The 72,089-nt window shown below is 42.0% G+C and overlaps 1 protein-coding gene across 1 annotated transcript; it reads right to left on the bottom strand.

Moving 5' to 3' along the window:
- Window positions 1-7,955: 7,955 nt before the first annotated feature.
- LOC126159886 (uncharacterized) lies at window positions 7,956-56,467 on the bottom strand. Its single transcript, XM_049916700.1, has 7 exons — window positions 56,332-56,467; window positions 46,063-46,124; window positions 32,292-32,478; window positions 16,836-16,971; window positions 14,562-14,820; window positions 12,379-12,540; window positions 7,956-9,843 (listed from the first exon to the last, which is right to left on the bottom strand). Exons 1-7 carry the CDS (start codon window positions 56,465-56,467, stop codon window positions 9,793-9,795), a joined length of 993 nt encoding a protein of 330 aa, XP_049772657.1. The 3' UTR covers window positions 7,956-9,792.
- Between the last annotated feature and the right edge of the window lie 15,622 nt (window positions 56,468-72,089).

The raw sequence follows: 72,089 nt of genomic DNA on the forward strand, positions 1-72,089 counted from the left end.
AATATATAACAGCAAGAGTACAGAAACAGAACAATTATTTCAGTGACCGGATGGACAGTTCATAATGTGAAAAAATAATAATAAATGGCACGTGTGAGTTTGTAACAGTTCGCCCACTAAACAATCCAACACCATGACCACTTAACCACGACGCCGCAGCTGTTGATGATCACTCAATAGTGGACTTGAACCATTCACTGTTTCTACTTTTTTTTTTCACAGTTCAGTACACCTTCTTCCTGTTTTCATGTTTGATCTGTGTTCATGTTTTGACAGAGTATTCATTGGGCCATCTTGCCACTAAATCTGAAGGGGTGGATTGTGAGAATCGGCCAGCCACGGTGGCCGAACGGTTCTAGGCGCTTCATTCCGGAACTGCGCGACTGCTACTGTCGCAGGTTCGAATCCTGCCTCGGGCATGGATGTGTGTGATGTCCTTAGGTTAGTTAGGTTTAAGTAGTTCTAAGTTCTAGGGGACTGATGACATCAGATGTTAAGTCTCATCGTGCTCAGAGCCATTTCGCTCAAATGGTTCAAATGGCTCTAAGGACTATGGGACTTAACAGCTATGGTCATCAGTCCCCTAGAACTTAGAACTACTTAAACCTAACTAACCTAAGGACAGCACACAACACCCAGCCATCACGAGGCAGAGAAAATCCCTGACCCCGCCGGGAATCGAACCCGGGAACCCGGGCGTGGGAAGCGAGAACGCTACCGCACGACCACGAGATGCGGGCAGAGCCATTTGAACCATTTTGTGAGAATCATAAGGGCCTAAAGCACACTACCCTCGATTGTGAGATTGTAGCATTTATTCATGCTTCTGAAATCTGTTGATCTTATGGTGAGTCAGGTTTATCTGTGCTGTAGGCCAGCATTGTACATATGAAAATTCACGTAAAGCTGTAGCACTGGTTTTTCTGATATTTACTTAAATGTGGGATCGATGGCGGTGTGCTTTAGGCCCTTATGGATCTCATTTGTGTTCTAGTCAAGGGATCAACTAGGTAAACATTACTAATTGAGTTTAATCGTTTCCACAAATGGGACTTTTTGGAGTTTTTTATTTACTGTGCGGTAATCGGCTTTCGTTTGCAGTGTAACTATGAACTACGTCGAATCTATTTTAAATGCTAACATAAAAGTAAAGCTGTGAGGCCGGGTCGTGAGTCGTGCTTGGATAACTCAGTCGGTAGTGCACTTGCCCGGGAAAGGCAAAGGTCCCGAGTTCGAATCTCTGTCCGACACAAAACCTTAATCAACACACACCCCGCTGCAGAGTGAAAATCTAATTCTGGGGACATAAAAGTAAATTACCAGGAAACGTTAGCGGCAAAGGAACTAGGGCCTCCGAGAACAGATCCTTTGATTGAGAGAGTCACGAAATCAAATAAGCGTGACTACAAGCGAACATTTAACAAGGAAAGGAAGTGTACTGTTAGCACAAGTTGTGTGGATGCAGCGTAAGAATATCCCATTTTCGGCCCGGAAGTAAATTCTTGAACAAATACATCTGTTAGGGATTTTCTACATTTGTCTGAAAAATTGGAAAAGCACGAAAACTCCCAGTTACACAAAAATGCTAACTGGAGTTACGAAAACTTACACATTATTTCGTTATTGCCGTAACCTGTCCTTAATTATGTACAAAACAACGAAGTTCTACAAAAACAATTCTTTCTTTTGTCAGATAAGTTATACATATTATTATTATTATTATTATTATTAGTAGTAGTAGTAGTAGTAGTGTTGTTACTGCCAGTGGCGATAGTTTTATAAACTTGTTGATTGGCATAACTGTTATACAGCAGTTGCTATTAATTCCACGCTCTCAATTTTATTTGAATCTAAATATTTACGTACACCTGGAATGTATACTCACGAGCTGCCACTGATTTCTGCTGAAGTATTGCACACACCTGTAGGTATTTGTTATAGAGCAGAATTTTCTGTTGACATGCACAGCAAGAAATGAACCAAGTACTGGAAATAAAATACGTTTGTGTACTTCATCTATTGATATTCTTAGTCTGTATGTATCTGCCAAACTACAGTCAGGACGTACTGATGCTTCATCACACTATAGACAGAAACTACTGATCCTCCAGTACATGGAGTTGGGGGTTGGGTTGTTTGGGGAAGGAGACCAGACAGCGAGGTCATCGGTCTCATCGGATTAGGGAAGGAAGTTGGCTGTGCCCTTTTGCAAGGAACCATCCCGGCATTTGCCTGGAGCGATTTAGGGAAATCATGGAAAACCTAAATCAGGATGGCCGGACGCGGGATTGAACCGTCGTCCTCCCCAATGTGAGTCCAGTGTCTAACCACTGCGCCACCTCGCTCGGTCACAGAGTCTATAATCCGATATTCTTACTGCATACTGTTGAGAAAATTTGTTGTTTAAATTCAAACTTAATGCAATTAAAAAAGGTAAAACTGTCACTGACCTGAAGGTTAGTTTGAACACTACAGTCTCTGAACTCCGGATTGACTTACCTGGCCAGACATAAGGAGATACAGTTTAATTTGGACCCCAAACCATGTAGCATTTCAACATTATTCGCATTAATGAACATCACCAAAGGTGTAAGACCTGACAACTGATGGAGAAAAACCCTAGGACTGATCAGAGATTGTATCCTAGGCCTTGAGACCTCATGTCTTGTACTTAACCACTGAGCTACTGAGCCACACTGAGAATCAAATATACAGGAAAATATTTATTTTGGATCATTAAATAATTCCTGCACAAAACACAATGTCATAGTTGCTTATTACTTTGTTGAAACTAGCACTAGAATACTTCTTCTTTAATTTTTATGTTTTCATAGCACTATTTTTTCTTTCTTTCTTTATAAAAGTATTATTTGTACCATTAACATTGGTAGTGGTGGAAATTAACCATGTCATATAGACAGTGGTGCAGAGCGTAGGTATTTTCAGGAAGTCCGCAGTCCTGAGAAGGAATGGATTTCCAGTATCTTTACCCAAGAAGTTTCGAGGTGCTTACAACAATTATGCACTGAAGATATGTATAAAGTTTTATTAAACATTAACATCTGTGATACTGTGAAGAATATAATGAAATATGAATTCTGTGAAAATATGATGTACTTTCTATCACTGAACTGCATTTCAGGGTTAGCGAAGAAACTCTCAGAAATTTTATTTCTCTCTAGAGAGTCTGACTTTGACAGCAAGCATGCAAGACCCTCTAATAATAAAAAACATGCATGATCTAAGTTTACTAACTAATCTGTTGATGCATCATTATTGAAGATCATTTACTTTTGCATTAATGAATTTAAACATGGTTGGACAAGTCCTGAAGACGAAGCATGCTCCAACAGTCCAATTGAGGTCCCACCAAGGAAGCCACTGACAAAATCCATGATGTGGTAATGCAAGACCACTGAATAAAAATTTACGATATTACATGTCAACTGAGTGAGTGCTTAATATCCTGCACAGAGAATGAAGAAGCTGTATGCGTGGTGGGTGCCGCAGTTGCTCAGTCAGCCAAAAACACACCTATGCACATTTCAACACAACGTCTGCCAATGTTCAGTTGCAATCCACATGACTTTTTGTGCTGATTTATGACTCTTGATGAAACCTGGATCCATCATTACACACCAATTTCAAAAAGGTAGTCAAATCAATGGACAAAGGCTGGTGAAAATGCTCTGAAGAAGGGCAAGACCATTTTGTCAGTTGGTAAGGTGATAGCCACTGTTTTTTGGGTTTCCTAAGGGATAATCCTCATAGGTTACTTAGGAAAAAGCAGAAGCATAACTGATCACTATTATCCTTCCAAGGTTAGCATGGAAAAAAGTGCTTTTTCACCAGGATAATGCACCACCTCACATATCAGTGATAACAATGGTGAAAGTGCATAAATTTGGCTTTTAATCGATTCCTCATCCATGCTATTCACTGGACTTAGCCCCAAGTGACTTCTTCCTAACTTGATACTTTGTCTTACTGGGAAGAAATTTTCAGCAAATGAGGAGGTGATAGTAGCAGTCAATCAGTATTCTGCACAGTTTGAGGAACCTATTTTACCAATCGGATGAAAAAGCTGGAGGATCATGGGACAAAGTAGACATCCATCAAGGAAATTATGCCAAGATACAAGGTCAGTGGTTTACAAAACATACATTTGGACTTGCTTTCTTACCAGACTTATAAAACCAGCCTCATAAGTCCAAATGTTTAGGGTATCATCCAGAACTGGTCCAAAGATTTTTATCTGTCACGTGTCCCTTTTTTTGTCTCTGCCAGTAATCAGTAATTCATCAACATACCAGTTGCAACATGGATTGGAGTTTACAATAGCTCCTCCCTGTACTAGCTAGGCCAGTCGGTTCAAAGGTTGGAGGACAGTTAGGGCACATTACTTCAAACAAGTTCATGCCTAGTAAAGCACTATAGGGTTACAAGGAAACTGTGTGTTGGGGATAACTTTACCTTTGATTTTTGTGATCATTATAAGGCATAAGGCTCTCCGCATGTGTCATTACTGAACATTTGGCTCTTTTCAACAAACTACCCTCTTACCTGGCTTATTCTTCTTTTAATGTGTTTTGTACTTGGGGTTCATTATACAAATAAATTATTAGCCCAGAACCACAGGTAAAAAAGACAGTCTATCATCTAGTAACTTATCATAGTAAAATATTTTGTCAAAGTACTTGGTGGCAGAAGAAACTACTGTTGTAAATGGGTGTTGACAGTACCTGCTTCAAAAATTCAGGAGTAAAACTGAACACAGTCTGCCAGGCCAGCATAAAAACTAAAAACTGACACCAGGCTAAGATTCTCACATTTACTGTGTTTAATTCTTTTAGTCTACAGTGTGTCTTTCCGGAGGTCAACAAAATTGATATTTGTACTATGTCACCCCTTTCCTTACATTTCGTTTATAATTAACATCAAAGCTGACATTTCATGCACATCACAGTTGGTTGATAGGAAATGTGCTAATTTAAAACCACACTTCAGAGGGCATTATCTATGAATAACACAAAAGTGTGTGTCACTAATTGGCACAAATGAGCTTTAAGAATTTGCTGAGAGAGAAAATATAAAATCTAATAAGCAGCACAAATTTAACAGTCTCATAACTTTTGAACTATATGTGTGGCTTAGAATTTTCCTTTATGCTTGCTATCTACGTGTATATTCTCAACGACTGTGGAGTGCATAGCAGGAGCCTTGCAACAATGTCAGTAAATGTAATTGAAGCTAAAAGAAAACAAAGTTCATATTCAATAATCAGTTTGTCATTTAACAAATTTTTTGATGTCTACTTAAAATCATGGAAAAATTCCATTAAGTAAAGCTAATTGACAGTACTATCAGAATGGAAAATATTTTAGCTCATTGTGGTGAACCTCTAAACCTGTAGTAACTGATGAAATTTCTTATTTGGTAGCAGAGTAGGTGATGTGTCCCACGTAAGTCAAACATAACACAAATGCTGATAATAGCCATACAAGAGCACAAAATCACCCATGCAAGCAAGTTCCACTGCAAACAGAAGTAATGTGTCAGCAAATGGACACACACAATATTGAATGTGGCTAAACAAGGTACGTTTCCTATCGTTCTGGATTGAAGGCTTGGGACTGTTTGGATAGTTTTGTATTGTTTTATTTTATACATTGCAACTAATCTTAAAATCTATAAACCGAGGTACAATGGACAAACAGTTTACTGTGTATTGCCTTTTTGTATTCCACTGTAAAATTAAAATTTAGTGTGTGAAATCTGACAAACTGTATGTTCAATCCCACCCCTCAATTCTTTAAAGAATCACATTCCCATGTATACAGCATTTTGTAGGTCTCTTCAACTTTAGATGTTGACACTGTCTGCAAAGTGTGTAGCAAACATAGTAGTAAGGAAGTAATAAATTAAAACTGCATGCTTGACACTGAAGTTTTACGAAATGAACAGTGAACATTTAGTAAGTAATGAATTGCTTCCATTTTATTATTTTGTGGATCTGTAAGCAAAGAAACATTCAGAAAGGTACGAAATCATGGGAAAACTGTTAGATGTCACGAGGTGCTCTCATTCTCAAATACTGAATTTGCGTGCTGTGAGTCACTGCTTCAGAGCATATCCATTGTTTCTAACTTAATACTTAGTCTGTTAAACTTTTAATGTAAGTTTATACCTCTTTATGAGTAAATTAATTATGGCAGCATTTTAAATTTGGTCAATAATCACACAAAATTTTGAAAATGAGGTTTTCGTTGCTCCTGGAGGCCATTAGACAGGCAATCTGCAAGTACAACTGGGTGACCACTTTAGCCATTTAGTAATTCATATATCTTCATAGGGCATGTTCTAATACAGTCACATGCAGCTAGTTGACAAAACATACTGTGGACAAACGCAGGCTATAAATGCGATCTTGGGATGGTGAGGTGCCAAAAGTTTTACTTTGGACGCCGTTGTCACTTCTTACCTTTCTCCTTGCTGTAGATTTTTTCAATCCATTGTCATCACTATTAATGACATGTCTTCATCACTTACCATTATCAGTTTTATCAACAAATGAGTCATCTTTGTCAGATAGCTGATTATGCTGGGCTACCAACATCAAAATGTGATTTTTCCATATCAGAATTTATCAGTGAAACCAATCATTTTTTGACATTTACAGTCTTTTGATTCTCCACTTGCTAATAGTACTGAATGGTTATAACTGAACAGATGTTTCAAATGCTGGAGTTTGGGTTGCTTGTGGAGTACACTAAAAACAATGGTACCACATTCTGTCAGCAGGTGAAAACATGGCACTACAAGCATTCAGAATGAGATAGGTTTTCTGTTTTGATGTTGGTATGCTGTTTGTCCCCTGATGAGTGTATTTCATTTGCAAAATGACTGTTGGAGTAAATGGGTAAAAAGGTTTAAGTTTTCCATACACAATGTAATGGCTATTGCCAAGAAAGACTTAACACTGCCGATAAGTTTTTATTTGAATGGCAGCAATAGCAGTGCTGCATTGTGGGAATATCACTCACACAAAGAGATGGATAGAGGTCCCATTGGAATAAATTTGCCAAATAATATGATCAAGAACTTTGGAGAACAGATGAATTAGGTGCTGCAGCAGGGAGAGGGAGGTAGCCCATTTCCATACCAGCTGTTGATCAAGTTGCTGTATCTATGGCTGATCATGCAGCACATGCCTCAAATTGTGCAGCCAGTGCTCAAGCTGTGTCGTTGAAACTGAAGCTTGTGATGAGATTAATGCAGAATTTGAGCTGGCAGTGCATGTGAAGAGCAGATAATCAGAAAGAAGTTAAACAACATGACAAAAGAAATGAAAGTCTTACCTATCAGTGTTGAAATTAATGAATGGTGTAGTCCTTGACAAAGGTGAAACCTTTCCACAAATAGACAATGTTCACAGACTTGGACTCCCAAATACCTCAGACCAAAAGCAGAATTGATGAAGACAGTGAAGTGGAAACAGTCATTTTTACCACAAAAAAAATTGGGACACGTTTGAAATGATAGGTCTCTGGAGGATGAGAATCTGCTTTGCACTAAGAGCTCTGAATGTAGGAAACAAATGTATAATGTACTTCATTTTTTAATCTGATGAGGAATTTTACTTGGGTATGTCAATCTTTTACAACTGATATCAGTTTTAGGATGCGCAATTACTCATAATTTATTGAAAACTTAACACACAAGACACTATTGTTGCCAACAGTGACATGATGTGAGCAGTATGAATGGCTTTTCATTTATAACCAATTTTACATTAGGTAGCCACAGTGACTATTTCGTCTTTCATTGCTAAGAAATAGACATTTTGCAGTAGGTAGAAACATCTACAACTACACAATCTTGTTGAGTAAGTATTGCAGGTACAGTAGATGGAACTGGAAATTCAATTTAGGACAGTGACTTGTTAATACGTAAACTAACTGCACAATCATTTCCATTTATTCCTTTATTAAGCAAGTATTCAATTACAAATATTTATAAAATTTACTTCACACATAATACTACAGAGTAACTCTTCAGTCATGTCCATATGACAAAGGTAGATGCCATAAACATCCGTTAAGACTAAATTTGTAAAAAAATATTCCTTTTGTCAAATTTCATCTTGTGGCTATGAATTAAAAATTTGTTTTCATCATGAGATCATTTACAAATTTAGAGACAATGAGATTCCCTATGACATTCCACTAACTAGACATTTAACAGTTAATTCTTCAACATTGGATAAAACAGAACAGAAATGTCATATGGAAAAATTACATCAGAAGAAAATGCAAGTATTATTATTTGGCATTTCAGATCTGATTTGGAATAGATACGGTAAAGCCACACTATAGAAGTTTCTTCACTGAGTCAACTTCAACTTTATCCTTAAGGTGAAAGATCAAATTATGGCAAGATATGAGTATTTCCACAGACTTGCATTTTTTCCTGTGTTTTAAGTGCAATGAACTGCAAAGCCGTAACATGTCATGTCTGTGAATGTTTAACATTTATATAAATTATATCACAGAGCTGTTGAGCATAGTGGATAAAACTATAGTACCTTATTTATTACACAATGCCAGAGCATCCTGCTTTAATGAAAACACAAATATTTGCTCTTGTTTGGAAATTGGTCATCACAACCCTTTAAATGCCCCAAATCCATTTGATTGTTATACATTATGTAATAGTACAGGCACTAAAAACAATCCATTCTAAAATAAAGCTATACACTGAACAAAAAACAGGAATGTATGTATGTAATACTAGATTGTTTGGTATTGCACAATGCAAATATCTTGCAAGAACTGCTTGCAAATTTTTGCTATTATAAAACAATAATAAACTAAAATTGTGACTATAGAATTGAACAAACAAACCACAAATCTGAGCGACAGAGATTCAGACTTTAACAACTTTGTAAAAGTTAGGTCATCAATGATATAAATAGGAACAATACAAAATTAATGATGTCATTTTGTATTAAGTCTTTTTGGGAATCAGTACTCCAGTGGTTATGATCTGAGACTTAAGACACTCCAACACCTTTCATGACACTATTCATATGTTTCTGGGAAGTATTACAAGCAATATCATTGCACTGCACCTCAAGCATGTCACTAAATACTATAGTATTCGCTGCAAAGACTAAATGAAATTATCAACTATCAGTCAGTGTTTGATAATACCAAACCTATTTCCTTTTTATTTGGCACACTACTATGAAAATAGACGAATATCAGGTAGTCTATGCAGCAATTTCATACATGACATGAATTCACAAAGCTGGAATTGCTTTAATGTTTGTGGTATGTATGCATAATAAACATATAACATTTAAGTTAACACAAACTCTGAACACAATGCATTTTAAGAGTTACTGAAAGCACAAATATTGTGGACACACTAGACAGTTTGGAAGATTTTGGCACCATATGAATTTATACTTCCAGATTGTAATCCACAAAACTAAAGCTACACTACTGATTGTTCTTTCATTACTGAATCACTGATTTCTAATTTTTGCAGGCTGCATCACACAATCAGCACAAGAAAATTTAGTTTTAATACTGGTAACAAAAATACCTTTCAATTTTAAACTATAAAATCTGTCACATAAAACAGTGATTATTTCTTTCTTTAAATCACCTTACAAATACAATTTGTACTATAAACTAGTCCGTTCACAACACTGCAAAATTTAATGCGGAGACTATAACACCAAGCTCACAGCCTCAGAAATCACATTTAACAATCACTCGGCATTTTCTACTGATCCGCTGGCACAATGTACATGAAGCCGCAGCAGGAACACTTCACCTGGAAAGAAGATTTTCTGAGTTAACACCACTTTTTTATAAATTTAAATGACCAGTTTTTATAATTTAAGATCTATTCATTTTGCTTCTTGAATTGAAAACTACTTTTATTAAGAAAGTCCAAATAATAAGTTTATAGTTACATGCAACAGAATTACAGTAAACACTTTAGTACAGTGAACTAACTTTCCAGCTGAAAGAAGAAACACTTCAAGGATGATTTCATGTTACTAAGTGAACAGTACAAAACTTTTTTGTAAGCTTTGTTTTCATGCAGGTTGTCCCAGAAGGAATGGTCAATGTTCTGGAACATTACAGCAATTTTCATTGATAGCAAAATAAACAGTGAATGTGGGCCTTAAAATGCATACTGTAAGAGCTATGAACTTTTCAGAGGAAGTGACATGCTTCATAGCACCAGGTATGACAGTAGTCATAGCTCCTAAGGTATGCATTTTAGACACTTTACTAGACTGCTTCAAATGATCATTCCTGTTGTTTCCATTAAGTATTCCTGGGACACTGTATATTGAACAAAACCTTTAATTCTCAAAATCATTCCTGTCATTTACATGTATTCTCTCTCCAGTATCCATTTACTTTCCTCTTGAATTCACTGTATTTCCTATTCAATGTTTTTGTAAATTATTTTTCTACGAGCTGTAAGTTCATCTAGCATATTAAGTATTGCTTCAGGTGGCTCAGATGTTACCACAATTGACAGATTAGCGAATGAGTTATTCTCATTTAATTTTGATCCCTGTCACTTTACAGTTTTGAGCACTGTCAGAATTTTATACTTGAGAACAACCAACAAATTTATATACTGGATGTAAGCAAGTACACATTGTTTAAAGAGGGAAATCATGAAGCAGTACTGTTCTTGAAGATCAGAACTGAAATTTATTTAAAAATTATACTGCTATGCAAATTATGTAAAGGCCTTGGATAATTACGTTTTTGGAAAGAAGCAGAAGTACATTCTTACTGTATTTCACTCCAGATAAATTTGTTTCACTGAATAATAAGATAATGGTTAAATTTAATAAATTGACAATATTAATTACAGTCTACGAAACGCATCTACCATGATTGCCTGTGTTTTACTTAATGTAGAACCAAGATCAAAGAAATTTAACCAGTAAGTATGTTATGTATGTAAACTTAGACAAAAGTATATATTTAAGGAAGGGCAAAGGGTACGTTTAAACTGATTTTACCCAGGTAAAGGAGACCATATTTGCAAAATAACTAAGCTGGGGTATACCTTGTCACTGGAGCCTAGGCAGGCAGCATATTTTACAAAAGCAAGCTGTTCTGAATTACTGGAACTGGTTCTCAATATCCCACATATTAGTTCTGGGGCATATTTATGTGCGAGCTGGTTCCGCAGATTTTTATTGGAGACAGATCTGTAGATCTTGGTGGCCATTGGTGTGCTTCACTGTAGTGCTGACAGTTCATAGAGGGGTGCCATGTGTGGAGGAGCAGTGTCTTGTTTGAGTTTTGCACTGTAATACTTCACCCAAAAGGTAACACATGGGGATGCAGGGTATCAGCGACTTATTGTGCCATCAGGAATCCCTCAATCACAACCAATCATGTCCTGAACTCTATTCAATTCAATGGCTCCCACACCATGATACCAGGACTAACCACTGAGTCTCTCCAAAATAGGTGATGTCCCCAGGTCACCATCATCCCAGGTAGTTCCGAACTACAATTGCTTCAACACACTACATGCTTCCCAGTCACTCTAAACAGATTTTTGCAGCACTGTATTAAAGACTCAATGGAACAGTAATTCCTTACTTTGGTTGCTGACTGAACATTTGTGCAGGATGACTGCTGCAGAATGTCCATTACTTTTTCTCTGAGCACATGCACAGGTGTGAAGGTTACAATGTGCTTGTTGCACAGTACATTAATCCTCCCTTGGGTCAAACATGGTCAACCTGAACCTTGAGTATGCTTGCCCTTAGGTCCCAATGCTATTCAGAAGTTGGTCACCATCACATCTGAACAACCCACAAATCTTTATACTGCACAATTTTAACTGCCAGCCAAATGGGGTCTATGTAGCCCCTGTTACACTCACTTGTCCTGCTAACACACTCCAAATATGCTCCACCCTTGTGTTCTCACAGTGATCACTCAACACACAGTGCTGTTCATGGTCCTCATACACTCTACCAGGCCTAGTAATAAACATTAACAGTAATGCCATTTGATCTATCTGTCACAGGAAATTATACCCACAAATGGGATGTATGTGCACAAGTTACACTGACATCTGATGAAGTCTTGTAAGTTCTTCACTTTGTCAGCAGAATATTTTATATGCCGTTTAAGACTATCAGCAAGTGTAAATACTGTGGCAACACTTTCTCCATTACACAGAATGCACTTTTATGTTAATAACCTGCTGCCAGTTATTAATGTTAGGATTTTGTAAGAATAAATCTTAGTGTTCACATTTAAACATGAATGTGTCAGGAGCAATGCAATGAACCATTATAGCTGTTTTGTACCATACCTGTTTAAACTCTTCTTTGTCATCATCAGCCTGGGCAAGTCGGTGGTATTGTGAACGATTCTGCATGTACATATCAATGTTTCCATATGGTAACACTGCAGTCTGAAAATTCTGGATAGAAGTACCCAGGTCAATTTTTATGTCCAGTCCTTGAGAGGGTTCCTGTAAAAAGTAGGTTTCTAAAAATTTCCTTATTCACCAATTCAAGTATAAACATGAAACTATCTTTACAGATACTTTGAACTTCAGTTTTATGTTACAGATCTTAATTCAAAATTAATACCAGTTTTCACGAAAATGAAGTGACATCCGGGTAAGATCTGAAAATGTTATCACAGACCATAGGAAATTTTTCTTGAACTTTTACACTTCTACATTGTGTATTATAGCCAAGAACTTTTCCAGATTTAAATTTCCTTATTCTGCAGTAACTCATCCTGCTGACACTAAAAATTTACTTCTGAACATCAAAGAAAGTGCACAGAATTTAGCTCTTTCAATCACACACTGAAGAGAAAAAGAAATTGCAGAGAAAGAATCTGGACATATAAGACGTACGATTTTGACTCCTTTAACAGCCGAAGGCAGTTTGACTATTGGAACTATACAAGATACTGTGAAAGGTGGCAATTTCTCTGGAAAATGCTGAAGCAATAATTTCTATATATTCACAAACTGCTGTAATAATCTTAATTGAGGATTCACTTTGTATCTTGACTGCACTGTCAAGTATTTTTGCAGTTCATTAGCATCTGTAATTTTTCACTCTTACTAACATTTAACAGCCATGCTTTGATCAAGGAACATCCAACTTTACTGTAGCCAGTTTTTACACTTAGAACTTATCTGTGACAATATAAACACAGGGTGTACATAAAGTCCAGGAAAACTATTGCACAAGAATGAAACATTGTACAGATAATATTCATGTCACTGAAAAGAAAACCTGATAGTTTTTTTCCCCCTTCCTCCATGTATACCACTACAGCGTAGTTTAGTAATTTGCCAATACGTCAGAACTTCTCACAAACATGGCGAGTTCAAGTGCAGCATGAGCTTTCTCCGTGTTGGAGTTCGACTAAAACAAGTGTGCTACAGCTGTTCAACTGGTGTTTAGAACCAAGTATGGTAAGAAGTCATCAACAAGGAAGGCCATTTACCACTGACAAATTTGTTACAATGGGTTGCTTGTGGCCAGCAAAGAGAAGCAGACATCCCAGTGTGATGGCACTGAGTGGAGCAGGTATGAGACATTCATATGGGGTCAAAAGAAATTTGAGTGTCTTGCATCCCATGAACTCTAAATGGCTCCGATGACAGCATGTAAAGTTCTGCGACAAGCTGTCTATGAAACCATTCAAATTTGAGCTAGTGCAGAAGCTCCACATCCATGACAAAGACAAGCATTTGAGTTGTTTGCAGTAGCAACATTTGAATAAGGATGGGGTAGCATTGTTGATCACTTAATTTTTAGTGACAAAGCCACTTTCCACACTAATGGGAAAGTGAATAGGCATAATTGTCAAATCTGGGGTACAAAGCATCCACATGAATGCATTTAATTTGAGCATGATTCCTGAAGGTAAATGTTTTGTACCTCGTCACATTGAGAACTGTACAGGCCATTCTTCTTCGCTGAAAGCACTAACACTGGATATTCCTACTTTGACATGTTGCTGCAATGGCTGATGCCTCAAATGCAATCAGACCTCATATTTCAGCAAGATTTGGCTCCACTACATTTTCACTGAAGTACGTGGGTACCTGAACACACAGCTCGATGGATTGGCCATGCTACAGCAGGGGACAGCTGTTTCATGAAATGACTTCCCCAATCGCCAGATCTCACTCTCAGTGACTTATGTGGGGACACAAATATATTGTGTATATACCACCTCTGCCACGTGATGTAGCAGAGCTCTGGGAGAGAATAAGGGAAGTGACTGCCAGTCAACTACACCACACTGGAACGGGTATGTCCAGAACTCAGTTACTGTATTGACACTGCTGGTTCATGTAGCGAATGTTTGTAAAAAGAACTTTAAGATTTTCTCTTCAAAACGCAATATGTATGACATGTACAATGTTTAGTTCTTGTGCAATAAATAACATTGTTCCCAGACTATGTACACCCTGTACAGAAGGTATCATGGGAGGGTGTGGGGGTAAGCAAGCTAACTTACCGGTAACTCAAAAGAAAATTTTGGAGCTGGAGGAGTGAATATTGCTGATAAAGACTCCCATGAGTTTGTACGGCAACCACTGCTGATGCTGCTGCTTCGGCTGCTGCCACAGCCACTATCATCATTATATGATAAATCATCGAACCATGTTGCTGTCAGTATTTGCATTGCTAGTCCATCTTCTCCATCCCAGTCTCCTTTCTCTGAGAAACTCAAATCTGCAGCACTGATGTCCGAAATACTTAAGCTGCGCATGTCCCTGAAATGGAAACAGATACATGTAAAAACATTTTATTCAGAAATTTCAAAAGGGTTTTATAGAGCAGAAAAAATATAACTGATGGATTGCTGATGGCATGGGCAGTGTCTAAAGGAGTTATACAGGCTATCCCACTGAAACCTCCCCAATTTCATGGACCCAGGGGAGGAAAACCACAGCAGATATGACAATCAAAAATGCACCACATTGTAGAGCATTTCTAAGACTTTATATTCTCACATCAGAAGTGCCAAGTATCACCACCAGAGTGCAGCATGGTTGCATGAAGTGAAAATAGCTACTCCACAGCAGCACATGCAAGCAGTAGTGTGGTTCGCAGAAACAAAATCCCCGATTACTGTGCAAATAAATTATTGTGTGTATGAATGTGATCCACCTGATGTGAAAACAATTAAGGAATGGTATAGGAAGTTTCTGGCAGGGCATGTTGGAGTTTCAGAAGAGACAGTGGAGGGCACCACAGAAATGTTTCTCAGAAGCCCACATAAGTCAATTCGTCAAGCATCTATGCAACTGTGTACCTTTAACAACATTGCATCATTTAGTTCACCAGTATCTTCAAATGTGCACTTAGAAAGTGCAAATTCTGCAACATCTGACGCCGAAGGACAAACCACACTGGCAACACTTTGCTGCGGATATACTGCAGTGTATTTATATGGGTGCCAGTTTCCTGGAAAGATGTTTATTCTCAGATGAGGCAACCTCTCATCTATCAGGAAGGGTTAATAGGCAAAACTTTCAGATTTGGGGTTAGCAAAATCTGCATGTTGTCATTGAACATGTTTGTGATAGCCCTAAACTAAACGTGTGGAGGGGTTAATGCACGACAGGATTGTTGGACCGTTCTTTGCAATGAGTCAGTGTATCTGGACATGTTTTAGCAGTTTTCTACCCTCTAATGCAAGAGTTGCAATCAAACATTTTTCAACAAGATATGGAGCTCCACTGCATTGGTCAGCAGCTGTTCACAAGTTTCTGGAGAGGATATTTCCTGATTGTTGGATTGGACACAGAACCCATTGCCTGGCCACCATGTTCACCTGGCCTTCCACCTCTTGATTTCTTCATGTGCAAATTTTTGAAGGACCATGTGTGAGACCAAAATGGACTATATTCCTACATTGCAACATCATATCACTAATGCAATTGCAACAATAACAGGAAATGTTACAAAGAAGTTCACAAAAAATTTAATATAGACTCAATATTTTTCGTGCTACAGATGGTTCACATGTAGATGTGTATTTATGATAAAAAAATTCTTGACATGATCTATAATGTGGTGCATTTTTCATTGTCTTATCTACTGCAGTTTTTTCCAGGGTCTTTGAAATTGGGGAGGTTTAAGTGGGACACCCTGTATAATGAACAAAAAATGAAGAAATGGAAAGTAGTGAAATCAAAGAAGGCTATGCTTTGGGAATTAGCTTAGGAAATGAAAAAGTATGAAATGTTTACTATTAGAGCAGTGTTAACTACCAAAAATATTGATAGCCTAAGAAGAATGTGTAAAATTCCAACAAGCAATATGAAGAGCAATGAACGCATAAATTAATTTTGTATCTCCACGCATGTAACTCACTACAAATTTTAGTTGTAAACACAGCCCTTTAGCAACTTGACACCATTTAGTTACTGGAGTAATTGGAGTAATTTGCACCGATTAAGACTAAAAATATTCTGCAGTGATCCCATAGTCTCAAAAGCTGGTTAAAAGTTGTGTGTAAACAGTTTTAAGAGGAGTAATAAGAAAAATTTATTAGTCATCAAGTTACCAGAGACATACAGAAGTTTCTTTACAGGTCTGTTACCTGCATTAGAGTTACAGATCTTTTTAATAAAGAATTACAGTAAAACTATCACCAAGCTGTAATTAAAGTCACAAATATCAAATATTTTCAATCCTCCTGAACAAAATACTACAAAGCTTTGTTTGTATTATACTTTGCAACATAGTTAATGTCAGCAAAACTAATTTTATGAAACTTTACCTGCAAAGATCCATTTGAGAATTGTACAGTGGCATTGTCTTTGGTTTCTGAGGCTGTCTAGCCTTCTTTCTGTTGCTGCCAAATGGATCTGCAAACAACTGTGCAGCAAAACGACTGAAATAACCTCGCCTGTAATCTGCAACAAAAAATTAGCTTATTAGTTTCCCATTCAAGTGATTGTTATTATATAGATTAGCAAGTGCTGTAAAATGCCTGGTATGCCAGACCTCTGCTGGAGTAAGGCACAACTGTACTAATAAACAGTGAGCAACTACTAACAGGAAAAAGTAAGGGAGTGGTTTAACACATCTCACTCTTAACTCTGAATTACACAGTACCTGAAGTTTGTGCATATTGTTAAACCACACACATTGTCCAGTGTTTTACAAGAGCTACAAGTTGCTCCATCTTGACACTATCATGCCACAGCCAAGAGTGGCCATTGCAGTAAAATGGCTACAGCATTTAAGAAAGTTGAGAGATCTAAGGTGTTTATTGTTGGAACAAGGCTGCTACATTCAGCAGCACTTAGTGAGCCCAGAGATGAGTGCAATTTCAAAGGATTTCTTGTAAAAAACTGAAGAGAATTTTAGTAGTAGCAAAGTGTGTATTCCTGCTGTAGTGTACTGCAATAGAGGGGAGAGGGTCCCAGCCAGTCCTCTCTCAGTCTGTTCTTTTAAAAGAACACAGGAAGTGGCAGGCTAACAACCCTGCACAATTTGATAGAGTCAATGGAGTTTTCTGTCCTTACTCTACAAAAACACTGCAGATAGGTTTCTAGTGTTATGTAGGGCATTGGATGGTAAGTAACAGTGACATTTGTTTTTAGTTAGGAAGCTTGTGTCAGCAGTAATCACAATGATAAAATTTCTTTGCCATTTCAGTGTTAGAATGGCTGGAGACAAGCCAACAATTGTGAACAAATCCAAGTAGCTGCAGCCACCAAAAGTGAACTGTAGCAGTTGTGACAGATGCAGGGGCTTCAATGTTATTTATTAATCTCCACTTTACACTGGGTGTTTCATTTCAGCTGCCTTACAGAGGCCAATTTTTAGCTCTGAGTGTGTGAGTTCTATTGTCTAAATGTCTGGAGTTTAAAAACGGTATGTTGCTCTTTGTGTATGTTCAATTTCCTCCTTAACCCTGTTTACTACAGGACCCACATACTTTATCAATATTTTAAAACCAAATGAGGGACACTTATTGTAGCACAAAGAAAGGCAAACATATCATTGGCAAAGTTAGGGATGTAAAAGAAGGGAAATAGCTTTTAAGCTTGGGGTGGTAGCTTCAGAGACATTTAAATCAGAACATTTTAACATTTTTATTATTACTGTTTAGTATTAGTACCTATGTCATGTAATAACACATTGTATCACAAAGTAATATGATACATGGATTGATACTTCCTATTTTAGATGCATTCCACTCTAGAAGCCCAGAAACTTGCTTATGTTCTCAGACAAATCACAATACATTTAACAGGGTGGGTCAGAGCTCACTATGTTATGGAATAATGTTTAACACCCAAAAATGCATGAATGTCAAGATGTTTTAACTTATGTCTTAAGCTTCCAGGTAAGTGAAAAAGCTAGTTCCCTTCTTTTACATCTGCCCAGGGGATAGTCAACTTTGTCTTGTGATAGCATTTTTCATGTTTCACAACTTTTACTCTATCATAATTTTAACAGACTGTCCTAGCTTCGCACCTGATCTACATTTTTGACTCAGGCAATGACTGATCCAGTCTAGGCTTTTTATTGTCTTTTGAATCGTGTTGCTGATGTGGCAACAGACGAAGCTTTCACAAAATAGGACAACCACTGACACTTCCTACAAAATTTGAACCGATTTGCATAATTCTGAAGTACAGAAGCATCACTTCAAAAAACCCAGCTCAACTTTTTACATGTGAAATCCGAATGAATCTGGAGTTTTTCAAACAGTTCAAACTTATCTTAGACCAATGTCCAACACACTGGTGGACATTTGAACCAGAAGTCTCACTCCAGTGAAGAGTTGTTCTAGGGTGGCTGTTTCAGCACATAAGATCACAACAGTGCACATACAAATGGTGACATTAGCTGAGTACTAATTTCAGCCTGATTAGAATCTTTTGCAAAAAGAATCAATTCACACAATACAGCTGGGCACCAGTTCCAGGTCATTGCCCAAATCTCAGATCACCATAACACAGCCACAGTAAGATGTTCAGATGCCTACACAAGTGGCCACTGGTCCGGGCTAAATCAAACTTTTTACCTGATGCTCCCAGCTCACAAAGAAACCAAGCATCAACATCCCACCTGCCTGCACTCCTGCCCAACAAATTCACAATCCTGTGCGTGTTCGTTTCAGAGATTTGTTACCGTGCTCCCCTGCTGTAATAACAGAATTGAGTATGTACTACCATAGGCCATTGAAGTGTCTTGAGTGGTATTATTTGTTAAATGGTTCCGAAGTGATCTTTTCAAACAGCTACCAACAACTATTTTTTAAACCATCTTGTTTCTCGTTTTTAATGTTTTAAAATTTATTGGTTTAATGTTTCGTAGCTGCTTTGAAACTGATCTAACAGAATGAGCTCCATGCCAACCAGCATTGATTCTGAGAACACCGATTGTGTGAAACCCCACTCTCACTTGTCACATGACATACTGGAAGCTTTCCATCAAGGTAGTCAGGCAGATTAAGTATTTCTTAACATACAGGAAACATTTTAGTACCACACCTACACTTATTGTCGAAAGTTCAACCACATGGGGGTATCAATTTTGTGACAGTCTTTTGGGAGGGAGGACGCAGCATGTTGTTTTTGGTGGACAGTCACTGTCATGTAATAACTTCAGGTACTGGGCTCCTCGCTGTTCATGTTTTATATTAATGACCTTTCAGACAGTATTAATAGTAGCTGACTTTGCAGATGACAGTTATCTATAGTCAAATACTGTCTGGAAGAAGCTGCATAAATATTGAATCTAACCTAGGCAAGATTTGAAAGTAGTGCAAAGACTGGCAACTGTGCACTTCACAAAACGAAAAACTTAGTATCCTATGTAGCAATGATTCACAGTTTGGATCTGTTAACTTATACAAGTACCTGGGTTTATCATTGTCGAGATATGAACAGACTGCTGTGGATAGAGCAGGGGACAGACTTCAGTTTATTGGTAGAGTAATGGGGAAGTGCAAATCAGTGTACGAAGGAGACTGCTTACACATCACTTGTGTGGCCCATTCTGAAACAGTGTGGGACCCATACCAGATAGAACTAGTGAAGGATATTTAACATTACAGCACGAATAGCAACTTGTTTGACCCATGGGTAAGTTACAGTGGTGCTGAAAAAGTGGCAGATTCGAAGGTAGACGGAAATTATCCCAAGGAAGTCTACTAAAAGTTTCAAGAAACGGCTTTGTATGACGATTCTACGAATATACTTCAACCCCTTAGGTACCGCTCGCAGGACGGGTCGTGATGACATTATTGTAGCTGCAGAACGCACAGAAGCATTCGAGTCATTCATCCGGCGCTCGATACGCGAGTTGAACGGGAAGAAACCCAAATAGCTGGTACACTGGGACGTACCGTCTGCCATGCACTTTGCAGTGGTTTGCACAGTATGGATGTAGATTTAAATTTAAATGCACGGCTGCCTCAAAATATCTACTGACAAATAACTCCATGACGCGACTGACCGCTGCGCAAAATTACACTGCCGCCACATCCTGCGTTAGAAGTCAACGGGAGTACACTCTGACATGTAGCGGTTGCGCCGGCTAGTCTCTAGCTGTGGCCGCTAGAGGCGTGAATCTCGAGCTTCGCGCGGCGGCATTCCTGGCGCCCTTGGCGAATCAGTGCGGCTGGTGTTGTCTTTCCCTCCCCCCTCCTGGCCCGTCACTCGCAGCTTTGCCCGCTACAGGTTCCGTGGCCGCAAATCTGGCAACGTGGCGCGTGACCTGCAGCCAGCGAACAGCGCACCACGCGACCAGGTACGGCCGACACGCTCGAGTGCTCGCGGAAGGCCGGCTGACCGCCGACTGCTGGTGGTGGCGGTGCAGTACGTGCAGTCCCTGGCCCTGACTGGGCGCACTAACAAACAGAATTCCGAAACTAGTACCAACTGACATTTCATGTTGCAATATGCAAACCCCGCCCATCCACCCTCTCCTTCCCAAATCATCTACGAGGGACACCATAATTCGAGTTAAAAGCCTAATATACTATCTTGCAACAAGGTTCCTATGTCTTCCTCTGAACCTTTCTGCCTTTGATAGTTTAATTGGTGTTAATTCCCAAAAAATTGAGAATTCTCAAAAATTTTAGAGTAGTTACGTACAGGCAGCTTCTCAACCATCTGGCCACAAATAACACTATCAACAACAGTTTGGATTTCTGAAGGGTTCTGTTACTGAGAAGGCTATTTACACCTACAGTGAAAATGCACTTAATTCATTAAATAAGAAGTTACAAGCTGCAGGTATTTTCTGTGATTTGTCAAAGGCATTCTATTGTGTGAACCACAACATCCTTTTAAATAAATTAGAATTCTATGGTGTCACGGGCAGTGCTGCAAAATGGTTGAAGTCATATCTCGCTAACAGGAAACAAAGGGTGTCAGTGCAAGGGACTAGTGAATTAAGTCATCAGTCATCATCAGAATGGGAAGAAATTACATGTGGTCTCCCACAAGGATCCGTCTTAGGGCCATTGCTTTTTCTTGTGTACATTAACGATCTCTCATCAGTTACACTGCCAGAAGCAGAGTTCGTTTTGTTTGCAGATGACAAGTATTGCAATAAATAGTATGTCGAGTGTAGTTATAGAAAGATCTGTTAATGATATTTTCATGGATATTAATAAATGGTTTAAAGCCAACTCACTGACTTTAAACATCGAAAAGACTCACTATATGCAATTGAGAACCTGCAAGAGGTTTCCACCCAGCATATGCATAAAATATGAGGAGCAGATAACAGAGGTTGACAGTCAAATTCCTGGGATTACAACTTGATAAATTCAGTTGGGAGGAACACCACAGAACTGCAGAAACGCCTTAACAAATCTGTATTTGCAATTCGAATGTTAGCAGACATAGGAGACATAAAAATGAAAAAGCTTGCATACTTTGCCTACTTTCATTCCATAATGTCATGGTATAATATTTTGGGGTAACTCTTCAAGTCAAAAGTTTTCAAGTCCAAAAGCGTGTAATACGTATTATTTGTGGAGTAAATTCACGGAGGTCATGTAGAAACCTCGTCAAAGAACTGGCTATACTAAACATTGCCTCTCGGTATATTTACTCCTTAATGAAATTTGTCCTAAATAATGTATCTTTTTCCAACAGCTCAGTTCATAAATACAATACCAGGAACAAAAATGATCTGCACAAGGGCTTAATAGCACTTTTAGTTCAAAAAGGGGTCCACTTCTCAGGAACACTCGTCTTCAATAGTTTGCCAGCAAACAAAAATTTAGTTACAAATAAAGATCAGTTTAAAAGGAGCCTGAAAGACTAGTGGCCAACTCTTCCTACTCCATTAACGAATTTAATAGAAACATGTATGTATTCGTACTATTAGTATTGTTATTTCAGCTTAAAAACAAAACATGTTCCACACCCACAAGGACCTCCTCAGCACGGATCTATGGAACGAGAAACTAATCTAATCGAACCCATGACAATTTCTTAACAGTGTGTCCATTTTTCCCGGTCTTCTGCAGCTGGTCCTGAGAATGGTGTGTTTTCTCTATAGTCTATCCATCGTCTAGATGGTCTTCCCTGCAATCTTTCTCCTTCGACTGTCTGGGACGATCATCTTTCGAGTTATCCTGTCGTCGAATTATGGGACGAAAGACCTGCAGAATCCGTTGGAAACAAATACAGGACAACCTCTTCTCCGCTGAGTTCGTTAAGGTTTCTTTTTTTGTTGCCAGAGTGAAATTTCCACTCTGCAGCAGAATATGCGCTGGTATGAAACTTCCAGGCAGATTAAAACTGTCTGACAGTTTGCCTTACGCGGGCAAGTGCTCTACGCGCTGACATACCGAAGCGCGACTCACGACCCCTCGCCCATAGCTCCAGTACCTCGTCTTCTTACCTTCCAAACTTCACGCCAAGAAGTTCTTTGTTATATACGTTTGCTCATCCATGATATTCTCGGCAACGTCCTACGTCCACATATCTATTTCTTTTGAGGTCCGATTCAGTTACCGTCCACATTTCAACGCCATAGAAGGAAACTGGAAATACCAGAGATTTCAGGTCTCCCGGTTTAGAAAGACGCTTTAGGGCTTTGTCTTCCGAATCACTGTCAGCGCCAATGCAGCATCCCTACCCAGAACAATCTTACGGCTTATTCCTGGGTAGAGCCACCAGGCAGATGAAGTGACCAACTTCATATTCTGATAGCATATCAGCAGCTGGAAGCTATTCGCCTGTCAATTATATCCGTCTGTATTAATGGACATTCCACGTTTCTCTGAACTCAATGCAGTAATTTATTTCCACTTGTGATTCTGCACACAGTATGGTGTCATCAGCAAATCTTAAGTTACTGATTCTTCGCCCTCCAAACCGGTTCCCACCAGTCCATCCTCAAAGCCTTTCTCTTAACATATTCTCCAACAATGTTAAATAGAACCGGTGTCTGAATGCACCACTAACTCCTATACGTGGTTCCAAAGGACTTCACGTACCCGGGTCGGCACCATCTGCTATTCGCTCCATCAGCTGGTCAACTACCGATCTTTTGAGTATAATCTTGCTTCAGCACAACCGCTGGTTGTCCTCGTCCGCGGTAAGAGACTATAAAGATCCAGCCTTGAGGACATGAAGCTGCTATTGCGGAACATTGCCTTTGTACAAGTCATCCTTATGGAATTTAAGGTCTCCAAAATGGCTACCCACCTGTCGAAATATCGGCGGTTGTCAAAGACGTCATCCGTCTGCATTCCACCAAGTTGCTTGCTGCCGGTTTTCTTCCACTAGTTGACGCAATAGTTCTGCAACCATTTTATGCAGCGTCAACATTACAAGTACTCTTATAAGTAAGTCCCGTCTGCGGAATCTTAACTGGCGTCCGTGAATTAGCAGACCGAGTCACTTCTGCACGCCATAAACATCGCTGCGGCTGATTAAGATGCAGCAGCCAGTGCGTCTAAGACAACCATATATATTGCACCCAGTCACGTGACCGCCTCTGCTGTGACCGCGCAATTTGCTCCCACTTAGCAAGCAGCAGCAGCGCAGGCAGGCAGGCAGGTAGGCGCAAGAGGGCAAAAAAGGTACGGCCGTCGCACCCATGCGATACATCTGCTCCACTATTTGGACTGACCAGTGCGTTTGTGTTCAGGTTACTTAAAGAAATGCAGCTGGGTGACGTAGTCGACAACCTATATTTCGACAGGTGTACACCCTGTCATTTTAACAGCTTTACCGTGAATTCTATTAAGTTACCTAATACTGCATACGCCGGGAGAAATTGAGGTGTCACTAGACCGTTAGTGTGACGGCCCACAGCTGATTAATGCAGTCATGAGGAACAAGATCCAATTTTAAGCTTGGCGACAAAGTTGCAGGATATCTACATTTCTCCTGTTTTCACTTTAGAATATCTCTGAACGGTAGTATCTTATCGATAAACTGTTGAGGGCCACGCCTTCTTGCAACAAAATTGCATATTTAGTTTAATCCTCAAACATGGTTCGCCGCGGTGGGTGTTTTCTTTAATTCTGACTTTCGTATTATCCAACAATGTGGTTCAAGATTTTCTTCTTGTGGTTCACATTTAACTTTTCTAAATATCACGTAATGCCAACCCAGTTAAGCTACCTTTCTTAATGATGATCCTGCCAAATTACACGAACGGAAAAGAATGCAAGCACCATATGGTGACTTGCGGAGTATGTAGGTGAATGCATACACTTAAGACCGAATGGAACTTTTAAGAAACTATGATGAGGGACTATCTTTTCTCCTGGATGTTTGTTACGCAGAAAACACTGTAGGGCGAAATGGAAGCATAGTATGATTTAAAGTATTTGGTATGGAGACTGGCGCGGTAGGTGGCGAGAATAGCTTGTTCGATTGAAGCCTGAAGAGGGTAAGATTTTTGGTCTTATTCTTTCCGGTCTCACAAGCATTTCCTTTCAGTATTGTGTGCGGATAGTACATTTACTTAAGAGCTTAAATTTAAACTATTTCAGACTCAATGGCATATCTGTTAACTTTACGTTTACAGTACGCATATGCGCTGAACAGTGTCATTTGCCGTAGCGAAGACTATAGCCGCCGGGACGAGTCCTCTTACAGCGAACAGTCCGTAATTATGAACCGAGGCTCAGTCACCTGCGGCTCTGTAGATCTGTTCTGTGTCGAGGAGGATTCGCAGTGTTACTATCATCTTCTCCGGCTCCCCACTTGCCGTCAATATCTCCACTGACGTGCAACACATGTACTATAAGTTTATTAAATTTACGTACAGCATTTTGATGTATAGGTCTAGTAATTTGTCGACATCACTATCGCCCAAGAAATTCTAATTCAGAAAACTCGATCCTTCCACAAGTACATACCCGAAATTGAGACACGAGTCAATGTGAGAACTTTAAGAGCAACGAACACACAGAGAATGTCAATTTCCTCAACATAAAATCTACATGCGCATTACAGTGTTTGACGAAGCACTACAATTGTGGAAACCGCTGGAAACTATGGCTATACAAGCGCGTATGCTGTTCGAGTTTTTTTCCCTTAGTGCAGGATTTTCCCTTTTTGCTTTCACTTAGTTCTGTTCTTTCTGATGACCTCTCGACAGGTCTTCACCTGGAGATCCGAACGGGGCAGATTACGCCCGCGATATTTTTCTCATTGGTAGGCCATTGAGTCAAAACAGCTGCTCTGTATAGTAAGGGTAGAGAAGCCACCCCACCCCACCCCACCCCACCTTGCTCCATGGTTCTTGGGGGCTAAGGTTATTTATGTATGGGAAAATACGGCTATTGAAACCTTGTTTTGAAACCATCGAGACACTCGAGACCCCCTCCCCTTTACCTCATGCATCCCGGCCTCTTCGCATAGAGTTACTTGTGCAGGAGCTAATACTGGCCTGCAAAATAAGGTTTTATTGAAAGTGGCTCTGACTTAAAATCTGAAGCCTTTAGACAAATTGGATGTGTGTAAGGGTTTCGACCGACCGAAGCCAAGCTCTCCACCCAATGAACTGTGCCGTGTGTAGCGCCGGTGTGCCAACCTCTAGACAGATGTTGGCATTTTGTCACCGCTCGCGGAATTAAACGCTGTTTTAATACAAATGATAGTCAAAATAGACTTACAATTTCGGAATGATACAGAAATTTTTATGTTGCTGAGCACCAATCTTACAATACTTTTTAAATGAACACACCGCAATTTGACATTTTCAATTACGACCAGGTTTCGGGCTTTTTGCTATTTTCTAGTGGTTGGATTAATGCCGAACATATATTGCAAGAAAGATTATTGCCAATTTTGAGTTTTATGTCCTGCAATATGTTAATGACACTCACTTGAAAATCACATGGAAGGCCGAAACCTGGGTCATAATTAACGAATACAATCTAATGGCGATGTGTTCATTTGAAAAATATGGAAATTTATTGAGAACTTACAGAATCTGTAGCAAACAACCTCAAGTTTGATTACATAGTGCACCGGTCCCCATTGCCCAACCTCGATAATTGCTTCCCAGGTAGATGGATCGATGGATTGGTCGCGAAGCGCCAATCGCATGGGCACCTCCCTCCCCTGACTTAACATTAAATTTCTTTCACTTGAGCTTCATTGAAGACCGAGTGCATGTTTCTCCCCTAAAAAACTATTTACTGGCCCGAAAAATCGAGTCTTCGCTGCTGTTGCAGAAGTTACGCCCGATTTGCTGAAAAAGAGGATGAAGAAATTACCGGTTTTATGTTTGCCAATGGTAGTCACATCGAAACAAAATACTTCACATTTTGACTAGATGGACGTTAATTCATAAAATACGATTTTTCATTGTTTTACGTGAAGTTCAGCCTATATTCAAGCCCTCTGTTATAAATAGCAAAGAGTCAGATTTTTTACTACAGTTCCAACAGTTAAATAATTTCATTTGTTATGTACCTGATATTAGATGAGCACCACCACTGTTTACTAGTCCTAATTTAAACGGCGTTTCTTGAACTTACAGGTATATAAATTAAAAACTTTTACACGAACGTCTAATTTGCTTTTCCATGATATTTCCTCAGGCCTGTTGTTGGTTTTAGGATTCGTTTTCCTGAATAATTGTGGGGGTACAACAGCACTGAATTCGTGGTCGTCTTAAACTCTGCCAGTGGTTGGAAATAGTAATGTAGCTCATAACCTCACGTTGCAGCTTACTACCTCTATCATGAGATCTTTTGCGTCAAATGTGATCTGCTGACGTTCCGAACTGCACAAATCATCCACTGCTAATTACGAAAGTAATGGACTCACAGCCGCTTAAGTAACAGCGCGAGTTAATTATTTCCTTGCATTAGCCACTAATTCGCTCACATCTTTCTCTTTGCTGTCTTTAGTCTTGTTATCTCTTTAATATCCAAGGCAGAGCCCTGTTATTGTTTCTGTGCAAAACAAAGTGGGTTCTCAGAGCATACACTCAATGAACGTAAGTGGAACAGGGCGGTGCTGTAATAGCCGGGTGCGGTCAGTCGGGACTTCTGTAGGCTGCTACGAAATTTGTCGATCGGTCAACAGAAATTAGTGCATATGGCAAAAAGAATTAGACGTGGCAGTCGGATATTCGATCGTTGACAGTAGGAATGAGTTAAAGATAGCAGACCGCGCTTCGAAACAACTTGTGGAGTTGGGACAGGTGATAGGCACTGAATCTTCGACGCCACGCAGGACGGAGCGTCATCCTGTCTATCTGGTGTTGCCGGCGACACAGGAGGGAAACGTTGAGGGGGAAGCGAGGGGCAGGGAAAAGGGGAGGGGGGAGGGGCAGCTGGTTGCGCAAGATCACACCACAGCTTGTGCTGCGTGCCTCTGCGGTTGTCGCAAGCGCTCCACTGGAACCGCACAGCCGTACACAACCAGTGGGTGTATGGACCGCGTCACCAGAGCAACGAAAACATTGTCCTGATTCGCCGTATCAGACTAGCTTAAGCCTCGTTAACACCATTCACTACTTTTAACCGCACCATTCAACCACTGCAGTTTACATCTGGTAATTCCAGTATACTGGAAGTGGTTTCCACACAAGGAGCAGAGTAGTACATATGACAAGTCTTCATTAAGCTCGCTGACTGTTCGCCCAACTACCCAATTAAAAGCAAGGCATTTTCGAATCTAATATTTTTCAAGTCGTGCTACAGCGAGTTGCAAACAATTACGGTTACGTCCTACTGAGAATATCTATTTACAGTTCAAATATTTGTCTCGGAACCAAGGCATGCTTTCCTAAATGCCACATTCAGACAGTGTAGTTGCAATCGCAGGTATGTACAGTTACGGACAGTGGGAGCCCGACGTTTACTGGAATATACCAAATCGCCCGTTTCTAGATGCAGCTCATTAGCTTTCTCTGAAGGATCTATGACTTTTCAGTCTAAAGTTTTGATATACGGACGTAGGAAAATTAGACGGTAAGGTATGAATTAGATTTCCACGTATCCCGACACTTTCATTACGGTGCATATTTAACTGCTGCCTGTCTTTCCTACTGAGTGAAGTCTCCAAACGCTTTCTGCTGAATTATTCGTCAGCCGCTGAGGAGGCGAAAGATATTTAACCAAACCGTTTCTAGTGTCAATACTGGCCACTGAGTAGATGCCCTACGCCTCTGCTATCTACTATGTTAAAATATGATTTAATGATAATTTCAAGTGAATATATCAGAAAGGAGCATTTTTTACAGCAGTTTATACAGACACTTAAAATTTTTAGTCATCGTGTAGACCGTGCATTAAAATCTATGCACGAAACGCTCGAGAGCAGGTAGTGTGCACGCAACGATATCAAGCCACTTGCGCTGGTTTTTTTTTTTTTTTTCGGCGAGCTCAAAGACGCTCGAAAACCTTACGCACTCCATGAGCTATGTGGCTCTTACAATAAGGCGAGGTTCTCTGCTCTGCGTAGAGTTTTGCCCGCGATCAGCTGGTGAGCATGTTGTTCGGAAGTGCACACGCACCCTTAGATAACTTCGCTAGCAACAGTTGCGCAGGCGCCCCGCCCGACATTGTTTCACAATTTTTGAACGTGACGAAACGTTCAAGCGTAGCGCTACACAGCGAACAGGCGGTAACGGGCACATCGGTCAGCGCCGCTTTCACCGGCCACGAAGACACCCTGGAACATGGCTCCGTGCTATCCAGTTCATTTCCGACGTCACTACAGCTTCGTTTGAAATCTCCACACACACACACACACACACACACACACACACACACACACACACACACACACACACCATAGTATCCGGTTAGCAACGACAAGAAATAACTGATAACACTCGTGACGTTCACACGACCGCAAGCAAATAGCGGCAGCTCTTGCTGTTAATGCACAACGATATGCGATGAACTCAAAGCTACAGCTACAGACTATTCCACACAAATATAAAAAAACCGTTTGAAGTACACATAGGCCGTTCGCTAATCGCCAACGCCATCGTTTCTATCACTAGAGCGTCATCTATCTAATCTTGTTCTGGTTGATTTCTAAAAATATCTTAACGGTCAGAATCTGAAGATTAAGCCCTCTTAGGAGTTCTCATGTAACCGAAAATTTTAATTCGTAACACAATAAGTGCGCACAATTCGCCTTACAGAATAGACGATCTCACCATTTGTAACAAACTTTTTAGACAACTCATTTCATGAGAGTTTTCTGTTGCTACCACTTCTTACTTCCGAACGGCGAAAGCAGGTTTTAGGTTACGTTTTTACACGTCTTGCTATCCCGATGAAAAATCTGGTTTCCCATTTTTTTTCACTGTAAGCATCCCGAAATTAGCTGTTCGAGTTTTCGATTCAGTCAGCACGATGGCTGTCTTTCGATTAAATATACGAAGTGGATAACCAATACTACTTCGCTCCACAAAGTACTGCGTACCGATTAACCGACATTTTTAAATTTTACACGGAATATGATACCCGAAGCACTTTCCAAAAACGGCGCCTATATAAACAGCAAATCCGGTAGCCAGAAGCTTATTTCCAAAAATGTATATTGGAGAGTACTTTAAAGACAGTTCAACAATGAGAAGCGATACTGGGGAAATATTTACGAAAGCCGCATTTTGGAGCCCATTGTAAACATGTGGGAAGGGTGTTTGCGCTCTTAACTAGTGGTTACTGGAGTGTCTTCGACTTACACCCTGAAGACGTCGCCGAGGAAGAATACTTCTGTCAACACGTGTAATCACAGCACAATTTTCGCGTGCCTACTTCCAGTTACGCTACCTAATTTAACAGGTTCAGCTCATATTTTGGAAAAACGTATCTAAGGTCATCTACATCTACTACATTTATACTCCGCAAGCCACCCACGGTGTGTGGCGGAGGGCACTTTACATGCCACTGTCATTGCCTCCCTTTCCTGTTCCAGTCGCGTATTGTTCGCGGGAAGAACGACTGTCTGAAAGCCTCTGTGCGCGCTCTAATCTCTCTAATTTTACATTCGTGATCTCCTCGGGAGGTATAAGTAGGGGGAAGCAATATATTCGATACCTCATCCAGAAACGCACCCTCTCGAAACCTGGCGAGCAAGCTACACCGCGAAGCAGAGCGCCTCTCTTGCAGAGTCCGCCACTTGAGTTTGTTAAACATCTCCGTAACGCTATCATGGTTACCAAATAACCCTGTGACGAAACGCGCCGCTCTTCTTTGAATCTTCTCTATCTCCTCCGTCAACCCGACCTGGTACGGATCCCACACTGATGAGCAATACTCAAGTATAGGTCGAACGAGTGTTTTGTAAGCCACCTCCTTTGTTGATGGACTACATTTTCTAAGGACTCTCCCAATGAATCTCAACCTGGTACCCGCCTTACCAACAATTAATTTTATATGATCATTCCACTTCAAATCGTTCCGCACGCATACTCCCAGATATTTTACAGAAGTAACTGCTACCAGTGTTTGTTCCGCTATCATATAATCATACAATAAAGGATCCTTCTTTCTATGTATTCGCAATACATTACATTTGTCTATGTTAAGGGTCAGTTGCCACTCCCTGCACCAAGTGCCTATCCGCTGCAGATCTTCCTGCATTTCGCTACAATTTTCTAATACTGCAACTTCTCTGTATACTACAGCATCATCCGCGAAAAGCCGCATGGAACTTCCGACACTATCTACCAGGTCATTTATATATATTGTGAAAAGCAATGGTCCCATAACACTCCCCTGTGGCACACCAGAAGTTACTTTAACGTCTGTAGACGTCTCTCCGTTGATAACAACATGCTGCGTTCTGTTTGCTAAAAACTCTTCAATCCAGCCACACAGCTGGTCTGATATTCCGTAGGCTCTTACTTTGTTTATCAGGCGACAGTGCGGAACCGTATCGAACGCCTTCCGGAAGTCAAGAAAAATAGCATCTACCTGGGAGCCTGTATCTAATATTTTCTGGGTCTCATGAACAAATAAAGCGAGTTGGGTCTCACACGATCGCTGTTTCCGGAATCCATGTTGATTCCTACATAGTAGATTCTGAGTTTCCAAAAACGACATGATATTCGAGCAAAAAACATGTTCTAAAATTCTACAACAGATCGACGTCAGAGATATAGGTCTATAGTTTTGCGCATCTGCTCGACGATGTAGTTCAAATGGCTCTGAGCACTATGGGACTTCTACGGTCATCAGTCACCTAGAACTACTTAAACCGAACTAAGCTAAGGACATCACACACATCCATGGCCCAGACTGCAGCGCCTAGAACCGCTCGGCCACCCCGGCCGGCTCAGATGTAGTCAAACAGTATCATTCTCTTACAGTGAATGTTCATGTATGAGAGAAAGGGTACAAAAGTATTTCGAATACTTTAACCATGTAAGTCTTTTTGCTTCAACAGTGACAAGGTTCAGGTAGGAGATTTAACTGTCTTACACCCGTCAGCCCAAAGAAGAACTGACTTCCGTGTCGAGCTAGAGAGCTCGTTTGCGTGTGAGGATACTTCGCACGGTCAAACGGGGCAGCGCAGATGGCGAACTGTATTTTAACCCGCCTACCTTCCGCCCTTTCGCAGTGTTCAGCTGTAGTGCCTAATAGTTACGCAACGACCATCACGTCCACCATACTCCGGAACGCTGCCGTCTCTTCACTGTTCTCTGAAGCTTTATTGCACGGCACTCGCGATCGTCAAGGTGCGAACACTGTACGCGCAGCGCGGACAGATTGTTAACGGCCGGCCAATATGGCGGTCCGGCGCGGGGCACCGACCTGTTGGCATCTCGGCGCCGGTGGTGGCGCGGGCCCTGGCGCGCCACTTCGCCATCAGCTGATGCTCGTCCGCCCTGACCGACCGCCGCCTGCGCCCGCTCGCCTCCCACTGCCGCTGCCACTGCCGCTGCCGCCACACTGGCACCGCCGCGCTCTCTGCGGCCGGCCGCGGCTCGCTGGCAGCGGGCTATCGCAGCGCGCTCTTATCTCACCGGCTGACACCATCGCCCGCTGCTCTGCAGCCTCTGTAGGGTAATTCTGCTAGCCGCGACGGGGCCAATTACAGCTCGGTTCTTATTAGATGTCAACTGAACTTAACGTGACGTCAAATGTTGGAACATCAACTCCCCCTTTACTGGCCGGTATTACACTATCAAGTTCCCTTGTCAAATATCTTTGTCTAACATATTTGACGGTGTAATAGGGAACTTTGTCAAATGTCGTCCAATATTTGATCAAACCTAAGGCCTCGCTGTAGATTTGATCAGAGAAGTCGCTTGTCTGCTGTTGACTGCAATGTGACATGTTACCACATGGAGCGCTAGCATCGCTGCATTCTGTCGTCTGTAGTGTTTTTATAAACATTGCCGGTAAATACAATTGGTGTGAGCCGACAACTACAAAATTAATAGAGATGATTGAAGCTGATCCGCTTTACAACGTGAGGCACGCTAAATACAAAAATACAGGGTGATTCAAAAAGAATACCACAACTTTAGGAATTTAAAACTCTGCAACGACAAAAGGCAGAGCTCAGCACTATCTGTCGGCGAATTAAGGGAGCTATAAAGTTTCATTTAGTTGTACATTTGTTCGCTTGAGGCGCTGTTGACTAGGCGTCAGCGTCAGTTGATGCTTATATGGCGACCGCTCAACAGAAAGCTTTTTGTGTTATTGAGTACGGCAGAAGTGAATCGACAGTGCATTTCGAACGAAGTATGGGGCACTGAGAATCCGCGGGAAACAACTCAGTATGAACGTGACTCGCCTAAGGTGAACGTTTTCTATGCCATTTCAGCCAATAAAGTTTTTGGTCCCTTTTTCTTCGAAGGTGCTACTGTAACTGGACTACAGTATCTGGAGATGTTAGAGAATTGGCTGTTCCCTCAGCTCGAACAAGAAGCACAACAATTCATATTTCAGCAGGATGGAGCGCCACCACATTGGCACTTATCTTTCTGTAACTACCTGAACGTCAACTACCCGAGGCGATGGATCGGCCGCCAGGCAGCCTGTGACAGAGCACTTCATCACTGGCCTCCAAGAAGCCCTGATCTTACCCCCTGCGATTTTTTCTTATGGGGGTATGTTAAGGATATGGTGTTTCGGCCACCTCTCCCAGCCACCATTGATGATTTGAAACGAGAAATAACAGCAGCTATCCAAACTGTTACGCCTGATATACTACAGAGAGTGTGGAACGAGTTGGAGTATCTGGTTGATATTGCTCGAGTGTCTGGACGGGGCCATATTGAACATCTCTGAACTTTTTTTTGAGTGAAAAAACCTTTTTAAATACTTTATTGTAATGATGTATAACAGAAGGTTATTATGTTTCTTTCATTAAATACACATTTTTAAAGTTGTGGTATTCTTTTTGAATCACCCTGTAGATTACAAAGATTGGAGACCTGATCTAACCTATCCCTCTCCTGTAATGTGTTTCAGTGAGCCTGTCTTCTGCAGATGTAGCAGTTCTTAAGTGAATATTGTTTGTGATGTGAGGATACACTTCATTGAGCACATAAATGTATGTGCATCCATTCTTAAGTAATTTATGTACGACTTTACCTCCGCCACTATAAGCTCACGTAATAAGTTTTGTTGAATGCTTTTATCGTGTCGTCGTAAAACCCACGGCTTCACCCAGGTATGTTTCCTTTTTTCCCCCTTCTCTTCCGCATGTGCGCACAGTGCATTTGTGGTACATGCAACTACTGCGGTTAATAAGTTGTCAGCCATCTTTAACTTTGACGAAAAATATGACCGTGTATTACCCCTTCTAGCGCTATGTCAAAGATCTTTGTCAAATATATTTGACGGAATATTTTACCACATGTTTGATCAAATCTTTGACAAAGAAATCTGATAGAGTAATACCGGCCTTAGCAATACCGAGCGGAGAATAAAGTAATGTCACAGAAGCCATGGGCCTTCTTAACACCATGTCAGCCCCCCCTCAGGAGGGGACCCAACTCGTTTGGTAGTCCCCTGCAGAAATATTGAGGGTCTCTATGCTGAATTGAAGAATGCATGGCAGGGTCTGAGAAGAGGCGTCGTGGAAAACCACCTAATCCACGACCCAACCAAAAGGGTTGAAGGCTTCAATCTCAACAGGAAACACTTGTCGGCTCTAAACAGGTTCGGCTCGGGAGTTGGACGATGCAGACAGCAATCAACCAAATGGGGCAATACAGACGATTCGCGTTTTGACTGGCGAGGTACAAACAATGGACCATCTTCTGGTTTTTAACATTCATGGTTTCAGAGACGGCTCTCTGATGTCGCTCCACAAGTTAACGTCAGGAAATAGCTCCATAATCTTAATGTTACTGTGTAATTGTCTTCAATTTATGTGATTTTTGTTCCATTTAATGTAATAATGTAGTTTCCCTGACAATTGTAATAACTGATTTGTTTCCACACTGTACGTTCCAAACGTTTACTGCGATTTATACTAATCTCATCTATTCTTTGTAAAATTTAGATGGCAGATCGAACGAGAAATTGAGCCACGCCTGCCTCTAACCGTCCGTAACTGTCGAAGTGTTACCTGTGCAAGACTGCGCACAAAATCTCCTCTATTATGTCCCACAGGTGTTCGATGGGATTCATCTAGGGCGATCTGGGTAGCCAAATCATTTGCTGGTATTGTCCACGATATTTTTCAGACCAGTCGCGAACAATTATGGCGAGGTGACAAGACATCGCTGTTTGCGAACGTTTATTCTGAATGGCAGCAAGTCGTCCAAGTAGCCGAATGTAACCATTCCAGTCAATGATCGGTTCAGTTTGACCAGGGGACCCAATCCATACCACGTACACAGCCCACACCTTTATGGGCCACCACCAGTTTAAACAGTGCTTGTTGACAACCGGGCTCCACGGCTTCGTGATGTGTTACACTAAGCCTACTATCAGCTCTTGTTCTGGTCTTCAGTCCCGAGACTGGTTTGATGCAGCTCTCCATGCTACTCCGTCCTTTGCAAGCTTCATCTCCCAGTACCTGCTGCAACCTACATTTTTATGAATCTGCTTAGTGTATTCATCTCTTCGTCTCCCTCTACGATTTTTACCCTTCACGCTGCCCTCCAATACTAAATTGGTGATCCCTTCATGCCTCAGAACATGTCCTACCAACCGATCCCTTCTTCTAGTGAAGTTGTGCCACAAACTTCTCCCCAATCCTATTCAGTACCTCATTATTTATGTTATCTACCCATCTAATCTTCAGCATTCTTCTGTAGTACCACATTTCGGAAGCTTCTATTCTCTATTTATCGTCCACGTTTCACTTCCATACAGATACTTTCAGAAACGAATTCCTGACACTTAAATCAATACTCTATGTTAAATTCCTCTTCAGAAACGCTTTCCTTGCCATTGCCAGTCTACATTTTATATCCTCTCTACTTCGACCATCAGTTATTTTGCTCCCCAAACAGCAAAACTTACTACTGTGTCATTTCCTACCAACTGAAATGGTGACTGACCAGGCCACTGGTTTCTAGTCGTGTAGGGTCCAACCGATACGGTCACGAGCCCTGGACAGGCGCTGCACGCGATGTGCTGCTATGCTCGGATCCACGATAACGGTTTGCGCGTGTCGAGGAACGGACGGGGACTGCATTGTTGACGATTCTCAGCGACAGTTGCGGTATATGCGCATGCACGTGCTTTCCAGTTGAAGCAGCGTATATCCTGCAAATCCTGTCTCACTTGTGCAGACAGTCACCACAATCAGCTATGACAAATCGCACTAAGTGGAATCGAAATTCACTGAGCAACTCGCCGCGATCACGTTAAATGCTCGCATTAGCTGCGGCACACACAGCAGTGCGCACAGAACATAATTAATGCTCCGTGGCTGTCAAAGCCTATGTGACGTAGGTGCGGAGAACAAGTCTCAACTAGACAGCCATCGTTCGTAACTACAATTATAGCGAAGGTACTCCGTTTGTTGCCAAATCCCATTACGCCAAATTTCGCTGCACTGCTTTAACGGATGCGTTCGTCATACGTCCCACTGATTTCTGTGGTTATTTCTTGCAGTGTGTTTTTAGCAATGAAATCTACGCAAACGCTGCTGTACTCTTAACGTGAAAGCCGTCGGCCATTGCTGTGTCTGTGGTGAGGTAATGCCTGGAATTTGGTTTTCTTGGCACACTCTTGACACTGGATTTCAAAATATTTAGTTCCCTTACGTTTTGCGAAATGGGATGCCCCATGTGTGTAGCTCCAACTAACTTACCGCACTCAATTTCTGTTAATTCCCGTCGTGCGGCCATAAACACGTCGGGAACTTGCTCACACGAATCATTTGAGTGCAGATGACAGCTTCTCCAATGCACTGACGCGTTATATCACCTGCACGCGATGCTATCGTCATCTGAGTGCATATTGCTACCTCATGTTTGTCACCTCTTTAGTTCCAAAATTAGGTAATTAGGAATCATAAGTTATGAAATCTCCTTTGGCCATTAATAAATTTAAGTTCTTTGCAGTCATTTGCTCGAAAAAATTCTGGCAGTACACTGAGTTCCTTTACTACAACCATTGTTTTGTTTGTAATGTCACTCAGTACTTATGTAGAAGATTAGTAACACTCCACGCCAAGTATCTGTCAATTTAAGACAATGTCAATTTAAGAGATTCTGAATTCACACACTGTCTATCGAAATATTGATGTTGTAGGGATGATATACCTGCAGAACCCCAGGAAGTTCCGGCATGTCCTGGTAAGAAAACGTGGTCGTGTAACATCACCAGTTTATGTGCATGTAGAACTACACGGTATGACACGAAGCCACGAATTAGGTCGATGTGGTAACATTTTATCGTAGCTCGCCATAAACGACAAAGAGATGACAGAGCTCAGTAGAGTGCTATCCTTGTTGCTGCGCGCGTTCCCTTCATTCTCATCTGAAAATATGGTGAGGTAGAGAGTACTTTAATCCCACTCTCAGTGTTGTGTCCTTCCCATCAATTGCACACTTAGACATTCAACTTGCACGTTCGATCACTTCTATCAGTACTGTCACTATTTGTAACCGAAGAAGGAAACGTTCAGAGTGAGAGCGCGCTTACTCATATTAAAAGAAACTAATGTGGATAAAAATTCATTATCACACGTTGAGGAGGAAACCTATAAAATGACTCCCAACTCACTCGCAATGACCCAATTGCTAGCTGAAGGGTCTTTATGTAGAAGGGTGAATGGTGGAAAGGTGCAATAAGTGGGATTAAAACCACCAAAGAGCTAAATGGAAAGGCACAGGAAAATGTGACTGGCTGAGCACTTATGAAAAGAACATGGGTGAGCCGGTCACCCTGTGAACACATTAAGAACAAAAATTTAGGCATCAAGTTGGACACATCACGAAACCGGAAAGCCCTGATAACCACATTGGCTTCAGCGTTACTTAAGGGGCAAATCTGCCGCTGACCTCTGGTCTGAAAATAAAATACATTCCAGGAAAATGTGGCGCAGTGATATGTACGCAACAAGCACGCTACTTCATCAACAACGCTGACGTTCATCTCTGCGGTGAGCAAGCAGGACGGGCTTGTAACAGCGACGTGTCGGCATCCCGCCTGGGCCGTTTATCGCAGCCAGACAAATTGCCCGGCCGCAATCTATGTGGTGCGCCGAGAGCGAGCAGCGCCTCGTGCTACCCACCGCTACACATTCCTCGCCGCTCGGGCGAGCGTTTCACTTCCTGCCTTCCCGCCCCTCAGCCGTTCCCCTTCCCTGCCCCCCGCCCTCCCCAGGCGCGGCGGGCAGACACTTGTTCCTCCTATGGGTGTGCAGGCAATGAACCGCTACTCCACGGGCTGCCGGGCTCCCCTGATCAGACAGACCCCTGACGCGCGTGCGCACTCTAGCGTTACGCTGCTAATTACGGCGGTGAAGCCTCTTAAATAATGCGAACGAATCCGACCACTTGTGCTTGCTTGAGTAATAAGCTGCTACGATCGGAGCGTCGCTTTAGGACGATTGGCACGCCATTTTCAATTACAAAAATAAATACCACGTATTGCACATAAACGGACGAGAACAACAAATACTATTCCATTTCTCTATCGGCAATGTATCGTTGCAACAATAAATACCTTGGAGTAAACTTCTGCAGCGACCTGAAGTGGACCACACGTAAGTAACGGCAGGAAATGCAGATCCCAGACATTCCGTGGGATAATCTGAAACATTTAATTCATCGACGAAGGTAGTAGCTATCTGACTACTTGTTCGATCGATTCTGCAGTTCTGCTCATCAGTTTATGACTCACCAGGTTGGCTTAATAGCAAAGGAAACAAATACAGGCGCGTTCCGTTACGTGGTGGTTTAATAGAGAAAGCTTTACTGAGATCCTTAAACTCCGGTGGTACAAGCTACAAGAGATGCGTTGACCATCACGGAACAATTAACCGTTGCAGTCCCGACAGCACGCTCCAGGAGGGGTCAGGCAATGTCACATCCACTTAGGCCTACGTCTGGCAAAACTTACACACCGAGGAAATTTAAGAGCTCATACTGTGGTTGATCGATGATCTCTTTCCACGCAGCACTCGTGGAGGGGAAAGAAGGGGTAATTCTAGTAGAAGTAACTTCCGCCACACAGAAGGTTGTTTGCGGAGTATAAATGTAGAGGTATGGGCGGAGCACTTGCTGTACAGATAAATTTTCTATACTGGACGAGTAAACGCTTCTCTAGCAGAGTACAATTTCTACTTCTTACTTTAGATATCTACCCTACCAGTGGTCTGCTTTATTGACCTTATCAGCTACCCAATGACACTCAAATTCTGACCGAGGTATTGAAAAAGCTGATTTTTAAAAATCCAGTAGTGACGAAGATTTTTTTTCATGGGAGGGGCACTTTAGTTACAACCATTTCTATCTGTGTGCAAGGACACTACAATGACCATCTCATGTGTTAATAGGTTTTTATCGTAGTATCAAATGTTCTGAAATTTCTTGTAATGAGGTTTCTTGAAGTATGGAAGATGGAGCACGAATGTCTAACTCAAAATGGAACCACAATTTTAACTTGTGGATCTCAGATTTTTTCCTGATTTAAATCTTTTTGCACTGGAGTTTTGTAAACCAGGCACCTTTGGTTCTACACCTGCATTTGGCAAGTATTCTGCAACTAAGCCGTATCATAGCATGTGAGCTACAGTACAGCATAGGACTTACGTGCAGTTACACAACAGCGAAGACGGGGTGCAAAAGAATGTGAACGAAGTACTTAGAGTTAGCTTAGGTAATACTTACAATAAAGATATGCATTTTGCTTTTTAGGTGGGTAGCAGACTCAGTGCCATGACGAAAGGTCAGCATCAGCGTGCCATTCTCATGGCGGTGTGGGGACGACGGTTGCCCCAATTGCAGAGTAGTTTATAATGCATCAAGTCCGCCTCCCCTCCCCACCACATTAGGGATGAGGCCAGACAGTTAAAATTTCAGAATAGGCGTAGCATTGTTAAAGTCAGCGCGGATGGTGGCAAATCTCCAGCCAAACAAAAGGTGGTGCTAATGGCAATACGTATGAAACGTAGTCAGAATATGCTGAAGATGAAGCAGCACACCAGAAACTTCAGATTGGCGGATCCTCTAGCCCGAGGAGAAAACCACGTGTTAAGGGGTTATGTCCTATGCACAATATTTTGAGCAGCACTTCCAAACTTCTGTGAGGTTGGCATGAATTGCGCCGTGCCTGTGTGGTCTATTCGAAAGACAGCAGTTTGTTTTCCGTCACCACCAAACACTGTTTCCCAATGACGCTTGATTCGTCTGACAGATGAGATGACGGTATCCAAGGCGACGGCACATCGACGTACAACGCCATCCCGACATGCTTCTTTGGTTGCTTTGTCGGCCATGTCGCTTCCCTGTATCCTCATGTGTCCAGGTACCCCAACAAGACATTACCTCCGTACCACGGTCGTGGAGCTGCAATAAGTCATGAGATGATCAACTGGTCTTACAAATTTGGTTGACCGCTTGTAGCGCAATGAGCGAGTCTGAACAGACGTGAAACCTTGTGTGGTGTGTCAGTCCATAGAGCCATTGTAATGCCAGAAAAATTTGGGAATTGCTCAAGAAAGCGCATTTGAAAACCATATCAGAGAAAACAAGAATCGTGAGCATCCTCCCCTTGCTGGGAGCCATCCGTACAAGCAACGATAGAACTGTGATACGTATTTAAGTCAAACAGTTGTAATAACGTCTGGAATGCAAGTTTTCTGAATCAGGCTTAAAATCACTTCGGGCTTCTGAAACGCCAAGGTGGCAGTTTTCTCCACCCTTGGGTGTGCATTCGGAGGTTTGATGTGTCCAGGTCCGTTAGGCAGTAGGTAGCACGTATCCCAAATGACTATCGCACGAGGCAGATTCCTGAATAGCCGCTCAAAATTGGGATGGACCGCCGCACTAAATACCGATGACTGAGCCAACGCTGACATTTTCAGAGCTTGTCGAGCCAAAAGGGAGCGCTGCTGAATTTGGATTCTTGGTTCACCATCCTCTGCACGCAGACCGAACTGGGCTTGCGCGATAGGCTCCAGTCAGTCTCCGCATGCTCTCATGGTGGGCAGCGCGTAATATCAGGTAGGAAATAGGGGCTTATTCATAAACCACGGTGTCGCCATCTAGCCGTAATCTAAAATGCCCTATGAAACTAAGGGCCAATACAGAAGTAGCAAATTCCAGACGTTACATAGCTTTGAAAGCCATTTTAGCTTCACTACTGAATATGCCTCCCTTACCACTCCCAGGTTTCCTTTTCACACGTCATGAACCTCTCACTTGCTGCTCCACACAGGGCAGCGTCTGGAGCAGTCTATACATTTCGTAGGAAGTGTGTAAGTCGCCTGATTTGTCAGCGGGGCGCTTCCACACGTAACCCTCCCTTCATATGTCACAGTGGCGTGACCAAATAATTCACATTTGAAGTATCGCGCTGGTTGGTAACAAACTGTCAAACCTTAAAACGAATTACGCCTGCAAGACTATGTACAGGTAATTATAGAGTTTGAATGTTACAATAAATGTTGCTGTTTTTTCCAATGTGCCATTGACTCTGCCCAAATTTTTCCACAGCGTCCATCTGCATTACGTCTGAGCAGGTAACCATTTCTGTACACAAAGTCTTGCATCCCAGAAGATTAGATACTCGGTCTGACGCGACAGTTTCAACTAGAAGTGTTTGATTACGAAGTGGTCTGTTTTCACGAAGTGGTCTGTTTTCAAGGACCCAGCCATACACTGCAAGGTCTTGTGAACGTAGGAAGAGGGGAGCTTCCAAAAGGTCCCATCTACTCCTTTGATTACAAAGAAATCATCAGCATACAGCACACCTTGCGGTACAGGCGGTGAAGCCAAGATCCCGTTCTTCGTAATATACAATGTTCCACCGCCGCGCCTCTCGATGGTCCCTGAGGTATACGCAGAGTTTTAGGCAGGTGATTTAGCGCTGGTTCGTATCCGGTTTGGAAATATTGTATCGCCGTTCCCGTACCCAGCCACTCCTGGCGGGGCTCTCTGGGGAAAAGCAGTCGTCCCTCTTTAAGCTGTGGGACATTCTCAGGGCCCTATGCTGAGGCCTTTTTGGCTTCGCAAAACGTCCCGCCCGGCACTAAAGGTGCCTACCATAAAACAGTCCCTGGGAGGGCTCCGTTTCGAGTAGTCCGAAAAACAAGGCTACTAAACTGAGTCTACAACAGTAGCCAGACAGCGGCATATGTTAACCACAAAGAAGCCTCAGAGGTACAATGTTTCTATAATTTTAAAGCTTCTAAATGTTTCGTATTTATTATTGGGTGCGTAGATTTGTCAGACTTGAGATGACAAAGTTTCAGCTCGCTGGACGTCACGATTGCTAAACTTCGAGCAAACACTATAATCCGGCAGCGTCGAGACTTAATACCTCTCAGATCCGTAACTGACTTAAGTAGAACGTATCAGCGCACACTGGAGTACAGCTGCTAAAACAATGCAAAAACTGAGTGCTTACCACTATGGTTATTTACTAGACTTTCTGTACTGTAGGTGGTGGTGGTGCGCCCTTTCCACCCAATGACTTGAGGATTGGGCTCTAAATTAATCAAGGCGGGATATTCAGTCTGCTGTATATGTTGCTGTTTTAAATGTTCATTTAACTATTCGAAGACACGAATATCCTCAGTGACATTTTTAGAACTGACAATCTAACAGTAGATAATCTTCCTGCTTTAACTCTCCACTGTTACCATTCTACCCCGTTTCTTTCCATTGCTGTTGTCGGGCACCGGGTGAAACACTGAACCTATCAAGACTGGCCAGTTTTGCAGTACTATGTACCGCGATTTGCAGAATGTGACGCGGTTGGGATCAAGAATTGTTACAGAAAAACCGGCTATGTTAGTCCGTCTCATTCATATGAATTACTGACAGTGACCTCGGCATGGTCATGGAACCCCTACACCTATGTGCTACGATCTACCTCCTGCGATTACGTCTTAAACTGATCAACTACACACGAGGTTCGTTTGAGCAGTTGCCAGCGGGCTAGTGCGCATGCGCAGAGCTGAATTCGCGTATTAGTAGTGCCTTCTTCCGCTTCTGGCTACTTGAAGCGTGGCTGTTTGCCGTATGAGCAGAAGCAGCAAGTAGCGAGATGCTACCCGGAAATTTTTTTCCGGCGCGCCCAAGCTGCCAGATTCGCGCATGCGCAGAGCGAGCTGAGTTATAGTGGGGCGTCCTCCACGTGACCCGTGTGTATGTTTCGTGATATTGCTTGTCTCTTCGTTTACAGCTCTCACGTCGAATGAAAACAAAACATTTCTGTGGCCCGGAGCCATGAAGTGAATTAATATACATTCTCAAACATGAAAGACCAAAGTAAGTTAGTGGACTCAATTATCTGATTTTATATTATCTCCACGTTATTAGTAATCAGCCACTAATGTCTTAATGAAGCTATTTCTGTCAGTTTGGAGAGAAATTTGCTTCTATTAATTTTTCCCGCTGAGACAGTTTACTTTAAACTAAGTGTTTCATTCCACACTATTGGCTACTTTAAACTTCGTTCAATTTCAAGTGCAGATTTTCATTTTATGGGACGAACGACATACGATAATGAAGGACCAAACATGAGAATACAGTGCTGGATCTCCAAGAAAATTAATCACAAAAACCACAGAAAAGCTGAATAATATCAGGTACTTCAAAGTGCATCTGGACAAAGATGTGCAGTTAGAGCGGAATGAAGCATTTTAGTATGTTTACGAAATTCCGATGCTGCTGGAGTAGTCTCTGATGTCCTGTTCCTTATATGACACTAAGATCTCTTAATGCTATATACGTACGAACATACGTAAACATTGACTAAGCTGACTAAGTAGGCAAGTTTGGTCAGTAGTTTTGAACTAAATATTTTGTGTCAAATATATTGACAGCTGTAGCAGACTTTTACAAATATGCCTTCTGTGAAACTTTTCCGATCACAAGGCACTTGTCTAGTAGTTCCTCTAGGCCTGAATTCATTTCTTAATTTGTGTTTACATCTTAAATTTCTAGAATGCCCTATGCTGAATTTTAGACTGGCAGCATACCGTGTTTCATTGTTTTAACTCCCCACATGGCTTTATTCCTAGAGTAGTCAGTTTTACAGTTTCTTTGACCCTCAGACAACCTTGTTAATTTTTTACACATTCTGAAATAGCCATGAAATTTATCATCCTTTATTCTGGTGTACGCTACACAAGAAACTTATTTGCAAGACATTTATATTCCATCTTACCAGCTTGTTGCAGTGCTGTGTAGAAGTAAACCTGATTGGAAATGATACATATTATTGCAGAGTACGAATTAGAAGAAAAAAATCTGTCGAAGTCACTACATAGCAAAATGTTATGGTACTTTGAGCTGTGGAGTCTAGTTTTGAAACGCCAAGAACTGCAAACTTTTCGCATTCCTTATCTGGGTACAATTAATAAAACAATTGCTCAGGGTACAACTCCCTTGGTCCTCTAAACAACATGGACACGTTATACCTCGCCACGCACTAAATTCCACACGGAGGTGAGACGAAAAGCGTATGAGCAGAGCAAGCATCAAACAAGGGCTGCCTACGTCATCGTAGCTGCGCATGCGCAGTACGCGCTGTCTGGCAAGTGCTCAAACGAACCTATGGCCACTTATTCTGTGATGGCGGACCCCACGAAGGACACCTGTCAACAGCTAGAGTAATTTTGGAGAGCTGCAAAGCAGTATCTTCAGTAAATACGAAACATGACACCAACTGAGTAACCAATTTTACACATGCGCAGGTTTTCAGGCGCTGAGATTCGCAGTTTCCAAATTAGACTACGACGTAAACTCAGGAAACGTGTGCGTGTTGCGAAAACTTACAAGCTTCATTGAGGTTGTTCTATGATGTTATACCGAATTGTGTGTGTGACGCTGGTGTGATGACACATGAAATTTGCCAGGAAGACTGAATACCGATCTGTGTGAAATCACCGTAACCATTTTGGCCATCCTAAAACGCAACCACGATCGACCTTCATAGTTGGCAATCTTTCCTCCTTTCGCATACGAACACTAATCAGAGATGCTTGCACAGGTTATGGGGAATAATACTGTATTCTTTGGGAGTATCAGACACCACCAGCAAATTAGTTCTCACAGCAGCTGTTCAGATCCCGATGCCTTAAGAGATAAAATGCTACTTCATTTGCTTCATCAGCACTGATAAAAGGCTATTTGGTACTTTACTGTCCAATTACTCTCGGTGATGCAGTCTAGATTATTAACAAGCACACTAAAAATTCTCCTGGATGGAGAGTACCTGAAAACACTCTTACAAGTAGTCTCTTATCACGCTACGTGAGTAGACATGCGATAACTAAGCAGGTCGTGTCTTACAACGGAACAGTGCACTGGAAGAATATGCTCTCAGGCGCAGCGGACTGAAAACGGACACCACTGAACTCTGAAGGAAGTTTTTCCTACTAGCGTATGTGCTCTCAACATATACGAAGTTGAAGAGATACATCGGCATTTTTAATCCTGACGCCACTTATTCGAGGAGTACCAGCTGGCTGAATTCCAGCCACAGTGGACCATTAGAGCTATCCTTCAGGCCATGTCAGATCAGGTTTGGTTTGTGGGTCAAGGATAGACGCGAGACACCGCTCTACGTAGAAGCATTGCGCTACACTGCATTCGGTCCACAGCTACTCGTTCACTTTTCACGTAAGAGATCTTACTGCGTACTCTTACCACACTGTCACCGCTACAGAAACATGACGCTAAATCTGAATCCCTTTCTCAAAACGTGAGGCATTTGCCACAGCACAGAAAATATATAAATCTTCAACGCCCGTGGAGAAATTGACGCCAAAGTGCACAGCTACAGTATGTCGTAAAGAAAGTGCTTTACTCATCAAATCACGTAACAGTTTTTACTGTTTCCGGAATACCAGATTCTCTAAACATTGACGTTTTGTTTACTTTCTGTAGTTTACCCGTCATTCCATTCTTTTTTTCCTCCATAAACTTACGTGGCCTTGAAATGGAATTACCCACATTTCAACGACGCGCTGGGAACTTCGCTCTGCCGCCTCTGTGTTAGCAGCACAGCAGTGTCTTAAAACTGTACATCTGGTCGCTTATAACCACGATGTTGTGGGGCCCCTAACTTATTTTCGAGCAATGTTTCATATTCATTGAGCTTAGCACGAATTCTGTATCTGATATGGTGCGACCCATGGCTAGAGCGACGTCTTCCTGCAGCCAGTTATTGTTAGCGATTCTTTGCGTACATTTGCAGTAAGTGGTTATTAGGCTCTCGCGTAAGTCATCTTTAAACTACTAAATTATATCGACAACCGAAGTGAAACTAACTTTTGTTTCACGTTGACAGTGATTACATTTCAGGTAACAATTGAGCTCTAAGTTTTCCTTACTGCCATCGTTTCACCCGATCTTTGTGTGTGACATTAAATGCGAAGGCGAAAATTTACGCCCGCGAAACTACAAGTGTCGCTCGTATTTTCTGAATGTCCGCTGCTACGGTTGGACAATTTCACAAATGTTATTCTAGCTTCCTGTGGTCTCATTCAAGGGGGAATCGGCGTCACAATCAGGCCTGTTAAACGTGTCTTGCTTTGATGCTTTTCTGCTATTACCGTATCGAGTTATTTCCTATGAGCATCATATGGGCACCCTGTAGAGTTAACATTGCTCCTTTTCCCAGCGCCAGTTTTATCTAGTTGACATTTCGCTCATCTGTGTGCTTCAACTCTTAGCCTGTTACGTTTAAGGCTCCTTTACTCTCCCTACTCTTGGATTTGTTCTAATACCTTATTTTACGTACACACATGTCACTCTAGGCTCCCATAAGTTTTCGTACGGATGACTCGCCACCTCTACGCTACCTAATCCATGCTACACTATCTTCCCTGTAGTTTTTACTTTTTCCCTTCGTGTGTCAAAGGTTGCATCCCTTTAGTTCTCTGGAAAGATCCGCTGGCATAACCTTTTAAGAGAACCAAATAGAAATTATAACACGTTTTGGGTGCGGTGATTCAATCCGAGTGTTGCATGATTGGTACTACTATACAGTGTCCTGAACCGGCTTGTAATAAGAGGCTGTCAACTGCAATCTAGCACACAGCGTCTTTTGTAGATAGATCTACACGCAACTTCGATTTGTCGGAAATATTCTTAAGCATGGCACATGTTGAGGAGACAACCAACGCCAAGCAGTGGTAACATTCCTGAGTCCAAGCATTACGAACCCTCATACAGTCTGTCTTGACGGAGACTAATGGATTATGTTCCGGCCAAAGAGAAAACGCGGGGACGAGATGGAGTAAATTCATCAACCCTCAATCATGTTTTCGGAAGTCAAAACTAAGAGGCATGGTACTCTATAGTACGTAATCTTCGGTAAAATGAATTCACATAGTTACGTTAAGTTCAAGATGTGAAAATACTGTGCAGGTGTATAGTAAGGGTGCAAACGACGAACATAATATTTTTAAATATTACTCTGATTTAGAAAGAAATCTGGCAATACCTAATCTTACTAGTTCGCACACGTACTACTACGCTTGGAAAACCACATATCTTCCGGAAATATGGTGCAGAATAGTGCAGCGTGGCACTGTAAGGAGCGCTAAACGTGTCCCACCTCTTCCATGTACGCTCCATATGTTTGGTTCCGTCAGTACTACAACCCATCTGTACAACAGAAACCGTCCGCTCCTCAGAGAACCTAATTGGAAATTGGAAGACAGTTGCCATTCCGTAAGTTTGGTTAGTGTTTCCAGGAGAAGCAATGTATTGGATGCTTCTTACTATCGATATTGCTTTTTTCAAGCCAGATAAGCAGATTTATGAGATTCGGCCATGTTCGGAAGTCATTCAGCCTAGCTCCATATTAGAACATGGCATGTATGGAAGCGGTTCTAAGGATCGTTCTACAACTAATTACAGTGGCTGACAGTAGCAGGATACTTCATATTAGAGGTTATTCAGGAACAAGAAACATCGAACAAAGTAACAACGTTTACTTCCTAAATTAAACACCCGCATACCGATATGTTGCTGAGATTCCACTATTTAGATAATGCCGCTGTGATTGTAAGTTCACGCCCATGTTTTCAGAACAGTAGAACACCTGTAGGCAGCCACAGCTCAGCGCGTAATGTACACAAGCCGTGTGGACTAATCCGGACGGGTGCCGTGTTGGCACCGCGCCTATCTTACGTATACCGAGAAATCTTCCACGCTAACAACCAAGGTCTTTCCAAGAAAGACATCTCTACCACCAGTTTGTGTGTTGGGGGTCTAAGGACGTTCAACGGCGAGGTTATCAGCGCCCTTACACTCATTAAAACTAATGTGGATAAAATTTCAGAAACTGCTGCATACACAGTGAGCAGAAAAATCTATAAAACGGCAGTCACTCCATCTAACTCCCGATGAGCTACACGCCTGAAGACAACTAAGGGCGGAAGGTGCTACGCTCGGGATTACAACAGGAATAGAGTCATACAAGAGCTAAAAGAAATTTACAGGGAAATTTAACTGGCTAACCACTCACAAAAAAAAAAAAAAAATATGAATAAGCCAGTCACACTCAACATATTAAGAAAATCTCCCTAAAACTTTCGGAGACAAATCACAAAACCGTAGAAACCTCACTACATTCGTTTAAACGCCATTTAAAGTAGAGGGCAGCTAGCCGCTGCCCTCTTGTTCGAAAATACAGCCTACCAAAATGTGGCGCACAATGATCTGAACGCCACAAGCACCACACACAGGGGGGGGGGGGGGGGGGGGGGGGGGGGTTCCTCTCGCCGGAGCAAGATGCTACGAGTCACAGGACTGGCCTAAGCGAAGACGAGCGAGGGGGACCTCAACCCTTCTTCGTTGCTGAAAGGCAGTACGCCACGGCCGCGCAGTGGGCTTTTACTAAACGCAGCTAATCTGTCACTTTTAGATGTCTGCAACACCGCACATACGTAAGCAGTTACAGCATGTGTGTAACAGCAAGATACATGACTGCTGCTGCTACTGCGTGTACATGAGGGTGCAGACGTCACCAACCTGAAGGCTGGCTTTAACATGGCATGTCTATTGGTCGTGCTGTACTTCTTGCCCTTCAGAAGCCAGTATTCTATGTCCGTAAATTTTATTTTTACTTCTGGCAGACACTGCTATTTAATGTCTAACTAGTTCTTAACAGAAGAAGTTGTGCCTCCTAAGATTCGCCTGACATGTGCCCATACTGGGATTGCAATTCACAGAAACAACGAACACGCTGTATTACAGAGCCACTACACCCATTTGTACAGATGCATGCGTGAATCTTGTGAACACTTTTGACACGACGACGTAAGACTTACCACAGCCTCTGCAATTTATTTTGCTCCGAGTGGAAGCTTACTGAGGCGATTAGAGGATGTTATGTGTACACCTATCTTATACTAACAGTAAGCGAACGGGAAAAAACGACCACAATTTAGGAAATAGTGAATTTCTGAATATTTCGTCTGGCATACCTGATTTCTGCAGTAATGAGATACGCCTTGCGCGCAACATTTATTCGCTTTATCAGCTAAGGTCGCTTGTGTATGCATTAATTACACGCACTTAAATTGTTTAGGCGAAGTAAAGCGATTAATAATTAAGCTGAACATCATAGTTTTGACAGGTTCAGTGTTTCACTGATTAGAAGCATAATTTAAACCCGATAATCTACTCCGTGATCATCTAAGCAGCATATGCCACTACAAAAAGTGAACTGTGGTCTATTTTTTCCTATGATCAGACGAATCCACTATCCTGACTACACCGACCTTCGCTGTCTAGCTTCCGAAACCGGATACTTCGAGACTAATACTATGATCGAAGACCTTATTCTGTGTTAAGTAACAGAATACCCACCAATCTTACAACTTTCGAGATAGAAACTTTTAATCTTCCTGTACAAATTATTTTTATCCATCTCTCAGTTAACCGGAAGTCACCTGTATTTAGATGGGCTTTCGAACATTTTAATGCACTATGGACGTATCGAATGAGCCACTTAACTCTGCTTATTGCTGATATCCCTGTAAGCTCAGGTCCCAATGACAGCGGTACTAAAATTTACCAGCCAGTGAATTTTCAATATACCCAGCTGCAATACGAAAATTAATGTTTAACAAGCGTAAGTTTATTTTCCATTACAGCATCAGTAAGAATTCTAGCTGACAACCCCAACGTTTGTTTCAGCACAGAGCTTTACTAGGTGTACCTAGAGTCGGTACGCAGTTACCCGCTCCATCCTTCGAATTGACTGAACCAGTCAGCTGCAGGGGCCTACAGTTTGACGTGAACGCAGAACAAAGGTGCAACTGTTTTCATGTGAACAGGGGAAAGAAGTGAAATGACGTAATTGTACTACGACTGATAGGGGATCAAATGCAAGACCTTCGCTCTAGTATCGCAAAGAACTGGAGCCGCCAAAGAAACAAATTTCGTTTAAGAAAAATTTTACTTTCCAAATCTTGCTTCGGATAATGGCATTTTATAACATTTTTCCAAAATATCCCACCACGCAGTGGCATAATGTGAGTTTTTTTTTTAACAGACGCGCTATTTCTTCAGTAAGCAAGTTACTTTCTCTGAAGAGAGAACTTGCTAGCAGATCCTTATCGTCCAGAGAGAACTTACCGTCTTCCTAGACATACTCTAGCCGACCAGGCAAGCGAGGTCTTTCCTCTGAGAACTCAAAAATTAACATTTACATAACCGAACTTTAAATCGTCAATACAAGAACCGACGGTAGCAATTCAACGTCAAAGTTATTTACCATACTGCAGATGACACTAATCACTCTAGAAGAGTTCTCTTAGGCAGCATCCGAACAACAATATAATAGTTTTGCTATGGTACGCACTACCGGTAGCGTGCTTTAAGAAATGATTCGCATAGACGATGCTGTGAACATAGCATTGCGAGGAAGTAATTTTGTATATCTAGACATCAAGAACAAAAGCTGTGACAAGGGCTTTCCTGCTTTTAACGCTGCGTGCTCTGAGATGCGTTCACATTATGTTTCCTATGAATCACGTCTTACTGTCAATGGCCTACTTCAACGATAATAGCAAATGTAAAGCCCGTCGTGTAAATGCAGCTTAACAGTCCTGTAGCACTCTAGGACAAATCTGGCGATACTTCATGCACGTTTTAATAATTCAAGTCGACCTGTAGGTATTTTGCACTACACTGTACACCGAAAACATCTAAGTTGGCTCACCCAAGTCAATGAAACGCAAATCCGTACTTGACTAAGCACTGTAGAGACCTAATCAAGTAGTACTCTACTGCCCGTCATTTAGGAACAGCCTAAAGCAGTGATTCTGTGCTAATTAAAACATTTTTCTGGAGATTAGAAGTAACGCTTTGATGAAAACGTCTTGTCCGCCTGAAGAGTATGCTATCATCTAAGTTGTTGATGCGAATATTCCCTTCTCGAAAGATGGATTTTTAATTACACAAGTTTCGCCCGTATTTTTTCATTTTTAACGGGTACATCCTCATTTCTATGTTTAATGCCTCAGTTAATGAAGGGGTAAGTGAATAACAAATCCCAAATATCTGACTTCCCTTCAAGTCGATGCTGGTATATTTTCTTCTGTAATTTTGTTTGTTGACAAAATCGCTGCTTCGTACAACGTGATTGTGTCAACAGAAATTACAAGTAAATCACCGTCTTAAACGAAATGCTTTTTCCGAAAGTATTTGCCATTCGTCACTATTTACTTCTGGGAAATACTGTGTTTAGCATCTACGTCAAACTGTACCATCACGGTTTGGTCTATGAACTCCCATGATGCAGGTATGTAGTGTAGCATTGTGCAAGCTTCGCATTGAGGGAAACGTTTAATGGGGGACGGTCTTAGCAAAAATGTTAGTCAAATTCCGTTTTTGAGTAGTACTGCAGACAGCTCGTAATTAAACGCTGAATGTTAAGATGCAATCAGTGTGGGAAACAAAAGGGTTAACCCCCTTATTCTGCAACTGCGTCAGTAAGTCAAATATAACTTTTACTCATTTTTAGATATTTCGCTCATACGCCCGACAATTTGTGCTGCCTTCCCAGCATCCTCTGCTACGCGACACGCAATGTCAACAAGCGAGTCGCTGTCAGACGTCGAGTTGATGCCTTGAGCAGCAGCTGGAGAAGGCATGACGGAAATATACAGACATAAGCAGAAACTGCGTTTGACGAACGCTCTGGCCGTGACCTCTGCAGCTTCTACACACACACACACACACACACACACACACACACACAAACAGCATCGCAGCAAAGCAATACGAGCGCAGCGTCTGCCCCGATACGCGTTGCTGCCTCAGGGTCCGTTATCACCCCAGCGAGGCGTCACTGATGGCCGATAACGAGACCGACTCACACTTATTTCACCACTGCGTCTAGCTGCGTCTAGCTTAGTTGCCAAATCATCCTCTGCTAGACCTTTGCGACGAGTCCTTTAAGGTTAAACCGTTGTCGTTCAGTGCAGTTCTACCGAAGCACATTTACTATAGCATATTACTACGCGGACTCCGTACTGAACTTTGTAAAATCAAAGTCTTCTAGCGTGCGAATTTACAGTAAGTGGATTGTTAACTGTCGGCTACTGAACCAATTTCATTTCTTATTCTGTCTTCTGATTTGCCGAATCCCCAAGTGTCTTAATTTATACCCGTCAATCCGAACGTTAAAATGAGTTACACATCCCAGTATGTGTGCCTAACAGTATTTTTCCTCTATTCCTTGAAATTTTAAGTTCATTTCTTCAGGCCTCAGTGGTTATCTGTGGTAGGCAATGAAAACCTAAAGTCCATTCTTTAAATTTTGCAGATGAACGTTTTTTAAAAATAAAGTGACGCAGAAACTTGCTGTGTGTGTGTAACGTCTAGTAGAAGCCTAGTTATTGGCAGATTAGAAAAACGCATGCACTTTCAAATCTCTGGTTATGGCGTTACCAGTTACAGGTATTACGAACCTTTACACACAGCTGTAGTTAAGATGTTTTGATTGCCTACCATCCATATAAAATGCATCAAATTTGTTGTGGGTTTACAAAGGGCTATTATGTTTCACTTCAGCAAACTTAACCACACTCAAAGGACATTACATAAGGCGGTCGGCGGCAGGGAGACAGTTATGGCGGAAATACGGAAGCGTCCGATCCCGCCCGTCTGCTTTGACCCATGACGTCACAAATATGGCGAAAACGACCATAAGCCACGATTCCAATATAGCGCATATTAAGTCGGTACGTACACATGATGAGGACGAAAATACATCGAAAAACAAACCCACTTTCCACAAAAACTGCAATGACACTAACGGGACAAGCGCGGGAAATGGGGTGTTTTTAGGTGGGGGGGGGGGGGAGGCAAACTGAATACCAACAAATTTAGACACCCACCCTCATACAGAACCACACTAAGCGACGAAAAAACCGACATCACCAAACTCCCCAAATATCACTAAACAATATCATCTGGAATCGGACATTTCCTTGATCTATATAGCTCAACAGCAGCTCCCGATCCCATAAATTAGGATCAAACACTTCCCTTGGCCTATATAGCTCAAAAACATCTCCCGATACCAATAACATACACAGCCACACATTGGGTTCGAACACTTCCCTTGACCTGCGCACTTAATTTTATCCGTCATATCCATTCCTGAACAAACACAACACATCAATTTTACTAAAATTACCACACGATGTACAGCGAACACTAAATTAACCTTCACACAAAATCGTTAACTCACTGAAACGAATTCCACAACAAACGCAGCCGACACTAACAATTCTGGATAATGAGCAAAAGCAAACTGAGCTCATTACACCACACAAACGAAAACCCTGAACATACCACCAGAGAGGACAACAAACCACAACACGACGACATCAAACACGCAACACAAACCAAACTTCGCGCCGTAATGACGTCACACACACCCTTACGTCACGGGTGAAAGCAGACGCGTGGGAACGGACGCTTCTGTCGACCCGTTATGGCAACAGGTATACGGTTTATAGCACTACACACACACACACACACACACACACACACACACACACACACACCGATCAATATATCCTACCAAACTTTACTGGTTTCCTCCAGTGTCCGTGGCGAACCTAAAAAAATAAATAAAATAAAATACATTTAATGTGTCAAAACTAATCCCTCTTTTCAGTAAGCAATGCCAAGAAACAGAAGACAGTCCTCTGCGGAAAATATCGCAGTTTATTCCTCTATGGTATTTTGGAAAATTAATTTATTGGCTATCAATATCTCGCCAACCACTGCCCCCACGTCCTCCCTCCCACCACTTAAAGTGGTAACAACGGGAAGGTATATTAAAGACATTTTAACTATTTTTCTGTATGTATGAACGCCTGGGGACTAGCAATATATGATCTAAAAGCGTTGCAAGATATTAAACATGAAGCAAAAGTAGCAGAAAACTTAAGTACTTTGTTCCACAATCACTGTTCCCAAATGTAGCCGGTACAGCCACAACTAACGTGAACTGCACTCCACATGTACGCCGTATCCATGGTGTATTATGCAGACGAGAGTGGTAATTACACTGAAAATAGGTTAGTGAAGGATAAGGCAACGAATCAAAGTTCAGCTTACATTATTTTCAATTAAATACCGTACTGAAAAAGTAAACAGAACTAGTGCTGCAGCGGACTCGTGTATTACTATTATTAGACAGTTACAGGAAATAGAGCTTAGATTGACATTAACACGCTCAGCATATGATCTTTTTTACAGCAACTATTTCCTGGCATTATGTCTGTTCGTAATTGTGCCCTGCTATGGTAACTTTGATGGTAGGTTTATGCCAGGCACGATACTTTCTAAGCAGAGGCAATCCAATCATATTAAATAGTCGCTAACGACTATTTATGCAAATACCTCAGAATAACTTTCATTCAAAATTAGACTACAGCTCGGTACAATATGATCCTGAAACTATGAGAGCACAATCTGCTAATAGATCATATTTTTGTAAACTGTACCAAAGAAGACACCGATAGCCCAATTTCTTACGTGTCAGCCAGCATTAACTTTATAGAAAGCACGTTACAAAATTTATGTTGGCATGAAAGACTTCACATTCTGTATATTTTAAGACGTGACAGTGAAATAGCTGCGGATTATTCATTTGCTACCAAACTAGCTACGTACGGAACCCGCCAGTTCCTTTTAAATTAAATAACCGCATGAAAAGTACTGTAGCGACTACTTTGGAGGATAATTAACTGAAAAGTAGCTGATAACACTTTGCATATTTAATACTATTTAGATGCAACATCGGAACGTCACTTTAATATGTAAACAAATCGAATACACCGATTAACGAGTACAGACTTAGATACGACGAACACATCACTATTAGTATCATGTCCATGAGCCAAGAATTCTTGAGCACAAGTAGTGTTTATAAAATTTGAAGTCTAATTCTAGTGACAGAACAGGCGGTTCGTCTTTTTAAATCGTGCGGCGGTACCACTAGTACAACGGCAAACACTCACTCCCGGGCTAAGTACATCTAGAACAATTCCGTACCTATCTCGCGCAAAAGAAATTTCGATACGCGGACGGAGTACTTTTTAGAAGCAACTAATATTGTCCAAATACCCGCTACGAGCAGCGTAAATACACCGCGCGGCCCAGTCTGCCCAGCAAAGGAGCAGTCACGTTGGCAGCACTGCGGCAAGATGGCACCTGATTTCACAACGTGGAGCTGTTGCCGGGCGAAGCAGCATGGGTGCGCCGTTATCAACAAGAGACGCCGTCTGGCACTATCTAATGATGCTTGTTATCAGTTGCGCTACACGCTCAATATTTTTTTATCGCGACAGTCAATGTAGCAGAGGGGGACTACGAACGTATTTAATAAGGGAAATGAGTGGGAGAACGCAAAATCAGAAGACAGTAACTACGTATTTCGCAAGGCCTGTAGTACAGTCCTAAGTAACATTGTCAGCCATCTTAAAATGAAGTTTAATAAAACTTGTGACTGTATTGTAGGGCACTTCTATCGTATCTTCTACACAGAAGTTCGAACCCAACTAGTACATGATCCGTCGAAAACTATTACAGTGTAATGCGTCATAGTACAAGTTTGTGTCGCTTGCGTATCGGCAACTCTAGAGTCACCTACTTTGCCTTCGTCAGTAGAGACTTACGTGAAGTATAGCGTGAAAAAAGCTGCGCCGCAGACTTACCTCTCTGCCCGAGCACCCTCTTCCGCTGCACGGCAGAGGGGGACTGCAGCCGGCGCAAGCGATTCCCGCCGCGGCCGGTGCCTCTGGCTGCGTTGTCGGAGGGCGCCACACGACGGCCGGGAAGAGTGCTGCGCATGGCGGAGAGGGCGCTGGGAGTCGAGCTGTCGCTGAGGTGTCCTTGAGCTGCGCTGCAAACCCTGTCGCGATTCGCGGTGGACTGATGACTGATGGCGCGGACAGCGGTTGCCGACGAGAAGCACCCCGTCCGTTCACGCGTGGCGCGAGATCCGGGGTTTCGCCGAACTGGCGACGCCAGCGACACCACCCCTTGCCGGGAACCAGCGAATCGCGTCTCGACACCTGTTGCGCAGCTCCGCCCTCGCTAATTCCCTCCACCGCAGGCGAGATTTGTTACTGCCGCAAGGATTCCGGACTCCAAGCCGAGCGAACAGTCTTGACCCCTTATTTTTATTACCCTGCCAAAATTCAAGCACAAACTTTTATGAAATTGTCATAAACTACACTATCAAAGCTTTTACAAAATGCCTTTTATAAAAGACGTTTGACAAAGTTTTTTTTCTTTTCTTTTTTTTACAGCTTAATAAAGGCCTTAAAATTCCCTGACCACCATTCACAATTTACACAATAATTTTACGTAAATTCATTCTTTAAATTTTGCCATCAGTTTGCGACCTCTCAATAAAACATTTTAAGCATTGTTTAAATAATTTCAAATAAGCCTTAAACACATTTCGCCACATCCAGCCCTCTAGTCGAAACACCAACTTATTTTATAACTCACGAATATAAATGAATATGCAATGAAAATAGTTGGATAATTAAAGGAGATACTCATGCTGATAGAATCAGAAATTTGTGTATCTGTGGAGGATTTCATAGTTATGGCACTATTTACGCAAAATTAACTAAACTGTTAATACCATTTTGTATACTACTTTAACTTGAAAAGTGATCTTTTCATATGATTGCTGGTATCACCCGCTTTCATTTAGTGTATCGTAAGTGTAAATAACGTAATGGGCTTAATTGTTACAATTTGTATAAATAATAAAATAAGAAATGTTAATAATTTTTTAATTGTTGTAGTTACAAACATCATTCGATTTCCAATGAGCTCGTCCCGTTGAGAAGGTTCCAAAGCTGCCATTAGTTTTTTCCTAGCATGCGTGTAAGGCATTTTACGCATCTTCCGTGATATTATGCTAAGTGACAATATTTCAAGCGGCAGGACTCCTCCATCTTAGCTCATCCAGAGGCGCGACCACGCTGCCGGAACGCGCACGTGGTCGCCTCTTTCCGCCCGGGGAAAACCCAGCCACCCCTCTCACGGCTGGCGACAGTCCAAAGGGCAGTAACTGCCAACTGTTGGCCGCCCCAACAAATATTCGCACCGGCCTACAGTCGTCCCGTCGGCGTAAAATCTCTCTGCCTAACGTCACATCTGGTGACACTTTAATGCACTGACGACACTTTAACGCTTTAAACATATAGCCGAGGGTTCCGTATAATGTAATTATGTAAAAAGGTAGTATACTCCGTCCGGGAATCGACAATTCGACGATGTTTGCCTGTTATCGGTATCGATACTGGCAGGACTAAAAAATACAGGACATAAATGGCTGTATCATTTGATTGCGTTCACGTAGATTAAATTTTTTTATGCTCCCAAGGCGTCGCGTACATTAGTATGTGACATAAATTTCGACTCAATAGACGAGTAATAACAGCGCACACGTGGGGAGAGCGCGAGAGGTGGGGGTTGCGGGCAGCCGCTGCAGGGGAAACGCCGAGCCCTGGAGCGGAGGTGCTGTTCTGAACTGTAGCCTGCGCTCATATTTTTTGTAAATATCAAGTAGAACTCCTCCACACCCACACTTGTATGACGACCGTTCAAAAAGGTGTCACTTCTGCTTTCGTTAGTATCTAAAAACAATTCCGCTGAAAATGCAACAAAATCAGCCATTTATTTTCGCCAGGCTTGTTCACCATTTGCAACTTTTAGAGAAGCGTTAAGAGTGGCGAAGTTTGAGTAAAACATACGCGTTTCTCTTGTAGCCATGTTAAAATCTGCTTCTTTCGCCAAAACACAGCGGAATTTACACTTTGTCACCTCACTCACATGCTGTGCAGTCACAATGAAGAGAAAATTCTGGAAGATTGATTTACTAAGTTTATTAAGTGAGAAACTGAGGAAAAAAAGGTCAGTAGCTGATGAAAAAGCACATCCTCGGTAGAAAAATAAACGTGTAATGTCTTCACTTACGTTGTTCCAAAACACACACATTTCTCGTCTAACTAGCAATGGATAGCCCTTAAAAATTACATTCTTTCACCGAAAAAGTCTGTAGTCAGAGGAATAACACGGTGGATAATGAAGTTTTGCTTAATAAACATACGGCAAAATACTCGCCTCTTGGCCGGCCGGTATGGTCGAGCGGTTCTAGGCGCTGCAGTCTGGAACCGCGATACCGCTACGGTCGCAGGTTCGAATCCTGCCTCGGGCATGGATGTGTGTGATGTCCTTAGGTTGGTTAGGTTTAAGTAGTTCTAAGTTCTAGGGGACTGATGACCTCAGATGTTAAGTCCCATAGTGCTCAGAGCCATTTTTGAACTCGCCTTTTTGCGTGTTATCCTTTATCAAAATCTCATTGCGATTTCTCAAACCGTTTATCAACTGTGAGGAATGCAGTGGATATTTCATCTGGCTTTATCGCTGGCGTGCGCGATCGCAAATGAGTGTGCCACATCAGATCAGTTATCCCGAAATTCGTGACTGATAGAGCCCTCCAGTCAAGTCTAAAGAAAAATTCACTATTTTAGGTAAATTTCATACGCAACAATATATTATGTAATATGCACCAAACGCAAAGTCATAGTGACTCCAATATTTCATTGCAACTTTTTCGAATTTCACGCAGCATACAACAATTACCATGACCATTACCAAAAGCATGGGCACATCACCATTAGGCTGATACATTGTATAAAGGTATAAGTAACGCAAAAATAATTTTTTGTACTGAATAGTTTCTGTGAAATCGTTTGAGGAACATTGTGGGCCGCGCGCATTGATTCTGTCATTGCAGACCGCCCGGAAAGGGCGAGCGAGCACTGTCGGTTTCCCCTTCCCAAGAAACCAATATGCTCGCCCTGCCCTTTGAACTGCGCATCGGCCACAGTATCTTGCTTGGAATCTACGTCTGCCCCTTCCTGAGAAAAAGGGATCGCAACAGACAGTCGGGTAAAATAACAAAAAAACATTTTTTCGTTTGGTATAATTACAAATTAACAATGTTCGGATTTATACCATTAATTTTAGTGTAAAAGCTTGCTTCTTGCCAAATTTCATGATTCTACGTCAACGAGAAATACCCTATAGGTTTTCACGACTAAAATCTCAATATAAGAGACATAAACATAAATGTCCGTATCTTTTGACTGCACTGGCCTTGAAGCGTGAATGTTTTACACAGCAGAGGAACTGTCGACCTTAGTTGTTGTTGTTGTTGTTGTTGTTGTGGTGGTGTTCAGTCGAGAGACTGGTTTGAGGCAGCTCTCCATGCTACTCTATCCTGTGCAAGCTTCTTCATCTCCCAGTACCTACTGCAACACACATCCTTCTGAATCTGTTTAGTGTATTCATCTCTTGGTTTTCCTCTACGATTTTTACCCTCCACGCTGCCCTCCAATACTAAATTGGTGATCTCTTGATGGCTCAGAACAGGTCCTACCAACCAATCCCTTCTTGTAGTCAAGTTGTGCCACAAATTCCTCTTCTCCCCTATTTTATTCAGTACTTCCTCATTAGTTACGTGATCTACCCATCTAATCTTCAGCATTCATCTGTAGTACCATATTTCGATAGCTTCTATTCTCTTTTTGTCTAAAGTATTTGTCGACCACGTCTCTCTTCCATACATGGCTACACTCCATACAAATACTTTCAGGAAAGACTTCCTGACACTTAAATCTATACCGGATGTTAACAAATTTCTCTTTTTCAGAAATTCTTTCATTGCCATTGCCAGTCTACATTTTATATCCTCTCTACTTCGACCATCATCAGTTATTTTGCTCCCCAAATAGCAAAACTCATTTACTACTTTAAGTGTCTAATTTCGTAATCTAATTCCCTCAGCATCACCCGATTTAATTCGACTACGTTGTATTATCCTCGTTTTGCTTTTGTTGACGTTTATCTTATATCTTCCTTTCAAGACACTCTCCAATCCGTTAAACTGCTCTTCCAGGTCCTTTGCTGTCTCTGCCAGAATTAGAATGTCATCGGCGAACCGCGAAGTTTTTATTTCTTCTCCATGGATTTTAATTCTTACTCCAAATTTTTCTTTTGTTTCCCTTACTGCTTGCTCAATATACAGGTTGAATAACGTCAGGGTTAGGCTACAACCCTGTCTCACACCCTTCCCAACCACTACTTCTCTTTCATGCCCCTCGACTCTTATAACTGCCATCTGGTTTCTGTACAAATTGTAAATAGCCTTTCGCTCCCTGTATTTTACCCCTGCCACCTTCAGAATTTGAAAGAGAGTATTCCGGTCAACACTGTCAAATGCTTTCTCTAAGTCTACATGTGCTGGAAACGTATGTTTGCCTTTCCTTAATCTAGCTTCTAAGATAAGCCGTAGAGTCAGTATTGCCTCATGTGTTACAACATTTCTACGGAATCCAAACTGATCTTCCCCGAAGTCGGCTTCTATCAGTTTTTCCATTCGTCTGTAAAGAATTCTCGTTAGTATTTTGCAGCCTGACTTATTAAACTGATAGTTCGGTAATTTTCACATCTGTCAACAACTACTCTCTTTGCGATTGGAATTATTATATTCTTATTGAAGTCTGAGGGTATTTTGCCTGTCTCATACATCTTGCTCACCAGATGGTAGAGTTTCGTCAGGGCTGGCTCTCCCAGGGCTATCAGTAGTTATAATGGAATGTTGTCTACTCCAGGGGCCTTGTTTCGACTTTGCTCTTTCATTGCTCTGTCAAACTCTTCAAGCAGTAGCATATGGGACCATCTACATCCTCTTCCATTTCCATAATAATGTCTTCAAGTATATCGCCCATGTATAGACCCTCTATATATATTCCTTCCACCTCTCTGATTTCCCTCCTTTGCTTAGAAGTGATTTTCCATCTTAGCTCTTGATATTCATACAAGTGTTTCTCTTTTCCCCAAAGGTCTCTTTAATTTTCCTGTTGGCAGTATCTATCTTACCCCTAGTGATATATGCCTCTACATCCTTACGCTTGTCCTCTAGTTATCCCTGCTTAGCCATTTTGCACTTACTGTCGATCTCATTTTTGAGACGTTTGTATCCCTTTTTGCCTGCTTCATTTAATGCATTTTTTTTACTTTCATCGATTAAATTCAATATTTCTTCTGTTACCCAAGGGTTTCTACTAGCCCTCGTCTTTTTACCTACTTGATCCTCTGCTGCCTTCACTATTTCATCCCTCAGAGATACACATTCTTCTTCTACTGTATTTCCTTGCCCCGTTCTTGTCACTCGTTCCCTAATGCTCTCCCTGAAACTCTCTACAACTACTGATTCTTTCAGTTTATCCAGTTCCCATCTCCTTAAATTCCCACCTTTTCGCAGTTTCTTCAGTTTTAATCTGCAGTTCATAACCAATAGATCGTGGTCAGAGTCCACATCTGCCCCTGGAAATGTTTTACAATTTAAAACCTGGTTCCTAAATCTCTGTCTTACCATTATATAATCTATCTGAAAGCTTCCAGTATCTCCAGGCCAGTTCCATGTATACAACCTTCTATCTTGATTCTCGAACAAAATGTTAGCTATGATTAAGGTATGCTCTGTGCAAAATTCTACCAGGTGGCTTCCTCTTACATTCTTTACCCCCATTCCATATTCACCTACTACTTTTCCTTCTCTTCCTTTTCCTGCTGACGAATTGCAGTCACCCATGACTATTAAATTTTCGTCTCCCTTCACTATCTGAGTAATTTCTTTTATCTCATCATACATTTCATCAATCTCTTCGTCATCTGCGGAGCTAGTTGGCATATAAACTTGTACTACTGTGGTAGGCGTGGGCTTCGTGGCTATCTTGGTTACAACCACATCAACAGCATCTATGATAACATGAGATTCACGATGGAAGTAGAGACGGATGGTGCCTTGCCTTTTCTAGACGTCCTCGTCCGCTGGAAAGAAAATGGGTGTCAGCTACAGTGTTTATCGGAAACCCACTACACAGACCGATATCTGCATGCTACCAGCTATCGCCACTCTTCGCGGAAAAGTTCTGTTCTGAGGACGTTGGTGCATCGAGCGGCAGCCGTTTCAGACGCTGAAAGCATTCCGAAGGAACTGAGCCACTTACGGAAAGTCTTCAAAGAAAACGGCTACAACAACGGCCAGATTTCGCCGAAGAAACATAAGCAGAAGTCCTCCTAGGAGGGCATCAAGAAGCTTGTGTTCTTGCCTTTCTGTGGCTCAATAACAGGAAAGATTGTGCAGCTTCAAAAGAAGCATAAAATCGATACGGTTTTTAGGGCACCGCTAAAATTCGACAGCTAATGAGGCCTGTAAAGACGATGTTGTACTCGGAAAGCCTGAAAAAAAAGGTGTGTGAATTCCTAAAGGATCAAACTGATGATGTCATCGGTCCCTAGACTTACACACTACTTAAACTAAATTACGCTAGGCACAGCACACACACCAATGTCTGAGGGAGTACCCGAACCTCCAGCGGGAGGGGCCGCGCAACAGAACGCCAGGAGTATATAAAATATCGTGTGGACGTGGAGAGTTTCATAGCATACTACTGAACAGCGCCGTGTGGAACACGAGAGATGTTTTTGCCTACGGTATCCTGAGAAATCAGCGGTGGCGGAACGTGCTTTAGAAAACGGACACCGTATTGCATTTGCCGAGACATCTGTTATTAAGCGGACTACTGACTTTTGGGACAGTGTTAAAAAAAAAGTGGTGCAGTTAAAAATTTCTGACAACACCCTCGATAAAGACGGCAGCCTGGAGCTAAGCACAGCTTGGAACCCGGCCATCCGAAAGCCGAAACGGGCGCGGCAAACGCGCAATGAAAACCTTACCGTATATGGCGCTGGAGCGAGCACCAGTTACGTCAGTGAAGAAAGCGTGGCTGTATAAGGACGGCAACAGCGGTCATTCGACAGTCACCACTTGACAATGGCGGAGGAGAGCTCGGCCGAAAGCTCGTAGATTTTAAACCGAGAAAATTTAATCAGATGGATAACAAATAACACAAAAAATATGATTATTAATTAGCAGGTTTAGGATTTCTTTCCATGACTTGTACAGTGAAACCTCGCTTCTCGCAAATTTCATGTTTCTAGATCAACGAGAAGTACTCTACAGCTTTTGATGAGTGAGTTTGCGAGTATCAAAAAAGTGAGATAAGTGGCCGTATCTTGTGATTGCTTTGACGTAGAAGCTTGAATTTCTTTACATCGCCAAGGGGTCATAGACCTTAGTTCTTGTTTTTATTGTTGTTGTTGTGGTCTTCAGTCCTGAGACCGGTTTGATGCAGCTCTCCATGCTACTCTATCCTGTGTAAGCTGCTTCATCTCCCAGTATGTACTGCAGCCTACATCCTTTTGAATCTGCTTAGTGTATCCATCTCTTGGTCTCCCTCTACGATTTTTACCCTCCACGCTGCCCTCCAATACTAAGTTGGTGATCCCTTGATGCCTCAGAACATGTCCTACCAACCGATCCCTTCTTCTAGTCAGGTTGTGCCACAAACTCCTCTTCTCCCCAGTTCTCTTCAATACACTCCGAATTTTTCTTTTGTTTCCTTTATTGCTTGCTCAATATGCAGACTGAATAAGATCGGGGACAGGCTACAACCCTGTCTCACTCCCTTCCCAACCACTGCTTCCCTTTCATGCCCCTCGACTCTTATAACTGCCATCTGGTTTCTGTACAAATTGTAAATAGCCTTTCGCTCCCTGTATTTTACCCCTGCCACCTTCAGAGCGTATTCTAGTCAACATTGTCAAACGCTTTCTCTAAGTCTACAAATGCTAGAAATGTAGGTTTGCCTTTCCTTAATCTAGCTTCTAAGATAAGTCGTAGGGGCAGTATTGCCTCACGTGTTCCAATATTTCTACGGAATCCAAACTGATCTTCCCCAAGGTCGGCTTCTACTAGTTTTTCCATTCGTCTGTAAGGAATTCGCATTAGTATGTAGCATAAATTTCCCGTTCCTGGCATAAAGGGGTTCTTAACGGTCGAACTGACATGACACACAGACAGACAACAAAGTGATCCTTATAAGGCTTCCGTTTTTACCGACTGAGGTAAAGAATTTGCGTTTGGCACTTCCACATTTAAAATTTATTTTCATTTTTATTGGGATTAGTTTGTATTTTACGACGGCCCATAAGAACGCATTACACGGAAAAACATAAAAACCATAATTGTGATAATTTACTTTACTGTTACGTTGTTGTTATTCGCCTACGATGACTGGTACAGTCGCACAGCAATTCCCAGTACAGACGTCACAGTTCTGTAACAGAGATTTTGATAAATTTATGGAGTTATTTCTTGTTAGTATCGAATTGGGGAAAAATAAATGTATGGCATGACTTGACTGAAAGAAGTGATCGGTTTTTGAGACACATCCTGGGGCATCAAGGAGTTGTCAGTTTAGCAATGGAAGAACGTGTTGGGGCTAAAAGTTTTAGAGGGAGACCAAAGCCTCAAGACAGTAAGCAAGTTCAAATGTATGTAATGCGCGGTAGCTAAGCGGAGATGAGGAGTCTTGCACAGGATAGAAAAGCATGGAGAGCTGCATCAAACCGTATTAGCACTTAAGACGACGACGACAACAACAAAAATTATATTAAAGAAATTGCGGTTGTTTATTTGTCTTCTGTTTTTCCCGCTAAATCGCTCACGGTGATCGCGTGGCATCAATAAAGTCACGAATGAATACGCTGTCTTGTCAGACGCTATTGATCTTAAGACATCTTGTGCATTTCCCATATTATCTTGCTGCCGAAGAAAGGTGTCTGAAAACATTATTCCACAGCTTCATGAGCGCAAGAGACCGTATCTGGCGATAGGAAGTAAACAAATAAATAAAAAAATTGTGGCTTCTATTTTGGCTGAAATCATTATATGAGAGAACTCGACTATCCGCGAACTTGTCCCTTTCTCGTCGTACTGGTCGTGGACAAACGGTTGAATTACTTCACGTCACTCGTGTCAAAACGAAACTGCGGTTGACATTCAGGTCTGCACCAGAGATTTGCCACTGTTAACAGAGCAGTAGCGGACGTGTTCGTGCAATCGCTACATTCTGTAGCACTCCCACCCTGCTCCCGTTGCCACACGGCGGCTTCATTTCAAACCGCGAAAATTCCGTTGACTATTATTTTACAAGTCTTATGGAGTTTACCAAATGAGGTGCCTTCGTTTACCGGGTGCCACTGGGAATCTGAGGTGAGGAACTGCTGGGGTTTGAGAAGTGAATGTTGACTGAATGCAGACCAGCTCTCCACTGAGAAATTCAGCCATATACGCAAGCACAAAATATTTACGCCTACGACACTAAGATGGCCCGCCACCACAGTACTAAAACGAAGACATATTTTATTTAAAAAATATGTGCTGCTGTCGCATAAGCCTAATCCTTGATATCCCGCGCGTAAATCCGGCCCTGATGCGAAACGATCTTTTGAACTTGTCCCTTTCTCGTCGTACTGGTCGTGGACAAACGGTTGAATTACTTCACGTCACTCGTGTCAAAACGAAACTGCGGTTGACATTCAGGTCTGCACCAGAGATTTGCCACTGTTAACAGAGCAGTAGCGGACGTGTTCGTGCAATCGCTACATTCTGTAGCACTCCCACCCTGCTCCCGTTGCCACACGGCGGCTTCATTGCAAGCTCGACAGATTTAAAAAAAAAAAAAAAACAGACGCAGCTGCTGCGAAAAAAGAGTTGCGTTACTTTAAAAAATGGTTCAAATGGCTCTGAGCACTATGGGACTTAACTTCTGAGGTCATCAGTCCCCTATCACTTAAAACTATTTAAACCTAACTAACCTAAGGATATCACAAACATCGGTGCCCGAGGCAGTATTCGAACCTGCGACCGTAGCGGTCGCGCGGCTTCAGACTGTAGCGCCTAGAACCGCTCGGCCACTCCGACCGGCAAGCTCTTAGTTATTTGTCCCTTTAGCGGAACATGGTTCTAAGATTTTGAACTGCAGAGACTGTATGGTTGAATTGAGCGTGTCTCCATAATAAAACAAATGTCCGGAAAGTAACTCATCCTGACTGATTGATACGCATAGCAGTGGAAGATATTTATTGAGTGTCGGTTCATAGGTTGCTTTTCCGAGATATATCTGGCCACTGAAGCGTGCGGACAGTCCTTGTCCAACCCATTATCTCGTGTTTGCACGTTGCCTGTGTTTGTACACGCGGCCGGGACACGAAAAGCTAGCTTCACCACTGTGCAGCTCTCTCAGATGAGTCACAGCTGTTGTGGCAGTTTCAAAGGTCAGCAACGCCGACAGCTGATCATCTGGGCAACTCGTCTTCCACATACTGCCAGTAATAGTTAAGTCCGAAGTTAATTTTCGATCATATTATAGACAACATCTGTTGCTATAATTCGTACAGTACCTTGTTAATGCCTATTTGTATTTGTAAATATAAGTTTCTATGTTTTCGTACCAAGCCAAGTGGCATAAGTGGTTAAGACAAAGGATTCACATTCCAGCCCGTTATTTTTCTCTTTTTTCCCCAGCCCCGACTTCCGCTCATCTGACGATCTTGTCAACCGAATGTACACTATAATCCTCATTTTCCTTCCTTCGTGTGTCCTACCTGCAAATCGTTATCTACATTACATGATGTAGTAGAAGAAATCCAGAACTGCTCAGTCCTGAGACAGGAATACACATTTCTATATTGTTACTTTGTGAGTTAATATACATATTCATAGCTACTTTAGTACCCAAATGAATACAAAACCTCGGGTTACTTCCAGCGGTAACAAGAGGGGGCTGTGGCAGCGTCTTAGGCAACGGTCAAGTAACTTGGAGGTGTGTGGTAACTTTCACCTTCTGTTTGTTGTGATTAAGGTTTCCGTAAATTATTTCAGGTAGATTTCAACGTAGCGATTTCAAAAGCCTGTGACCGAGTTTTTTTCGTTCATTGTAGAATTTACAAATACAAACATACCACGCAAGCCACCATAAGGCGCGTGGTGGAGAGTGTCTTGAACCACTACTAGCCACTTCCTTTCCTGTTCCACCCGAAATAGAGCGAGAGGAAAACGACTGTCTATACGCCTCAGTACGAGTCCTGATTTCTCTTACCTGCGTGGTCTTTACGCGAAATGTACGTTGGCGGCAGTAGAATGGTTCCGCAGTCAGTTTCTAATGACGGTTCTCTAAATTTTCACAAGATTGTTCCTCCAAAAGAAGATCGTCTCCCCTCCAGTTGAGTTCCCGAGGCATCTCCGTAGTAGTTGTGTGTTGATCGAACCTCTCGGTAACAAATCTAGCACCCCGCCTCTGAACTGCTTCGATGTCTTCCTTTAATCCGATGTGATGAGGACGCCAAACACTCGAGCAGTGCTCAAAAATGGGCCGCACTGGTGTTCTATATGCGGTCTCCTTTACGTACGAACCACATTGCCCTCAAATTCTCCCAATAAACCTAAGTCGAGCATTCGCCTTCCCTGCTACAAACATGCTCATTCCATTTCAGATCGCTTTGCAACGTTAGCCTGGATATTTAACAGACTTGACTATGTCAAGCAGCACTACTACTACTAATGCTGTATTCGAATATTACAGGATTGTTTTTCCTACTCATCCGCATTAACACACATTTTTCTGCACTTAGAGCTACCACTCATCACATCAACTTGCACTTTTGTCTAAGTCATCTTGGATCCTCCTGCAATCACTCAACGACGACATCGCCCCGTACTCCACAGCAACATCAGCAAACAGCTGCAGATTGCTATGCACCCTGTGTGTCGGATCATCTATGTACATAGAGAATACGAGCGCTCCTCCCACACTTCCTTGGGGCACTCATGACGATGACCTTGTCTGAAGAACACTCGCCGTCGAGGACAACGTACGGGGTTCTATTACAGCCACTCACGCATCAGGGAAGCTACTCCGTCGGCTCGTACCTTCGTTAACAATCTGCGTTGGGGCACCATGCCAAACACTTTTCGGAAATCTGGGAATATGGAATCTGCCTGTTCCCCTGAACTCTTTCCTTGTGTTTAATAACAAGATGGTAAGCTTCCACGTCATTTCAAGAGATTCTGTACGACTGAAATTTTATCTTCCTATATGCTTTTGATCACAAGTGTCAGTTCACTCTGTGAACGACTGCACGTTCTCTTAAGAAGGGTCGTCGAGCAGATGCGCAAAACTATAGACCTATATCTCTGACGTCGATCTGTTGTAGAATTTTAGAACATGTTTTTTGCTCGAGTATCATGTCGTTTTTCGAAACTCAGAATCTACTATGTAGGAATCAACATGGATTCCGGAAACAGCGATCGTGTGAAACCCAACTCGCTTTATTTGTTCATGAGACCCAGAAAATATTAGATACAGGCTCCCAGGTAGATGCTATTTTTCTTGACTTCCGGAAGGCGTTCGATACAGTTCCGCACTGTCGCCTGATAAACAAAGTAAGAGCCTACGGAATATCAGACCAGCTGTGTGGCTGGATTGAAGAGTTTTTAGCAAACAGAACACAGCATGTTGTTATCAACGGAGAGACGTCTACAGACATTAAAGTAACCTCTGGCGTGCCACAAGGGAGTGTTATGGGACCATTGCTTTTCACAATATATATAAATGACCTAGTAGATAGTGTCGGAAGTTCCATGCGGCTTTTCGCGGATGATGCTGTAGTATACAGAGAAGTTGCAGCATTAGAAAATTGTAGTGAAATGCAGGAAGATCTGCAGCGGATAGGCACTTGGTGCAGGGAGTGGCAACTGACCCTTAACATAGACAAATGTAATGTATTGCGAATACATAGAAAGAAGGATCCTTTATTGTATGATTATATGATAGCGGAACAAACACTGGTAGCAGTTACTTCTGTAAAATATCTGGGAGTATGCGTGCGGAACGATTTGAAGTGGAATGATCATATAAAATTAATTGTTGGTAAGGCGGGTACCAGGTTGAGATTCATTGGGAGAGTCCTTAGAAAATGTAGTCCATCAACAAAGGAGGTGGCTTACAAAACACTCGTTCGACCTATACTTGAGTATTGCTCATCAGTGTGGGATCCGTACCAGATCGGGTTGACGGAGGAGATAGAGAAGATCCAAAGAAGAGCGGCGCGTTTCGTCACAGGGTTATTTGGTAACCGTGATAGCGTTACGGAGATGTTTAACAAACTCAAGTGTCAGACTCTGCAAGAGAGGCGCTCTGCATCGCGGTGTAGCTTGCTCGCCAGGTTTCGAAAGGGTGCGTTTCTGGATGAGGTATCGAATATATTGCTTCCCCCTACTTATACCTCCCGAGGAGATCACGAATGTAAAATTAGAGAGATTAGAGCGCGCACAGAGGCTTTCAGACAGTCGTTCTTCCCGCGAACCATACGCGACTGGAACAGGAAAGGGAGATAATGACAGTGGCACGTAAAGTGCCCTCTGCCACACACCGTTGGGTGGCTTGCGGAGTATAAATGTAGATGTAGATGTAGAAGACCTGAGACGGAAGATGGTGAAACGACAGCAGACATCTTCCGGCCCACGATAAGGTCGCACACAGAGTCGAACTTATTCTGCGGGTGCTGAGTGACAAACTTAAACTATGAAATGAGTATGTAAATGATGTTAGGAACTCTTCCAGGCATAAAGTAATTGAGAAAGTACGGGGGGATGATTGTAACCAACGACTTTATTGAATCTGTACATTGTCCAGGCAGCAAAGAGAACCAAATAGAAATTTGGAAAGGGAATTAAATTTCCATAAGAAGAAATTAGAACAATGACGTTTGCCGATGGGACTGTAATTCTGTCAGATACGACAACAGACTTGCAAGATCAGTTGAATGAAATTGAATAGTATCATGAAAACAGGTTATAAGGTGAATAAATACCAACAAAAGTAATTAAATAAGGAGATTCCGAGGGAATTAGATTAGGAAACGAGACACTAAAAGTAGTGGATGAGTTCTGCTTTTCAGGCAGAAAAATAACTGACAATGGTCGAGATCTGGAGGATATAAAAGTTAGACTGGCAACAGCAAGAAAAGCGTATATGAAACGCATAAATTTGTTAACAATGAGCATAAAGTAAAGTGTCAGAAAGTGTTTTATAGGATTATTTGTCTGGAGTGTAGCCATGTACGAAAGTGAAATGTGGGCAACGAATTGTTCACTCAGGAATAGAATAAAAGCTTTTGCAGTGTTACACTACAGATGAATGCTGAAGACTAGATGGATAGACAGGATAACTTATGATGAGGTACTGAATGGAATTTGGTAGGAAAATTAATTTGTGACAAAATTCGACTAAAGGAAGGGATCAGTTCATAGCACACTCCCTGAGACATCCAGGAATTGCCAAGATGGCAATGGAGGGAAGTTTTTTTGGGAAGGGGGGGAAGATAAAAATTTAAGAGCGAGACCAATGCTTGATTACAGTAACCAGTTTCAAATAGGTATAGGTTGGAGTAGTTCTGCAGAGATAATAGTCTGTCTTGGAGAGCTGCAAAAAAAATTGTTCAAATGGCTCTGAGCACTATGGGACTTAACATCTATGGTCATCAGTCCCCTAGAACTTAGAACTACTTAAACCTAACTAACCTAAGGACATCACACAACACCCAGTCATCACGAGGCAGAGAAAATCCCTGACCCCGCCGGGAATCGAACCCGGGACCCCTGGAGAGCTGCACCAAGTGAGTTTAGCCAAGTGAGTTTTCGGGGGAAACACTGCAGCAATAACATATCGCAGCCTGAAAAACCACGCAAGTTATGTAATTAGCTTCACGTTAATAAGGGAGTTTTTCAGCTGACTGATTGACTGGGGTGAAACATTACGTTGCTGTCGATACTTCATTGTTATTGAGAGGAGTTGCCTTTGCATTTTTCTGACGTGCCACTACAGTGTGGTGTATTACTGTAAAACACTGACAAATGTAGCGTTCTTCTTGGACTTCTACGGAGAGGAACTGTAAAGAAGACAGCGAAACTGTGTGTTATGCCTCTCGAATACCACAAAACGACCGCTTATGGCACCATCCGCTAGGCGGCTTGGTATCAGGTCAAGATAAACTGCAGAGGGATCTGGACTTAAATCTAGGTCCCTAGTGTTCAGTTTGGTGATCTGGAACGGTACAGCGTCGACGTTCTACATTTGAGCAGCGAAGTCAGTTGACAAAATCAGAATGCCATGGTTGATATATGAATAGCATCCCTCAAAACCTCATTACGTTCAATTGAAGACCCTGTCATTAATTTACCCATGTTGATGGTGGTTAATCTCCGTTGCTGTGAATTAAATTACTTGCAGACACACAGCAGGCATCCACCTTTTATGGAGCTTTATTTATGACCAGAGGCGTTACGGGCTTTCACCCATCTTCAGTTGGTGTAACACATTTATATACCCGTTTTGTCGACGGCATAATGAACGCTGTGGCTACTCTGTGGAAAATCATTCGTTTGGCTGTGATACTTCCCGAGTTGTGTATT

The sequence above is a fragment of the Schistocerca cancellata genome, chromosome 2, assembly GCF_023864275.1.
Source record: "Schistocerca cancellata isolate TAMUIC-IGC-003103 chromosome 2, iqSchCanc2.1, whole genome shotgun sequence".
NCBI classification, from domain to species: Eukaryota; Metazoa; Arthropoda; class Insecta; order Orthoptera; family Acrididae; genus Schistocerca; species Schistocerca cancellata.

What these genes read in the sequence shown, in the direction of transcription:
- LOC126159886 (XM_049916700.1), bottom strand. Translation starts at nt 56,467, where the DNA reads ATGCGCAGCACTCTTCCCGGCCGTCGTGTGGCGCCCTCCGACAACGCA. An exon ending in TAATTCCATTTCAAGGCCAC is followed by an intron (nt 32,479 to 46,062) that starts GTAAGTTTATGG and finishes GCGCTGCGATAG; the next exon opens with CCCGCTGCCAGCGAGCCGCG. An exon ending in AATTTTCTTTTGAGTTACCG is followed by an intron (nt 12,541 to 14,561) that starts GTAAGTTAGCTT and finishes TACTTTTTACAG; the next exon opens with GAACCCTCTCAAGGACTGGA.